The sequence below is a fragment of the Rattus rattus genome, chromosome 16, assembly GCF_011064425.1.
Source record: "Rattus rattus isolate New Zealand chromosome 16, Rrattus_CSIRO_v1, whole genome shotgun sequence".
NCBI classification, from domain to species: domain Eukaryota; kingdom Metazoa; phylum Chordata; class Mammalia; order Rodentia; family Muridae; genus Rattus; species Rattus rattus.
Genome location: NC_046169.1, coordinates 42034082 through 42106170, shown reverse-complemented (window position 1 = coordinate 42106170; position 72089 = coordinate 42034082).

Sequence of the window (72089 nt, the reverse complement as noted above, 5' to 3'; positions counted from 1 at the left end):
CAGAAGAGTGTCTCAAGTAGATAAATCAGGGTGTATATCCACTGAAAGAATAAACGGTCCACCTTATTGGGATCGCAGAGGGCATGTTTCTGATGCCCACACTGGTTGCGGTGAATAATAACTCCCTTGCATCCAAGGGGTGGGGGCTCCCTTCCCTACTCTGTCTCCTTTGCCATACATCTAGCCTCCTCTTGAACTTCCATGGGGGCTGGAGGCTTAGATCCACCTACATTCCAGACATGGGGAGATTCACGTCACAGGGCAGGGGTCACCACATGCTCCAGATTATCCAGTAGTTTTCTTCACCAGGAGAAATCTCTCTAGCTCTGCCTATGGCTACAACTCAGTGAGCACTAATGTCCCAGTGTCGTAGGTGCTGGACCCGATAATGTGCAATCCCATCCCGAGACCCCAGCATCTGCTTGAATTCTACATGCTCATTTCCTGCCCCACGTTGATTTGGGCAATTATTGCCTTTTCCTACAGTCAGTACTGAAAACCCAGGTCATGCAGATATGACATCACTAGGTGGAACTTGGAGAGACCTGAGGCCTGCACTGTGAATCCCCAAGTGACCTAGAATTCCAGCACATACCACGATCATCAGGTGTCAGACTTCATGGTGTCCACTGGGGTAGTTTAGCATAACCCCTACACTCCAGTGAGCACATAGGTCCCCAAAAACCTCACACAGTTTGGAAAGCCAAGGGGAAAGAAGATGGATTGTGTCTCTGCTCTTGTGCCCATGTTAGATCTAAGATCTTATCAGCATCATCACCACCATCAACATCATCACCACCATCAACATCATCGACACCATCACCACCACCATCAATACCATCACCAACACCAATCAGCATCACCAACACTACCAACACCACTGTCATCACCATCACCAACCAATATCACCACTGTCATCACCAATACCACCATCATCACCATCACCATCACTGTCACCAACCAACATCACCACCACCATCATCACCACCCTCAACACCAATCAACATCACCAACATTACCATCACCAACACCAGCCAACATCACCACTACCACCATCACCATCACTAACACCAATTAGCATCAATAACATTACCAACACCACCATCGTCACCGTCACCAACCAACATCACCACCATCGTCATCACTGCACTTGTTCATCTTCATTGGCAGTTTGGCTGATTTTAGAATCACACAGGGTACTGGTGTGGCACACCTTACGGTGTATCTGCAGACATTTCCAGAGAGGATTAACTAAGTGATGACATCATCCCATGAGCTGGCATGGTGATGTCATCCCACAGGCTGGTGTGATGTCATCATCCCATTAGCTGTGAACATAGATGGGAGAAATGGGAGAAACACCACCAGGCTCCTCTGTTTTCTTGCCCATGCTTGGTAACAGCTGTTTCACCATGTCTCCCCAACAATAGACCAGGCCTTATAAAAACACTGAGCCCAAGTGAATCTTCCTTTCTGTCAGCCAGACAACGGTTGTAGTGATGGGAAAAGTCCCAGAGCAAAAGCACAGGAAGGGGCTGGGTGATTTTTGAGTAGAATGAGGGAGGAACATACTTTGCCGGGATGCTCAATGGCCTGCCTTGGGAAACTCGGGGGACATCGACCACAGGGAGCACCACCTTTTCCTCCACCACAGGAAGGATGAGCAAGGTGGCTCTGTTGCAGAGGGTCAGATGGCACAGTCCAGGGTCAGATGGCACAGCCCAGGGTCAGATGGCTCACGGAATTCATTCATTGTCTAATGCCCATTGACTAGATATAATGGTCAGGGAGAACCCTATAGTAAAAATACAAAATGGGCAATACATATGGAAACGCCACCATTGTGAAAACTGCTGTGTGGCAGGCGAGACATCCACTGCACAACACAGTACCAGCTAATCACACAATTTATTCATGGTTTTGGTCTATGTTCCTGGAAGCAGGAGCAGAACCTAAGGAGACATGGGGGAGAGGCCCTGCCTGGCACCTGCTGTCCTCAACACCTGGCTCACCCTCTCTCTTTCCATCTTTTGAAGAAGACACTTGTCCCAGGTGGAATCCTGTGAGGTCTAATCCACACATTAGGAGAAGCATCAAGCACCAGTCCCTGTGGTGACTGGCAGGGGCGAGCAGTGAGGTGAGAGCTGAGCTGGGGTTCGGGCTACATTTGGGTCCACAGAGGTCTTGCACAGGTTCCAGAAGTAATTTGCTTCAGGCAAACAAGGCTGCAGAGTCCTGAGCATTGGAAACAGATTCAGGGAGACATTGGAGAAGGGTAATCTACAGAGCTGGTAAGGAGCAGCTACCAGGGCAACAATGTATCCACAATGATCTGGTTGCTGAGAGACTTCAGGAGTAGACTATGTCCCTATACCATCCAACAGGAGTCACCCTCAAACCCAGGTCCGGGACCCCCAGCCCCAAGCCCTTCCCAGGTACCTGGGAGCCCCCAGTGACCATCAGAGAGTCACCCCTGTGCACACTTGTTCTGGGAGCCTCTCCCAAGGTTGGTGTGAGGGAGGAGGATGCAAATCCAGCTGGCCCGCAGCCTCCAGAGAGAATCTACTTGTCCTGCTTAGTTTGCAGCTCATGGATTCATTAGCAACCTCAGTACTAACTCAGAGCCATGAATGTATCCCCATTTGTTTCCAAGACACTGGGGCTACGAGTACTGAGATTTTAGCTCAGGGAGAACATTGTGATCTTCCAGTTGCTTGTGAACAGGAAGGCTTTGCCAATGTTTGCTTTAGAACGAGGGGGGGTGGGGCACAGTCAGCCCGAGCATCCCGCTGCAAGACCCATGCACCCTGCTGCAAGACCCAGGGTCCTAGAGCCAGGCAGTTGAGGGCCCAAGGGCAGATAACCTACCACCCTGGCCTCAGCATCAGAGAAATTCCTTTTAAATGACTTCACACACTTCCCCACCCACTGAGTTCCACTCTTTGGCTAACAGATGGGCTCAGCTAACCATTCCCAGCTCTCAGATAAAGCAGTGTCAGGCAGCGAGGCCCCCTAGGAAAGGCATGCTTGGATAATAAATTCCAAGGCATCCCGCCATCTGCAGACTGCCAATCACAGGGGCGCCGGGCACACCAGGGCTCCCAGCCTGCTGCTGCAAAGGAGCTGGGGGGGGACCTCAGTGGGTGGGGAGGCAGCCTACCCACACTGTTGCCCCGGTTGCCCTAGTCTCGTGTGCTTGGTTTGCTGTGACCTGTCTCAGGATGCAGGCAGCCGGGCCAGCCTGCCCAGCCTCCCCCCTGCATCCCTGAATATCCCTCACCATTTATGTGGTGAAGGCAAAGACCCTGAGGTTTGAAACTCTGCTTGGGAAGAAGCTCTGCTGCCCAGATGAGCCACTCCCTCCCTCCCTCCCCAGCAGTGACAAGGCTGTGGTGTCAAATTTCTAGAAGACTGTAGAGTTAAGTGAGACTTGCCTTGGACTGGCCTTGTTGGTGTGCCTCTGTGGTGTGGTGGTGGCATCTTCAGGGGTGCTCAGGGTTGCTTACCCTAGGAAGGGAGCTGTTCCCAGGTGAGACAGGGCAGAGGTAACCGCTCAGTTATTGGACCCTCAGGTGGCCTCCAGAGCCTGCTCTAAGATGGTGAGCAAAGCTATGTGGATATCATCACTATCTTATCGTAAAGTTGGAGGAGACAGCCCTAGAGAGAGTTCAGAGAACACACAAGCCTTCCTTTGCTTTCCCACTCCTTCTTCTTGGCCAGCTGGCTTTAGCAGTCTTCTACAGTCGGGGCCAGGGCAGGCACAGGACAACCAAGGGTGACTTTGAGAGCCCCTGCCAGCGTCTGCAAGCTTTAGTGCTCCTCAGGTACAGAGAGGCACCAGTCCTAGCTTTTAAGATTGCTGGAGGTTTCAGAGAGATATTCAGATACATAGGCTGTGGCACTAAGAAAGCTTACATCAAAAAGGCCAACTATGGAGATGTTACGCCAGTCTCAGAGTCAGGCCCCAATTAGCCAAATGATGTAATTTGGGGGCCACAGATTTCCAGACACAGGGACAAAGGAAGCAACTGAGTACGAAGATCATCCACCTTCACAGTTTCCCATCTATTTGATCCTAAACCTTCTTAGGGGTCTTAGAATTTAAGTCCTAGATGGGGCCCAAACCAGTGTGTGTGTGTGTGTGTGTGTGTGTGTGTGTGTGTGTGTGTGTGTGTGTGTGTGTATGTGTGTGTATATGTGTGTGTGGTGTGTGTGTAAGTGTGTATGAGTATGTGTGAGTATGTATGTGTGTGAGTATATTCAAATGTGTATGTGTGTGAGTGTGTGGGGTATGTGTGAGTGTATGTATGTGTGTGAGTGTGAATATGTGTGAGTGTGTGCAAGTGTGTGTGAATATGTGTGAAAGTATGTGTGTGAGTGTGGGGGGTATATGTATGTTTGTGAAAGTATGTGTGTAAGTGTGTGTTGTATGTATGAGTGTGTGTGTATGTGTGAATGTGTGTGTGGTGTGTGTGTGTGTGGTGTGTGTGTGTGAGTATGTATGTATGTGATATGTTAGTGTGAGTATGTGAAAAATGTATATGTGTGTGAGTGTGTATAGTATGTGTGAGTGTATGTATGTGTGTGTGAAAAGTATGTGTGTGAGTGTGAATATGTGTGAGTGTGTGCAAGTATGTGTGTGAATATGTGTGAGAGTATTGTGTATGTGCATGAGTATGCATGAGTGTGTGTGAGTGTGTGTGTTTGTGTGTGTGTGTGTGTGTGTGTGTGTGTTGTAGTTGTCCCAGGTCACATGGAAGTAGACAGGTAAATCTCAATGTGTGAATTGAATATACTTGGCCCAGGGAGTGGCACTATTAGGAAGCGTGACCTAATAAATGTTGGAGTAGGCGTGGCCTTGCTGGAGGAAGTGTATCATAGTTGGGGTAGTCTTTGAGACCCTCCTTCTAGCCACTTGGGAGCCAGTCTTCTCCTGTTTGACTTCAGAACAAGATGTAGGACTCTTAGGGTTTCCATTGCTGTGAAGAGACACCATGACCAAGGCAACTCTTATAAAGGACAACATATAATGGGGCTGGCTTACAGGTTCAGAGGTTTAGTCCATAATTGTCAAGGTTGGAGCATGGTAGTGTCCAGGCAGGCAGGTAGGAGGAGCTGAGAGTTCTAAATCTTCATACGAAGCAGGCCAGGAGCAGACTGCTTTTCACCTGACTAGGAGGAGTGTTTCAAAGCTCACCCCTACAGTGGCACATTTCCTCCAACAGGAAAGTGACAACATTTTCTCCACCTACTCCAACAGGGCCATACCCACTCCAACAGGGACACACACACACACACACACACACACACACACACACTCCAACAAGGTCACACCCACTCTAATAAGGCCATACCTCCCAATAGTGCCATTCCCTGGGCCACGCATATTTAAACCACCATACACAGGCACTCATTTCTCATAAAGTAATAGCTGGTTTTGCACTTCAGACCTCAGAGCATGCTATGGCCTTAGCAAGGCTGAAGGCTACGCTCAGTTCAGAACTAGTCTGATGGCGGCCAGGGACAGTGGCTTACACACCCGCCCCCTCCCCCTCCCCATCTCCCTGTCCATCTGGTTCACCACCTTACCAGAGCTGCTCCTTCCCTGCAGGAGTTCTTTGTGTGTGGGGGGGAGGTGGGGGGTGAGGGATGAGTGCTGCCATGGTGGTCTCATGTAAGAGTGACTTTCTCAGGGGTGACTTGGACCTCAGGTCACACAGGTCATAAGCATTGGCTGAGCCGGAGAACAGAAAGCTACGGTGACAGACAGTGCCAACATCACTCCAGCTTGGAGGCACATCCTGTGTGCTTTCCCAGAGACCCTTGCAACCTTGCATGGCAACTGGTGGCTGAGAGAGATGTGCCAGTTTTGTGACCCTACAGGAAGTCACTGGATCTCTTCGGCCACAGCATCAGCTTCCTGGGTGGCACATCCCTGAGAGGGCTCTGATGCAGCTCAGGAAATGACAGTGGCTCCTAGCTCTTCCTAGGTCACATTCTCGGCAAGGCAGTGGTGCCATTCAACAAAGGAGGCCACCGTGGAATGGACGCCACCAACCCAGGTCTTCCCTAGACAGAGGACTCATCTCAGGCACAAGACACAAACAAAGCATTGTAATTAAGCGTGACACCCTGGTCCAAGGCTTCAGGAGATGCTGACTCCAGGGTCCAGATCTGGGACGGGGAGCAGTCCCTCCCTACCCCCTGCCACTAGGGAACAGTCAGAGCTGTTCCAGTGACTCTTCATGCTTGAGTGTCAGCTGGACTGTAGGAAAAAGGCTTGAGTGAGGCAAAAATCCCCCCACCCCCTTTCATCCTGACAGAAATCACTCTTGCTATAAGGACAGACATTCTGGGCTGGAATCCTTGCCCATCTGTGTGCTCACAGGAAAGTTACCTCCCCTCTAAGCCTCAGCATCTTCCTGGAGCTGCCCTGTTTCACTAGCCAAGGATGCTGAGGTGCCCACCCACTGCTCAGCACTAGATGGGCGTTTAAGGAAGGCAGAGCAACTGTGTGGCTATGAATAACCCCGTGGACCAAAGGCTGAATGAGAATTGAGGACAACTGTGACAGCGTCCTGACCTCTGCACGTTTTGTCCTCAGGGTGAGCGTGTCTCCACGCCGTGCTTGGGTGACCTAAGGGCTGGGGATGAGCAGAAGCCAAAAGAACCAGGACGACAACTCAGCCCATCTGAAGCACTGGTGCTCACAACCAGCAGACTGGACTGGAGAAGGGTGTGAGAGCTATAGCTGCCATGGATGAGCTGGTGTCTCTGTCCAGGGATGGATGCATGTCTGTCTTGTCAAGACATTAAGTAAAGTGAAGAACACTCCTGGAAATGGCTGTTTTCATACTATTTGGGCATTTGGGGTACAGAAGTGCTGAGTGGCCCCATCCACAGGGACAGCAGAACCCAGAGGGTCCCCAGGTCTGGACTCCTCTGTAAGAATATCCAGCCAAGGTCACACGGGTGACGTCATGGCCTCAGGCATCCCTGGGTGAGCTGGCATGGGCTGTGTGGTATTTCGAAAACAAATGTTTGGATTTGTTCCTAGAATTTAAAACCTAGGAACTTTCACGTTTGGTCCCCATTCTGTTTGGTCTCAGGTTGGGGCAGCCATTCGATATGGGCTCCGGAGTTGCTCCTTGGGCCTGTGAGTCCCTGTGGGGCCCAAGCACAGCAGGACACCATCATGCCAGCCAAAGGCACGGGGAGAAACCCAGGATTGCTTTTGGATGGAGATGACTCACTGGAGGAGCATGCAGCTACAGAGCTGTTTTTACAAAACAGAAATGGAAGTTTCCGTGACTTGCGGCCACCCCACCCAGTGACCTCCATGACTTGCGGCCACCCCACCCGGTAACCACAGGCCGGGAAGTTGCAAGCACTGAAGGATCCAGGGCAGCGATGGTTGGTCACCAGCTGCTGCTCAGTGACACATGTCAGCTCAAGAAGATGCTGCCTGGGGACAAGGTCAAAGGGCAACACAGGGGAGACCCACAGCACTTTTTTTTTTGTGTATCCTGGCAGTACTGGAACTTGTTCATAAACTAGGTTGGCCTTGAACTCACAGAGATCACTTGCCTCTGTCTCACAGGTACTAGGATTAAAGGTGTATGCCACTATGCCCAGCTTCAGGAATGATTCTTGAGGCCATAGAAGGGAAGGAGAACCAGGGATTTTATAATAACGTAACTAACTTATGACCCACTCACTCGCACACCCATCCACCAACCCACACATCCACACATCCATCCATCTATCCATTCATTTATCCATCCACCCATCCATTTACCTACCCATCCATTCACTCACACCCATTCACCCACAGACACACTAATCCACACACCCAGCCACCTATCCACCTATCCACCCATACACCCACATGCCTGTACACCCATTCATCCATCCATCTAGCCACACGCTTATCCACCTACCACCCATCCATCTACCCACCTATACATCAACTCATTCACCTGTTCCTGCATTCATTCATCTACACATACACGCATAGACACACACACACACACCAACACTCACACATACACTTACACACAGACACAGACACAGACACACACACCAACACACCAACACACATAGACACACAAAGACACACACAGACGCACTCACAGACACAGACACACACACAGAGACACAGACACACACAGATACACAAAGACACACATACAGACATACACACCAATACACACAGACACAGACACAGACACACACAGGTACACAAAGACACACAGACACACTCACAGACACAGACACACACACAGAGACACAGACACACACAGATACACAAAGACACACAGACATACACACCAATACACACAGACACAGACACAGACACACACAGGTACACAAAGACACACAGACACACTCACAGACACAGACACACACACAGACAGTCAGACAGACAGACACACACACAGGTACACAAAGACACACAGACAGACACACACACCAATACACCCACACACACACACACACACACACACACACACACACACACACATGCACACACAGACACACACAGACACACACACAGACACACAGACACAGACACACACAGACACACAGAGACACACATACAGACACACACGTCAAGACACACAGACACACAAAGATATATACACAGAGAGACATATAGAGACACCCACACAGAGAGACACATACAGACACACAGAGACACACTCACAGACACAAAGACAGTCAGACAGACAGACAGACACACATTCATTTATCATTTATTCACCCATCTACCCACCCACCAACCTTTCCACCATTCCTTTCTTCTTCCTTTGTGCCTTGTGCCTATTCAAGGACTGTGAATACATATTCTGTGTCCTTCGAGGATACATAAATAAATAAATAAATAAATAAATAAATAAATAAATAGGCACGGGTTACCCTGTGTTCATCAAGTCTACCATCTAGCCAGGGAGACAAAAACCAAAAGGTGGTCACGGCTGAAGACAGAGGAACAGCAGTACCCATTGGTGACTTAAGGACAGTTTTCCTTGTCCTGGGCTTTGGCCCTGACTTAGTGAAGTCACCCTGTAAAGAGGGCACAATATACATAATATACTTCTTACCTGTGTGAAGAATTAGATATTATGTGGGTAGATGATAGAATGATACATAATGAATGAGTATGTAAAGGAGAGGGGATAGGGGAGGGGAGGAGGAAGGGGAGGGGGAGGGGAGGGGAGGGGAGGGGGGAGGGGGGGAGGGGGGGGGGGGAGGGGGAGGGGAGAGGGAGAGAGAGAGAGAGAGATGTTCTAAGGGGGCTCGAGATCAGATTTTACATGAAAAACTCTGGCCACCTTGAATGTAAGCCAACACCCAAAGGCCAACTAAGAGTTTCCAGCGCCATGTGTAATGGAGGACACAGACTGCCCCAGGATTCGAGCACAGCAGAGGAACCTCAAGCCCTGAGTTCTGTTCCCAGCACCACATAAATCTTGCATGATGCCACATGGTTAAAATCCTAGCACCAAAATAGTATGAAAATTTAAGGACATCCTCGGCTACACAGTGCATCTCGGCTAGCCTGTTCTACATGAGTTTTATTATTACTCTGTTCCAGCAAAGTCCTCTTCATTCCATCCTCCAACCCAGTCTAGGAGCGAGCTGCCGGGTGCCCCTGGGTCTCTTGCAGTTGACGTGATGAAGATTCCGAGAAGTCAAGCCACCGGCTCAAGGTGGCACAGCTATCAAATGCCGGCTCAGGAGTCTGAATCTGTTCTTTTGACCAGAAACCTATGTTGCAGTCTGCCATGAGGGGGCTGGGTCTCCACAGACGTTTGGGCAAGGAAGGTCGCCTACAAGAGGCACCAATTAGACAGAAGTGCCTGGCAAGCATAGGCTTTAAATCCCCACTCAAAGAGAACCAATCCCTCTCCACAGGATTTCCCAAGAATAAAGGGCCCTGGAGACATGAAAAGGAAACTCATAAAAAAAAAAAATCGTCTCTAGGTAGTAATTGTATCATAAAAGGTATTGCGTTAGAGCGCACGTGCACACTCCAGCTCGACTCACCCTCATCACGAGTGAGCGACATAAACATTTGGGATGAAAGCACCCAGTCAGACAGGGTGGAGGACGCCAGCGCCCCTCATTGGTGCACAGGCCACAGAGACTAATGGGCATGTTTAAACCACAGTTGGCAACTGCTGAAGCCTGCCCCATTGCTCACTGGCACTTGTAGACACTGGTGTGCCCTTCTCTCAATAAACTGAGCGCCTACTTCACTCCTTGCCTCTCCACCTCACCTCACATGAACCTGCCGGTCCCAGGAAAACTCGGACAGGTCGCCATGAACTTGAGGGGGGATGTTGGTTACTTGTTGGCTGGGGTGCATTCGAATGTGAATGCCTACTATGTGCAGAGCAGGCTTTCAGCTCTCAGAGACAGTCTTGTGAGGTGAGAGGAGACTGGCTGGAAGGGAACCAGTGAGGACCATGCTGGTGGAGGGAGACAAAGAGGTCAAGTTCAGAGGCAGTTGCCCAGAGGTAAGGTGGGTTGGACGTGCTGGTGAAACATACCTGACCGGTGCAGCCTGAAAGTGACAGGGGATGAATCTGAGGGTTAGAACATTCCAGAGGAAGGTGTGCCCAATAGGGCACATCCCTAACTTGGAATAAACAAAGCCTCAGGTGCTCCCCAGACTCAATGGTGGTACTGCTGGTTGCAGGGACCTATCAGAGTGTTGTTAATTGGAGTTCAGAGGTGGATGTTCTGAGACTGCCTTTGGTTTGCAAATGGGGTTCCATGGTTCCCTGCCTCTAGCAGGATCTTGTGGGGAGCAACATAAGATGGGGACATTCCAGGGTAATGGTAGCCAAAGAATGTATGGGTGTGGTACTCAGTTTTCATTTGTACAATGGAGCAAAGGGGAATCAACCTCCGGGGTAGGAGGGTTCCAGGGTCTCTGTCCCTGGGCCCCACTCTTGATCTGTGACAGCAGAAACCAATGGCAGAAAAATAACTATCTACCTCACGGCAGCCAGGAAGGAAAGAGACAGAGACAAAGATGGAGATGACCTTTTGTTTATTCCAGCCCAACCTACATCATGAAGCAGCTATACTCCGCCAACAGCCTGGTTAAATGTCTTTGGACACACTCTGAGACGGACTAACTGCCTAGGCACTCTTGGTCCGAGCCAAGGGCAGTTCTTGATCAAGTGTCTCAGCTCACCCTTTAACCTGATGTCTGGGTCTGGGTGTCCCATGCTGTCCATCTCTGTGGGGCCACCCATGGCTCACCCTTGCCTCTTGCTGTCCTGTATGCCAGACCCTGGCCAAGACATTTCTGCTCGTTCAGCCTCTGTCCATTTGCAGACCTGAATTTACGTACTTACTCCTCCACGGGTCTCTGTCTGGACCTTATGAGTGTCTTCAATGCAGCCCACCCTCTGGCGTTTCCCTCAAGAGCTCTGACCCACTGAGAAGGAGACGCTGATTTTGATGATCTTTCTCGTAGATCCAGGAAAGCAGGACAAGTCATGTCCAATACCAAACTGTCCATAGGGCAGGTCTCCAAGAGATGTATACTAAGCAAATAGAAAGCCAAAAGTAAAGTGTAGATGGATGGGTAGGGGAAAGGTAGGGGGATGAATGGGTAGTTGGGTAGATAAGTGGGTAGGGGGGAGGTAAGTTGATGAGTAGGCACCAGAAAGTAAAGGATGGATGGATAAGTGAATGAATAAATGAAGGATGGATGAATGAATGAATGAATAACTGAACGAATGGATGGATGAATGGATGAGTAAATGAATGAATGGGTGGATGGATGAATGAATGAATGAATAAGTGAATGGATGGATGGGTGAATGGATGAATAAATGAATGGATGGATGAATAAGTGAATGGATGAATAAATGAATGGATGGATGAATAAATGAATGGATGAATGGATGGATGAATAAATGAATGGATGAATGGATGGATGAATAAATGAATGGATGAATGGATGGATGAATAAATGAATGGATGGATGAATAAATGAATGGATGGATGAATAAATGAATGGATGGATGGATGGATAGATGAATAAATGGATGGATGGATGAATAAATGAATGGATGGATGAATAAATGAATGGATGGATGAATAAATGAATGGATGGATAGATGGATAGATGAATAAATGGATGGATGGATGAATAAATGAATGGATGAATGAGTAGATGTATGAGTGGGTGGGTATATTAACAGAGAGTAGGAAGTGCTTGAAAGAAGGAGGACGGGGAAGGGGAAGGAGGGAATGAACAGCAATATCCCCACAGGTGGATCCAGAGAGCTGTTTCTACTTTTTCTACAGGATTCCAGGCCTTAGGCTTCACAGAACCTTCCTAGCGTGACTCCCCCTCATTCCTTCCCTCTCTCTCTCTTCCTCTATCACCAAGTCAGCCCCCAAAGTGCCAGCACAACTGCTCAGGGCCCCCTCCTGTTAGCCTCCCACAGCCTTCTCTGTCTGCTCTTCCTACAGGGAGAGAAGCCAGAAGCATCCATCCTGACAAGAAGGGAGAGCCCTCCCTGAGCCTGCAGCTCTGGGCAATCAGGCAGAAACACAGTCCATTTTTTTTCCAGGGATGAGCACAGGCTGGAAGGCATGTCCCTGCAGGGCAACAGGCAAAGTAAGAGCCTCTATTCCCTCCCCTCATTTAATCAAGAACTACCAGTAATACTGTTGAGGCAGGGTGACGTAGCACCCCACAGCCGCCAGCACACGATGGGGTCCCCTGTGACCACAGAAGGAGAGGAGTCCATCCACCCTCTCTTTCCCCCTCACAGACTTCCAACCACCAGGAGGCTGCCCTTCCTCACTCTGCTGCCCTTGTGGCTTAATGGCTTCTGGGGAAAGAGAAGGGCAGGAGTGCCTCTGCGGCCTCCTGGGTGTCCAGTTTCTCCTTGTGAGTTTCCACACTACAGTTATTCAGGTGCTGGGGGTAGCTCCTCTCCTCAGCTTTCTGAAGCCCCAGGGAGGACTCCCCTATGATGGAGAGAAGAAGAGGGTCTGGTCTTTCTCCCTGGCGTTTAGGTAGTGACTTTGGCAATCACTGTGGCTCTAGTTCCTCCAGAGGACGGCCAGCAGCAATCTCCGTTGAGCACAAACCACACTCCAGCTTTTCTGTGCCCTGTTCCACTTCATTCTCTAGCAGCTATACACCCCGAGAGTTGCCCACCGCGTGCCACCAGTCCTCCACGGCGCACACAACTCAGAGCGTGGAGTGCCGTGTCCAGGAGACCCACCCATGAGAGCTCTCCTGCATCCATTTGTTTAATCCCACTGTGGCAACTGGGCGCCGTGGACCTTGATTCTGCATGTGGGAGCCCAGGCCCAGAGGGGTGGCGTGGCTCGTCTAGGTCACACAGACTGTGTCAGGTCTGGGATTTTACCTCAGTGCCACTGACTTCATGTGAGTCTAGACCCCAGTGCCTTCAGCTCCCAGCCCCGGAGGAGACAACTCCATGAAGCACTGGGTAGGCTTAGGGAGCCAGTGCACTGCATCTGAGTAGGGGATATAGAGAGTCCCTCCAACAGCGTTTTTTCGTGGTATTTAGACTTCAGGGTCTTCTCACGCCACCTTGCTCGCCAATCTCTCTCCCACAGCCTCTCTGTCTATCAAATGTGTCAACACGGGCTTGATAAGAAAGCCCCCTCCTATCACATACTGGATGGCTTCTTGTTCTGCTCAGGGTGGCACCCCCTAGTCTGGTGGGGACCGGTCACACGTTTCATCCTTGCACAGACCCTGTGGGCACTCGACAGCACACCTCTAGCTGAGAGAGCAGAGGCTGGCGAGGGGATCCAGTGGATCCCAGTTCTCGAGTGAAGAATGATGAAGAATGGGAGCCACTACCTAGGTTGGGGCACCCCCGGTCCCCACCTCCTCTTCTCCGTGTCCCTCCCTGTGCACCCTCAACTCTTCCACTCACCCTCTCACCCCGTCAGACCTGGTGCCAGGCTGCTGTTGAGTCCCTGAGTGTGGCCAACAGCAGCGTCCTTAGAATTTGGAACCCCCCTGCGTGTTCTTCTGAGATCAGGGAAATCAGAAATGGCGGTGACAGGAGTTCTTGATAGATCCCACCTCCACTGACGTTGACCAGACTCCAGTACCTTTTGGCCATTGAGGAGAGGGAACCGCCGGCCTGGGGGTGGTTGTAACTCTATGAGGTAGGCCAGCCCATCAGAGGAGTTGGTGTACCCAAGACCACATGGAAGTCATACCAGGACACAGACTGCCTCTTGCAAGCTCCTTCTGAAGTCAATTCAATGCCGACAAAGAGGCAACTGGCCTTGAGTTCAATCTGTATGCCCGCCCATCTCAGCCTGCCCTGCACATGGGACTGTTGCTTGTATGCCAAGTTTCAGCGCTCGTGGGAGAGTCTCTCACTCTCAAGCTTCGAGAAGAAAAGGCTGTGATGGTCTCACTGCAGACACCTTGGTGGGGTACCCACGACCAGTCCCCCAAAAAACCCTCTAACGTGGGAGGATGTCTCCAAACATTTATTCTAGTGCCTTCGGGACGGCATACCTAGACCTTGGGCCGGTCTCTGCCAGCTCAGAAGGAGGCTCCAGGATTTACCGAGTAGATTACGTGGCACTTAGCTAATGAAACGACCCCCATCCCACCCAACGCACAAGATATTGATCCACTGCTGACAACCGTGGAGCTGACAGCAGCCTCCAGCCCATTAATAAAATTGAACAGTTGGGGGAACTGGATGTATGGGGGGGGGAGAAGTGAATTAGACAAGGGGAGGGGAGGGCGAAGTGCCCTCTGACCCAGAGCAGTGGAGGGAGGGAGGGAGGTGGGAAGGGGAGAAGGGGGTGGAGAGGGAGGATCCGCAATCAGCCTGGGCCCAGAGGAAGTGGGGCCACAGAAGTGGCTAAATGACTAAGGCAGGCCCTGTGTCACCTGCCACAACACAGGTGTGACTACAGGACAGGCCTTTGGGGCCTCCATACTCCCCTGTAGGCTTGGCTTGAAAAAAAATTGATCTGGGGTGCAGCTCCGTGGGAGAGTGCGAGTCAGGCAAGCAGGAGGCCAGGATCCTTGCACAGGAGACAGGAAAGACTAGGGAAGATGCGGGCAGAAATAAGGGAGGTGATTTACTGCTAACATCTTTTTAAAATATGAATTTTCATATAACAACCTGAACTGAGGGTGTTTATGGAAAAATCGGACACAACCTATGTGAGCTCTTCTTTCATGGTAATAACTGACCTCAGGGGAAACAGCAGAAAGGGGTGGAGCTCGGCTCTCACAGAGTCCGTCTGTCCCCATGCTTACTCTGGTGACCAGCTACAGTGTTTTAAGTATCACACCCCTCTTCCAGTTTGAACTGAAGTTCGACAGAAACAAACACCAGAGTGTGGGGAGACCTGTGTGAGCACACGTGCAAGCCTGTGCGCCTGTGTGAGTATGTGTGCATGAGTGCGAACCTGTGCATGTGTGTTCATGTGTGTGCACACTTGGGAGCCGTTGCATGTGTGGGCACACTTGTAAAACTGATGCAAGTATGTGCGTGAGTCTGAGTATCACGGGTGTTGACATGTGTATGCACATGTGTAAGCCTTTGCACCCATGTTTTCCTAAGCGTACACGTGTGTGAATGGTGTTTGATCATGCAGAGCCTGGGCAGGGAACGTGCGTGCGCGCGTGCACACACACACACACACACACACACACACACACACACACACACACTGGGCTCTGTACAGCGGTCACCTCTCCCTCAGTGGACTTAATCTTTTATTTTTATATACTATGTCATCAATGGAAATAGGAATGTTGGCTTTAGGAAATCGATCTACACAGAGCAGAGGACTCCATGCCGTGGCAGGATTTTTGAAAACGCCAACCCGGCTTTTCCCAATTTGGGGGCTGCAGACAGCTCAAGTTGCTGTCTTTGATTTGCTCACATTTCCAGTTGGGAAACTTGAGAGGGGACGTGCTGAATCCAGGCTGAATCACTATTGCCTGCTACCTCGAGGAGGGGCTCACGCACACTGGACTGCTGGTGCCCCTCGTCCACTTCATCCAACCTGAGTTTATTACAGGATGTAATGCCCTCAGTCCTCCTTCCCCTGGACATAGTAGTAAGTCCCATCTACAAGAAGGATTAGAACAAATTGCAAACCAGATGGGGAGAGAAGGAGGCTGGCTGGTGTTTCTTCAGCTCCTGTTTTGCCAAGTGCTGATTGGCACTTCTGCATGTTAGATGAAAAAACCTATGGCCTAATGAACCAGATTCACCCTAGTTTGTCCCAGCTGTGTGTCACAGGCAGGTCACTTAACCTCTCTGAGCTTCAGCGTTTGTAAAAAAAAAAACAAAAACAAAAACAAAAACAGTCTCTTCTAAGGTTGGAGGGAGGGCTGGATGAGAAAGGAAATCCTATGATTTCCACCTGGCTTGGCACAGCAGAATGCTAGCGAGCAGCTGTCATTGGGGCCAGAAATGCCACTGGAAGCACCTACTGTGCACACACGGAGGGACAGGGGACATGTGCTATCCATTTTGTATATGGGTACACCGCTGCTGTCTTCAGACACACGAGACAGGGCACCTGATCCCATTACAGATGGTTGTGATCCACCATGTGGTTGCTGGGAATTGAACCCAGGACCTCTGGAAGAGCAGTCGGTGCTCTTAACCACTGATCAATCTCTCCAGCCTGGGCTATTCATTTTGAATCAACTTCCCAAGACACCAGTGAGATTGAAGCTGTTGTCCTCTACTGCAGGAAGAGGAAACTGGGGGCTGGCTCAGTAGTTAAGACACTGGCTGCTCTCCCAGAGGACCCAAGTTTAATCCTCAGCACCCATAGTATTCTGCTACCCCTGACCAATCTCTCCCCTTCCAAGGCTCAGTTTATTATATGTGTACCGGTGTCTCGCCTGCATCTGTTTGTGCACCACATGCATGCCTGGCTCCTGTGGAGGCCAGAAGTGGACGTTGGGTCCCCTGGATATGAAACAGGTGGCTGTGAGCCTCCAGGTCTGCATTGTTCACAGATCCCATGTGGTCACTCTCAGTCCTATTCCATTAAAGGCCACACTAATGTGCTTCCAACTGAGAGCAAGAGGACACCTACTGTGTGCCTGGTCTCATGCTAGCCTCTTACCCAATGACTAGACCAATGATTAGATAGGAAGAGCAAGACCCATCTATCTACCCACACATCTACCTACCAACTCATCCTCCTACTTACTTACCCATCCACCTGACCATTGCCTTTCCATCCATCCATCCATCCATCCATCCATCCATCCATCCATCCATCCATCCACCCATCCACCTACCACTCATCCATCCATCCATCCATCCATCTATCCACTCCCATCCATCCATCCATCCATCCATCCATCCATCCATCCATCCACCCACTTATCCATCCATCCATCCATCCATCCATCCATCCATCCATCCATCCATCCATCCATCCACCCACTTATCCATCCATCCATCCATCCACCCACTTATCCATCCATCCATCTACCCATCCACCTACTTATCCATCTATCCTTCCATCCATCCATCCATCCATCCATCCATCCATCCATCCACCCACTTATCCATCCATCCATTCACCCATCCACCTAACTACTTATCCATCCATCCATCCATCCACCCATCCACCCATCCACCTAACATCCATCCATCCATCCATCCATCCACCCATCCACCCATCCACCTAAGTATCCATCCATCCATCCATCCATCCATCCATCCATCCATCCATCATCTATACACTACTCTGTCCCTCCCCGTTTTGACTTCTATTTTTACATTGAAACAGCCCAGCTCTCCAGCAGGGATCCCCAACAGCTCTGAGCCTCTGCAAACATGTACAAGCAACTGATAGGGAACCGTCCTCCCCAGCCGGGCCTCTTCTCCCCTTCACTGCTGGCGGCAGCTGCAGCCAGACATGTGGAAGCCATTACCAGCATCCCGTCTGATTTCATCTCCCTTGTGTGTAGCTTAACGCTGTGGATTCCAAGGAATGTTGGCCAAGTTCCTTGGCAGAGGGAGAGCCACAGGAATGAGGAGCACTCTCGCGTCCGCCTCATCTGCAGACAGGCCTCTTCACGTCCCAGCTTTAGGAGCGGCGGGTGCAACCCCCAGGGGTATGGGGAAGACTCCCCCAACTAGAGCAACTTAGAAATCAGCCTAGACTCAGACTTATCCAGATGGTGCTGCTTCTCTGTGCCTCAGTTTCCCTATCGGTAAAGCAGGAATCATAATGGTAAACATATGTGCCCTCCTACCCTTGACTCGAAGGGCTGACGCTGGGTGGTTGCCTAAATCCTTGCACGGCTATTTGAGAAACTGCATTCTTTCCTGCCCAGCCCTCAAGCCTGCTTTTCCGTGCAACCCAGCCTAGGCAGTCGTTCAGGAAAAGCTGTCGCCTGCCAGAAGCCCTGAGCAGTCACCTCACGTGCCCGTGCCTCAGCTTCCCCAGCCGTCTGCTGCATACTCTTTAGCTATCCCTGTATTGTCCAGCCCTGCCAGCTGTGGCCACTCACATAAAGCATCCAGTTGGCTGGCCAGCATGCACATCCTGTCTGAAAAACCAAGTGGAGAGTGTGCGTGAGTAATGAAAGCCAGGTTTCACACAGATGCATGAGTGCACACACGCACGCACGCACACACACACATTCACATGCACACACATGCATACACATATACACGCACGCACACACATGCACACTCAGACACACACTCAAATGCATGCACACAAATGGACATGCATATATGCACACACACACGGAAGCACACACATGCATACACACACGCATTCATGCATGCACACACAGACACAAAACCACATACACATGGACATACACGGACACATATGCATTCACAAATACACTTCCTTTCCACTCTCTTCTCCAAGGTTCCCCTGTGTGTCTGTTGCCACCACACCCCATCCCTGTATTGCTGTCTTCAGTGACTGCAGAGGTTTGCCTAGGTGGCTCCTCTCAGCCTCCACTGAGCTCACATTCCATGCGCTTCTTCCCACTGCTGTGTGCCCTCCTGGGAGTGGGGGAGACAGGAAGACAGAATGGAGGGGTGGGCTACATGTCCTCCTAGAGCAGAGCCCCCTCTGGCTGGTCTGCCTGCAGCTCTCAGGGATAGCCTGACAATCCTGATTTTTCAGATGGACTGTGGGAGGGGAGAAGGAGTTGGAGCTGGACTGGCGGTACCTTGTGGGGTCTGTAGTATGGGGTGTCTGTCTGTCTGTCTGTGTCTGGATGTTTATCTGTGTGTAAGTCTGTGTATGTCTGTGTTTGTGTATGGTTATGTGTGTGTGTGTGTATGTGTGTGTGTGTATGGATTGTCAGTGTGTGCATCTATTTTATGTGTCAGTCTCGGTGTGTGTGTGTGTCCATGTGTGTCAGTCTCTGTGTGTGTTTGTGTGTGTGTCAGTCTCTGTGTGTGTTTGTGTGTGTCAGTCTCTGTGTATGTTTGTGTATGTTAGTCTCTGTGTGTCTGTCAGTCTGTATCTCTCTCTCTCTATATATATATATATATGTGTGTGTGTGTGTGTGTGTGTGTGTGTGTGTGTGTGTGTGGTGTTTGTATGTGTATAAGTCTCTGTGTTTCTGTATGTGTATCAGTTTCTGCATGTGTTTGTATGTGTTTGTGTGTGTGTCAGTCTCTGTGTGTGTGGTTTGTGTGTGTGTCAGTCTCTGTGTGTTTGTGTGTATCAGTCTCTGTGTATGTTTGTGTATGTTAGTCTCTGTGTGTCTGTCAGTCTGTATCTCTCTCTCTCTCTCTCTATATATATATATATGTGTGTGTGTGTGTGTGTGTGTGTTGTGTGTGTATGTGTGTAAGTCTGTGGGGTGTGTGTGTATGTGTGTAAGTCTGTGGGGTGTGTGTGTATGTGTGTAAGTCTGTGGGGTGTGTGTGTATGTGTGTAAGTCTGTGTGTGTGTTGTGTGTGTGTGTGTGTGTGTATGTGTGTGTGTCTGTGTGTGTGTTGTGTGTGTATGTGTGTAAGTCTGTGGTGTGTGTGTGTGTGTGTGTGTGTATGCACACACATGCACGCTTGTGTTGTTTCCACCTTCCTCTCAGCTGGACCCAGTCCTGGCGCGGGGAGGAAGAGTGAAGAGCTTCTTAAATCTCAGCTATCCACTCCTCTGCCTGTGGAAGTTGCTGCTGTGTGTGTGACTCTAATGAAGGGACAGAGTGGCCCAGATCTGAGCATCTGCATGTGCTACTCAGCCAGTCACACCCGCTCCCGCCTCTGCCCTCTGCCCTCCGACCCCCACCCCAGCGGCTTGAGCCCCATCTGGCACCCCAGATGAGGTAGGAGAGCCTTCTGCCCACCTCAGAGCTCCTACACAGGCTGCAGCTCTCAGGCTTTCAGAACTCTCTCACTGTTTGTCTTCTCCACCAACTCTGACTGCAGAGTCTGAGTTTTATGTCCTGTCTCTCTTCCTCAACTTCCCTATGGTTTTCTCTGTGTCTCTCTGGCCTAGCCTCTGTCCTTCTGTCTGTCTCTCCACTGCCCCTTGCTACACTCACTATGTCCTCCTTTTTCCAGGATGCTATCAGGATTCCTCCCTTTCGGGGATACCACCAAGACTGCAGGGGCGTGGCTCTGTGACATCTTCCACCAAGTGACCAGCTGTGTCTGTGCTGACCTGTAGCCACCTTTTCCTGAACCCTGTGTTCTCTGAGCTTCCATAGCTAGTGCACACATTCCCCCGAACCTCGACTCCTGACCCCCAACCCTAACTCCTAACACTGACCCTCAACTCCCCACCCTCCACCGGTTCCTATATACAGGTTCCTCAAGATAGCACCAGACAGCGAAAGCTGCTAGCCTTCCTCTGAGCCCAGCCATTTCTCTGCTGCTGAGCAGCCATTCCTGGGAGTCTCCAGGCCTGGGATTCGAGGGCCCCATGGTTGGCAGCCCAGAGTCACAGCATTGTTCTTTGCCCCAGCCCAAGCTTTCAGGACTCACCACTTTGAGTTGCTGTTTTCCTGTAAGACTTGCCCACATGCAAATGTGCCCCAACCCCTTTTTCTCAACTCCACCCCTCTTTCCCATCTGTTCTCTTGCTTGATGCTCAGAAGGCTCCCAGGCCAGACTGGGGCTCAGCAAGTGTAGGCCAAGACCTCCCCGCACTGCCTCCTGCAGACTTGGCTCCCTAGACTTAAGGAGAGAAATTAACAAGAACATCCAGTCTTCAAACCAGCCAGGGGCGTGCCTGCAGCCTGCTGGGGTGCAGCAGGCATCCTCACTGGGCCCATCCCAGACACTGACGCCCCAGCAGGCCATTCATCATAGCTCCTGAACCCCCCCTCCCCCCATGTAAGGAGGGGGACAACCGAGTATCGCTACACTCCTGGCTCCGCCCACTCCCCAGCTCCTCTGCTGCCGGGTTCACGGATGGGCGGCCCCCCTGCTCTTGGCGCCCGCTCAAGCTGCCTGGTGAACTAAATTGATTTTTTATCGTTGCTCTGGAGCGAGCTTAATGAATCTGTTAGTGACGGCTGCCTGCCCCAAAAGCCTCTCAGTGCCCGCGCCACCAGAACGGCTCTTCTTGCGAAGGAGGGGGCGTTATTTAAGGCTCAGCCTGGGCTCTGGAGAACAGCCGGGGCAGGCATCGGCTGAGAGGTTGCCTTCCTCCTGGGGTGCTTCTCATGGTGGGAAGGGCTTGTAATGGGGCGGGAGGTAGCAAAGCAACCAGGAAAGATGGAAAGAGTTTGCTTTGCCATGTGTGCTGGGGACCAACAGTTCATCCACCCACCATCCATTATCTGTCTGTCTGTATGTCCATCCATACACCCAACTATGTATTCATACATCCATGCATTCTTATGCGTATCCATTCATCCACACACCCACCGGCCCATGAATTCAAACACCATCCACTCCCCGACCTACTTAACCCTTCTACCCTTATGTCTATCAATGTGTCTGTCTGTCCATGCCCACCCCATCCATTCATTTCTCCATCCATCCTCCCTTACAAGCCTATCCTCTGTATCTTTCTGTCCATCTGTCCATTCATCTCTCTGTCTGTTCGTGCTTCCTTGAATCTGTTGCTCATTTGTTTTATTGTAAGGACAACTCATTATGAAGCCATCATGCTTACTTCAGCTCACGCGGTCGCACAGGCTGTCCCAGATGCCACAACTGCTTTCCCGACTCCGTTCCTGTCCATGACACCACGACTTTGTAAACGTTCCCAAGGTCCTGTGTACCCAAGACTGCTCTACCTGAGACGACTAACACTTTTCCTCCACTTCAATGGCCATGTCTTTTCTTCACAGGCCTCTGGTCAAGGTTTATACTCCAGACACTGCCTGTGACTGCTTCTGACTTGGGCCAGCACCTCCCTGTTTCTGTTTCTCATTTTGGTGACTTCTCATTCTTTGCTCTCAATGAGCTATTGGTTGGGTGACCTGTTTTCCTTTGTCTTCTGCCATGATGGCTCTGCAATGGCCAGAGTATTTGGATCCTATTTGCTCTGGGAGACCTCTCAGTCAGGTGCTTTGCCACACACCTGTAGATCGTGAGTTCGAGGTCAGCCTGGGCTACAAGAGAGAGACCCTGTCTTAACCAAGAGTCCTTGTCCTTCAGAGTCATACACAGCCAAGTTCAAGGTTGTGTGGCAAGGCATGTGCTGGGCAGTTCATTCATGGATCTGGAAGGTGAGCCAGCACTGTCTTCCTAAAGCCTGGGAAATGCAGGTCCCCAGCCTGAGGTTGCTCCCTAGGCAAGACAGGCTAGGGCGGGTCCAGATTCAGATGCAAAACTTCATAAAAAAGATTGTTTTGACGACAATGGGCAGTTAATGACACCAGGGAGAGGAAGGCATTTGGCAGCACAGAAACAAAGACATGAATCACGGAGGAGGCAGGAAGTGGATAGATGTGTGTACCTGAAATTAAACAAGAGAAAAAAAAATCAGTGTGACTAAAGAGATCATAAATGAAATTAAAACCTAGCTGGCGAACGAATGAGCTTCAAAACATAAAAAAAAAAAAAAAAAAAAAATACGCTTAGTGCCCACCGTGTAGATACATTTCAAAACCCGCTCACATATCAGGTGGAGACGGTAATGCTTTCAATGAAGGAACTTCCCAGGAGAAGGCATGCAAATGACCGCAAAGTTGCAGACAGCTCCAGGGCAGGTGACCCCTTCGCCTCTCCCCCCCCGCCCCGTGGCTGACTTTACAATGGTGGCTTCAACACAGGGGCTTGATGAGTGGGGTTTGGTGTTGCCCAGAAAGAGAGGAGGTGGGTACTGAACCTCTAAAGTCAGGAAGACATTTGCTCACCTAATGAATGGTCCAGGCCACCCAAAATGGCTCAGCTGTGCAGGTAGGAGGAACCGAGGTGCACACTCAGAACCCAGGTGAGTAACAGGTATGGTGAGTGAAACACACTTCGTCTCGCACTGGTGGGGACAGCTGTGGGCAGAGCTGTCAGCCTAGCCAGACTGCTGAGACCCATCCTGTCTCATACAAGTAATGGCAGAAAGCAGTAGTTATGATATCCCAATCTCTTCCCGGGCCTCCATGAACATGAGTGCACACAAACACCCAAAAGCACACATGCACATACCCAAACGACACACGCTACCCCCACCTTCAATACCCCAGACTTCACATTCATGGGCCATGACCCCGGGATCCTACACTGTGGGATCTCAGATCCAGACAGAATCAGAGCCATCCTGAACATCCAGGGTCTGCTACGCCCTGGGCGTGGGGCGGGATTCTGAAACACACACCATGGATTCGAACCCTATACAGCCAGAGAATGTCACACACAACACCTCATTTCCGAATGGCTTTGAGGTGAGTGACGTCTGTCTAACACCGCAGCAAAGCAGGAATGACAGAGAGAGACCCCTTTAAAGCCAGTAGCAGAGTCTGGGAAGGATTAATACCTCCGTTTTTTTCTGCTGATTTCTGTATTGTTTTCCTATTTCTTTAGCTTGGGGTATGTTCCTGCTGCTGTTTGAAGAGACGAAGCTTTTCTGTATAACCCAGAATGGCTCGAACCTCGTTATGTACCTGACTGGACTTCTCCCCATGTTCCTTTTACCTCAGCAACCTGGGTGCTGGAGATTTCAAACACAAGACTCCATGCTTGGCAAAGGACTAGTCAAAGACACACTTCCTTTTTGGAGTCCCCGTTTGTTCAATTGCTATTAAACGGCTAGCAATTGACCAGGCCAACCAGTCCCGATTTTTTCAATCCTTGGAATGAAATCTAGGACTTTGTGCCAGCCAGGCAAGGGCTCTACCACTGAGCCACAAGCCTAGCCCACATTTAATACTTTCATTAAAGCGAAACCTTTCAATAAAATCCCACAACATTTATAAAGTTTCCCTCAATTTGGGGCCATCTGGTGAAGGAGGAACCCCAAAGGCATGCGCTGCTCAGGTGAAGTTTTCCAGCTTCTGGCCAGTGTGGCAACGGTCACAGCCCTGCGTGGAATAATCTCAGGGCTGGGAGTGCTCGCCTTGCAAGCAGAAAGGTCTGAGTTTCATATTCAGCTGCACATAGTAAAGAGCTTTGCTTTTCTCCGTCCTGGGCATGCTCTGTGTAGGATAACAGGGAAATCTGGTTGCAAACCACTAAATGCCAGTGGCTCCCCCATGGGACTCAAACTCATTCCAAAAATGCTTCCCAAATGTATCATTAAGGTGCACCAAGTGTTCCACCTTGGAAGACACTGGTGTCAAGGAAGAAATGGTGTGTGTGTGTGTGTGTGTGTGTGTGTGTGTGTGTGTGTGTGTGTGAGCATTTCCTCTGCTCACACTGGGAACACCACACCTGTCTGTTTAACTTTTCACCCAAGGGTACTTCCAAATGCTCACTATGCCTTGTGGCCCCCAGAGACCCCTCCAAGGCCCATTTGATTGTCTGAAGGGCATCTCTAAGATTGTCTCCCGATCCCATCCAGTGATAAGGACCATGTGCTCGTCATCCCAACTCTGCCTGGGAAGAAGCCGCAGGTCTACAGAGCCGAGCACTACAGGAGCCAGCATTCCGGATCCTGTGGAGGAGCTGCTCAGGGCTTCCAGGGAGTGATGTGTGAACAGGAAGGTGACCCTTCCTGCAGGGGTCGGGGGACAAGGTGGCCGGCTGGGTACCCACGTACAGTCCTTTCCATGAGCGCGTGGCATTATCGTTTATTTGTGAGGCACTGACTGGTTAAGGAGCATTTGAGAATGATGCAGTTACAAGCAAAACAAAAAGGAAAAAACAGAACCAAGTTTGGGGAAGAGAGGTCGAAGGTGTTGCAGGGTGGGGGGCTTCCATCCAGAGCTAAAGCCCAGGGAAGAGACTGATGCTGCATCCAGGCCATGGTGAGGCCGCCACTGCAGGAGGGAGCTGCCCTGTGGAGAAGGTGATGGACAGACCTAGCCAGGGCTGACTGCACCAAGCTGGAAGCAGGCAGCAAGCAGAGGGGTCCTAGTCTTACTCTGCTGCTCCCCACAAGCTCATCATGGGTGCCCGAAAGCAGAAGCACTCACTCTGAAAAGCCAGAGACAAAGAAGCCACAGAGACGAGGAGGCAAATGGGGGGCAGCCCTGTGCAGGTCCGGCAAACACAGCAGCCCTACAAAGACCCTCTACACGCACCACACACGTGACAAAGTAAAGCTGCAGACAGTATGGTAACTCCACCAAAGCCACGCAGGCAGGAGAGACGGCTCACCTGAACCTCAAGACCGGCTTTGGAGTGTGGAGGACCTAGGCTAAATCTCTACCCTGACACTTAGAGTCGCCGAACTTAATGGTTACCTTGTGCCTCTAAAGCGGGTTTAGCGACTCCCGCATCCACGCGCGGGCTGCGGAGGAAGATGGGGCACGTAGAATGAGGGAAGCGTTGGGTGCTGATCACTGACTCAGACAAGACCTCCCCCCAACTCCCGGCAGTTATTAACTAGCGTCAGGCTCTGCATTATGTATGGGGCAATTTGTCTGCCTCTCCCTCCACCCGCAGCATCGATCCCCACGCTCGGCGGCCTCATTGAGATGCAGGGCCACAGCCCTGGGACTCCATCCCAGTGTCTGCTCAATAGCTTATATTTTTAATTTGTCAATAATCTGTTCAGACCTTGGACTGAGCCCCGTGGAAGGCTCAGCAGGATTGCTGCACAGGGAGGGGGTGTTGCGTGCCCGACGGGAGGGAGGGGACGGTGACCCCTGCATCGAAGCAAACCTGACTGAGGATGAGGAACAAAAGGGGACCCAACCAGATGCTGGAGATCAAGGGAGACACAGGCTGGGCATGCACACCGGCCTATGTCTCCCCCTTTCTCAATCCCAGCTCAGGTGCAGATGAACTTGACCAGGACGCAAAGCCCTTTGGAGACCCTGATCCACATTTGTGAAGAGTGTGAAGGGCAGTAGGGCGATCATTTCTTCAGAACGACCCTCAGCACGCAGAGGGATATGATGCTTATTAACCATTCCATCGTCACTAAACATTTTCCTTTAAAAAGGGTTTCTAATGGTCCCGCAAGAAAGACAGTCAGCAGTGAGCCATCAGTGGGGCTGCAGAAGAGAAGCTTCTTTTCCCAACTCAGGAATGCCTGAGGAAACTGAAGCTCGGAGATGGTAAATGCCTGGCCCAAGGTCACCCAGCAGGGCCATGCAGTTCAAGTACTCAGTCAGAACGGAACTTCAATCACGTATGTCGGAATCCTCAACACAGGACAGGACAAAGCCCCTCATTCTTTACTGGTATTTTTGTGCTTCTGTCTGTTCTCCGACAGCACTGGATGTTGTGGGGAGGTGCAGGAGGCCTCCCCCCTCCATTTCACTCTGGCATACTCCCCCCCCACTCCATGGAAGGAAGACACTAGGAGAGGCCTCAGAGCTAGAAGGACATCTAAGGATGGATGTAGCTTTCCTCTAAGAAACAGAATCCTGTGCAGGATCAGGACTGCCCAGATCAGCTCATGATTTGAATATGTCACAGAAGGCCATTTCGGCTGCTGGAGCCCACAACTTCCTACCTCTGACATCACCTTATGCTAGACACCTGATCCCACGGTTACCATTTGTGTGATGTGTCTCTTCCTGCAGGATTCATCATCGGCTACAGGAGAAAATGTAAGGTTGGCCATTCTGTAAGGTCCTAGAGGCCAGGTCCCTGCGCATGTGGGAAGTAGCCAAACCCAGGGGCCGTGACATTTCTCCCACCTCCTGGGTGTGTAGTCTGAGGTGAGCCCACCAGCCAGCTGAGTGCCACAGAATCTGAGCCACTGGGGAGTCAGAGGGTTGAGACTATCTCAGTCCCTCACTCTGCCCCGCTGTTTCCCAAGCTGATTACTGCACAGGCTCCAGAGAACTGCAGTCACACTGCCTCTCCCTTCTTCAGCCTGGGGACCCCAGGAGCCTGGAGACATTAGCTTCTGTCTCCAGAGACCTTTCCCCCAGAGTCTATGTCTGTTGATAGCTGTATTTCCTCTAGAGAGCTCTCTGGCGCTGGCAGAATCCCCATGTGCACATAAGTCGGAGTCTACAAATGCCCTTGAGACTCCTTCAGCGCCAGGGGTGCTCTCATGAGTGAATGTGGGTGCTCTACAACACCCGATGTTTGAGAGCCCCTGGAACCATTGCACCCGGTCCTTCCCCACTGAGCAGACTGGAAACTGAGGCAGGGCAGCTTGAGAGATGACTGCTCAAAGAAAGATGGGGCAGATGATAAGGGGACAGCCTTCATTATTCACAATCCACCAGTCTCCCTAGGAACACGTGGGCTTGGGGAACCTCAGAAAACCACTGTGACCCTTAGGGCTCTAGAGGACATGGGATGGATGGATTCTCAACCGTCTCCTTCCCTGGGATGGATGTGGATGCTGGTAAGGAGAAGTGAGTCCCCGGCCAGTGTGCCGCACTGTGAACACAGATGGTTCACAGTTTCACTGTATAAATCTAACTCTGCCACCAGCCTTGTCGACTCAGATGAAATCAGGATTCGGCTAGGTCATCACTATCACCTTCTGCCCGTTTCCACTCCCCTCCTCCCTCTCTTCCCCTTCCTCTTCATCTGCATCCTCTGCTTCCTCCTCTTCCTCCTTTCCTTGTCCTTCATCCCCTCCTCCCCTTACTTCAGCTCCTGGTCTTTGAAGCCTTGCAGTTGCCTCAGCCAAACTTCCCAAGAAGTGCAGGAGGTGGTATCGTTGTCCTGCATCCTGTGTCTTGCACATCCTGATGATTCTGAGAGAGGCCCGGGGTTTGCACAAGAGAATCCCCACCCCACGCCCTGTCCCACATCCGTCCTGTGGAGGGGCCTCGCCAACCCCCAGCTCCACAGAACTCAACTCTGGATTTCTCAGAGGCTGTGATCGGCTTCACAGAGCAGCCATTTTTTGAACAGGAGCAGGGAGCTTGTGGTTGGCGTCCCCACGGGGGCTGGTCTTTCTGTTCTCCCTGCTCAGGGGTGAGGACAGCAGGTTGGTTTGCCGGGAGCACTGGGATGTGAAATGAGCCAGAGAACAAATGAGGGAGGGGAATTCAGTGTGTCTGGGTTTCTCTGTGGCTGGAGTTTATTCATGCGGGAAGTGAGTTGAGTCTACAGATTTCCCATGGGGCTCAGAGTGTCAGCTGGCCTGGTGACAGGCAGCCCTGGGGCAGGGCTAAGCGAAGGGTAGAAATGCTAAGCCTTGTGGCGGCCCAGGGTCTCTCCCTCTTCAAGGTAACATTCTATTGGCTGTGTGGCCTGGGACAGGCCGCTGCCCACTCTGAGCTTCAATTCCTCTACTAGATAAGCAAATCCTTGGAGCTGAAAAGGGCAGGACTACTGTCATGTTGACAAAACAATAACTAGTTATGAGAGTGCCCACGGCGCTGGTTTTAAAACACCCAACCCCGGAGGCCTTTGCTGCAAACCCGTGTCTAAAACCCTGGTCATTGCTTCAGCCTTCAGGACTATTTTTAAGTTTCCAGAGACTACAGTTTCTCACAGCAGGTCCTATCCAGCCCTTCTGCAGCAGAGTAGCCGTCAGTGGAGAAACTCTGGGAAAGATGATCCCTCTGGGTCAGACTCACACCCAGGGCCACTAGCAGCGATGATGGGTGCAGAGATCTCTGTCCAGGGTGCTGAAACGGAAGCCCTCCAGGCTGGGGCTGTGCCAGCGTCTTGGTTTCGCTGCTTGTACCATGATCTCTCTCCTCACATCTCTCCCTCATGCTTTCCCGTTCTGTTCTTCTCTTTCTCTTCTTTCTCTCCTGCTTTCCCCTTCCCTCTCCACTTACCTGTCTCTTCTGTCTCTCCTTCACTATCTTCTCCTCTACCTTCCCCTTCCTCTTGATCTCTGTCTGCCCAGACGCCTGACTTCTGTTCACCCCAGATTTCTTCTGCCATCTTGGGAGAGACACCTCCAGCCAGAGTCCTTTTTGTCTTCTTTCGTCCGCCCTTTGCAGACATCACTGTCCCCATCATGTCTCCAGTTAGAGATCCAGAATGCCCCCTTCTTCCACTCTCCTCTGTAGGAGAAGCTCCTGTGGAAGAAGGCCACCCGGCATTCAGCTAGGCAACAGATCCACACCTAACTCCTCAGCTGAAGGTCTTCTCACTGACCTCATGTCTTATTAACTCATTCATGGGCCAGAGTGAGCACAGCAACCAAGGAGCAGAGCATCCAGGGAGCAGAGCATCCAAGGAGCACAACGTCGAAGGAGTACAACATCCAGGGAGCACAGTATCCAGGGAGTACAGCAACCAGGGAGCACAGTATCCAGGGATCATGGCATCCATGGAGCACAGCATCTAGGGAGCATGGAATCCATGGAGCACAGCAGCTAGGGAGCATAGCATCCATGGAGCACAGCAGCTAGGGAGCGTAACAGCCAGGAGCATAGCAGCTAGGGAACACAGCATCCAAGGATCACAGCAGCTAGGGAGCACAGCAGTCATGGAGCACAGCAGTCATGGAGCACAGCATCCAAGGAGCACAGCAGCCAGGAAGACAGGGCAGTCTCCCTTCTTCCTAGAGACAGGAAACAGGAAAAGGGTCAAACACTGGTCTTGTCTTGTTAGGATGGTAAGAGCTAAAGCTCTGGGCTGAGACTACCTTGGTAGGAGTGAGGGTGTTTTAGGTTTGAATGCAAGTGTGTGGGGCTGACACATAGATCCAGACCTGAATGGGGAAGGTACTCTCCAGGTAAGGGACTCAGAGGGTGTGAGCGGAGATTCAGCGAGCACCACGTACCCCTGGTGTGGGAAAGGGAAGGAAAAGGATGAGCTCAGGATGGGGAGCTGGACCTGACCTCTCAGAGCAGGAGGGAGGGCCTCCCTTTGGGGCTGTCAGAGGACTTAAATGATCCTTTGTCCCCACTGAGACCTGAGTGGAGGACACAAGGCTGTGAATTGTTTAGAATCATCCTGTGACCTTCCTTCCCCAGCAATCTCCAACCCTACCAGGGAGTCAACAAGTCTGATTTGTCTAACCTGGCATAAGACCTGACCTGTCAGAAGACCTGACCATCGGCTTTTCTTATAGAATGGTGGCTGGTGTCCTCTCAGCACCAAAACCACTGTTTCCATGACCACCACCACCACCATTACACTAACATCATCATTCCATTAACATCTGGAAGATCTTTCCCAACCTTGTAAAAAAAAAATCAAGATAGACACAGCAACTAGCCTGGGGTCACACAACCAACACGCCCTAGTCTGCATCCTCAACCACCAAGTTGTAGCAACTCCACCTAACTATGCCTGAAGTCTAGACACCAACCTGGGCCAGGCACTGGGCAGGGCTCTTGTCCAGTTGTTGGATGAGGCTCTGCCCTGCATGATTTTAGAAAGGCTTGGCTCTCACTGCACAGATGAAAAGCACCAATTTCCCCAAAGCCAGGAGAAAGAAGACTCTTGTTCTGTCCAAGCTGCACATTTTGGCAATATCCCATCATTGCTCAACTTTGGGGTATCCGCATGAAAGGCTCATGGGCTCAAAGCATGGTTTCCAAATCGTGTCACTGTTGAGAGGTGCGTATTCCAGAGGGTACTGGCCTCACCAGTGGACCTCCTGAAGTGCGTGGCTGAATGGTCCAAGAGAAGGTAGAACCTGGTTGGAAGGAGTGGGTCTCAGCGAACCCCTAGAAGGGGGTGTTTGGCTAACTATCCCTTATCCTCCTCTCCCTCTCTCCCCCTCTCCTTCTCTCACTCCCACTCCTCCTTCTCCTTCCTTTCCCTCTCCCCCACCTCTTCCCTCCCCCTCCCATCTCTCTTAGTACATGTTACTTTTCCAAGTGCTGTAACAGAATTCTTTAACAAATGCAACTTATAAAACAAAGTATTTAATTACACATGTGGAATCTACTATACCAAGCAAAAGCATGACAGCAGGAATAGTCAAGGGTTCACATCTTGACCCACAAACAGGAGACAGAGAGTATACTAGGAATGGCTCCATTCTTACAAAATGACACACCTCCTCCAACAAGAACACACCCCCTAATCCTTCCCAAACAGGTCCACCAACTGAAGACTAAGTATAGCAATATGGAAACCTATAGGAGCCATTCTCATTCAAACACTACATCCATCCCATAGGCTTGTAGCTATAGCATAATGTAAAATGCATTTACTCTGACTTCAAAAGTCCTCTTGGTCTTTCAGTCTCAGTGCTGTTTAAAAGTCCAAAATCTCTTCTGAGACTCAAGGCAATCTCTGAATTCACCCTGTCTATAAAACCAAATTAGATATTTCCAAATACAATGTCACAGAATATGCATTTCATTCCTGTGTTGGCTACTTTCGTATCAACTTGTTAAAGTCACCTGAAGAGGGAACTTAATTAAGAAAATGCCCTACAAGCTTGCCTACAACCTGATCTTATAGAGGCATTGTCTCTACTGAGGGTTCCTCTTTTTGGATGACTCTAGTTTGTGTCAAGTTGACATAAAGCAATCCAACACAATCAATCCCTTCTCAACTTGACACACAAACACATCACTGCCTAAGCCATAACCTTTTCTTTCTTATTTATCCCCCAAAACAACACATTGATCTCAATATCACACTTAAAACTTTTCCAACTTTCAAAAGTCCTACAGCCATTAAAAGTAAATCAAACATTTAGAAGTCTAAAGTCTTTTTTGAAATATTAAAAAATCTCTGTAAAAATCCAAAGTCTCTCAACCATGGGCTCCTATAAAAGAAGTCATATATAATATGTGTGTGTGTGTGTGTGTGTGTGTGTGTGTGTGTGTATTCTTTCTTATTCTAAGAGGGAAGAATAAGAGTATAAACACAATCTGAACAAAGCAAAAACCAAACCCCAACAGCACAAAGCTAAGTGTCAGACTTCTGGGACTCATGCATGATTTTCTGGGATCCTCCAAGGGACTTGGTTCACCTCCCTAGCTCCTCCCTCTGGGGCAAACACAGTGTGTCTCCTAGGCTCAGGCTCCACAGCTACTGTCCATGGTGGTCATTCCATGATACTGGCGTCTCCAAAATGCTGGACTCTCTCCTGTAGCTGGGCTGCACTCTCACCAACAGCCTCTCCTGGGCTGTCCTCATGGTGCCAATCCTCAGTGTCTTTGTATGGCCCTTTAGTCCTGGACCTTCAACTGCCACTGAGGCTGTACCTTCATCGATGACCTCTCCTGGATTTTCGCAGTGCTGAGCCTCAGCTGCTCTCCATGACCCCTTCATGCCTTGAAAGTTGGGTGGCTCTTACACATCACCGAGTTTGGCTGACAGCACAAGGTACAACCTAGGTCACCTCTAGAATAAAGCTTCTGTGTGTTGGCCCTATGGAAACACTTCTCAGACGATGTCAACTCAACAATGTTGGTCCCAAATCGCTTATTTCTCAGCTCCAGAGGACCAGCATCAATTGTCCCAGCCAAGCACGGATTTCAGTATAATGATGGTGGTCTCTTGTTAATCACAGCTGGTTCTTCAGCCCCAACTGACCAGAATCTTATAATCTGCATTGAATTTCTTTTTTAAAGAAATGGCCCCAATAGAGTCTTTAGACTTCCTACTGAACTCCATAATCCAGGGCTTCTATTGTTTGTATCTCACTCAACACTCTTACCTCCCACGTTGCCCCAAGAGCTAACACCAAGTGTTGAATACTTTGTGGCTTTTCCAGGCCGATTTTGCAATGTCCTTCCATAATCCTCCCCAAAACATGTAGTTAAGTCTGCCCCGTCAATACCCCATGATTCCCAGTTGAGAAAAATGCCTCTTATAAGATCAAGCGGTAGGTAAGTCTGTAGGGCATTTTCTTATTAGTAATTGATGTGCAAGGGCTCAGCCTGGGTTCTATAAGAAAGCAGACTGAGCAAGCTTGGAGTATCAAGCAAGTAAGCAGCCCCCTCCAAGGCCTCTGCATCAGCTCCTGCCTCCAGGTCCCTGCTGTTAAGTTACGTCTTGGTGGGCGTTTGGACAGAGTTCACATGCAGGTACAGCATGTGCAAATGCTGGTGGACAAAGAGAACACCAGCGGACAGCTTCCTAGTCTAGAAATGGGAAGGATGGCTCAGTGGTTAGAGCACTGACTGCTCTTCCAGAGGTCCTGAGTTCAATTCCCAGCAACCACATGGTGGCTCACAACCATCTGTAATGGAGTCTAATGCCCTCTTCTGGTGTCTCTGAAGACAGCTACAGTGTACTCACATAAATAAAATAAACAAGTTGATCTTTAAAAAGAAAGAAATGGGATGTTGCCGTGCAGACTCTTCCCCGACTCAATTGCTGCAGATAAAACACAGACCAGATCTCTCCACGCCCCCTCCCCCAAACTTGCCTTCTCCTGGTTGCTTTCAATCCTGTCCTGTCCCAAGACACTTGGCATCAGTGGCTTGTTCTGTAGCCCCTTAGGGCTGCCAGGATCCTTACATCCAATAAAGTGAAAGGTAAAAAAAAGATAATGTTCTCTCTCAGTCCCTGGGGATTCATTTCAGGTCACCTCTGGGTACCGAACCCAGTGGTGTTCAAGTTCCTGCTAGAAAACTGCCCAGTGTTTGCAGAGGACCCTCACATACCTTAGTATGCTCTACCTGGTCTCTAGTTAGCTCACCAATCCACCACCTTAGAAACGCTATGAACTGTAGAGGTGAGGGGGTGACAGGGAGAGGGAAAGGTTCTTCATCAGAGTCAACAGTCTGCAGTCAGTTGAATCCACTGGTTCAAGCCCCTGGGAGTGGAGAACTGGCTTGACAGGAAAAGGAAGAAAGCTACGACTGACCACGTCTATAATGCCAGTCTGCGCTCTGGAAGCTGAGGCAGGAGGATGAAGAGTTTGAGGTCAGCCTGTCCAGCACCATCTTCAACAGCTGTGTAGGGAAAAGGAAGACCTGTTAACAGGGGCAAGAAATACCTGTAGGGGACAAGAAATACCTGTAGGGGACAAGAAATACCTGTAGGGGACAAGGTGGTGGTGGCAGCATTAATTATGGGAACAAGCCAGGACCCCAGTTGAATGTCAGAAACCCAGGCATGGTCGCTACTTAGTATTTTAACCACAAATGTACCAGATGCAAGAGCTGCCAAGTACAGTACCTTTACAATTCCCATGATGCTGCTCTTCAGCTCGCTGCTCCAGCAGGCCACCTACCCAGCATGCACACAGGCTCAGAAGGCCTCAGTACTTTCCCCCGCATTCACACAGGTGGAAATAGGCCTGGTCAGAGGCCACTGCTCTTTTGGTGCCTGCACAGAACAGACTATTCTGCCAACTAGGTGAGAGCCTGAGGAGCCAATCTCCAACAGGTTTACCAGCACGAGTCTCCAGGTTCAACAGCTCAACCCCGGACCTACGAAGCATTAAGATTGAAGCCTTGTCCTTTTTGACTCTGCAGTAGATCCGGGAATGATTCCATGCTGGGGCTGTGGACGAACCTGATAAGTTGTTTTTTATCTGCCAGAGAACCTGTGGTGTCTCATATAGGGCAGGGGCCGTGTAGAGGCCACCAGCCACAACCATTGTTCCTTTCTCAAAGGATAAGGAAGTCACACTGCCTTGCCAGCCTGGAGACAAGGGGCTTGGAGGTGCCTGTGGCAGGGGCCCTGGAAAGGGACAGCTGGGAGGGAGATTAAGGAGATTCGCACGGAATGTATGTGCGTCTGGCGCGTATGGTGCATTTGGCAGGGACAGACTTGGGACGGAGACGCGCCTCCCCGGAAAGATGCGAACGCCATTTGGCATTCCATGTTCTCCCAGCCAGCCCGGCCTTGTCTGCATGCAAATGCCGAGTTGGGGGCGTAGTCTGCAAGGGGAGACTCACATTAACAAAGAACAAAGACTGGCAGCTAGGGTCTGTGGAAGCCAGGACACTTCCTCCTGAATTCTGTAGCAGGCACCTTGGGCTTCCTGCGTGCCCTGGACCTGAACCTGACATCCAGATATTCATTTTCTAAAAAGGTACCTACCCTTCACTCTGGGGTGGTGGACTAGATCAACCTGTAATAATTTATTTTTTCTTTCTTTATTTGTGTGTATTATGTTGTGGCGGTCGCAGAACAACTTGTAGGATTTTTTTTTTCTTCCACCGTGTGGGTCTCAGGAATCAAACCCAGGTGGTCAGGCTTGGCAGCAAGCCCCTCTACCCACTGAGCTACTTCTCCAAACCTTCATTGTTTCTTGGTTTCTGGTTTATAAATAGCCAAGTATGTATTATCTGCTCCTGGTTTTGCCACCTTGGGGTCCCCAGATTGAGAAATCAGCTCTGTGAGATTTCTTCCAGGCAGGTGGCTTTTTATTCATCTCAAGGGGGATCTTCTCTGGGGAGAGAGGTGAAAACCAAGGGCGGAAGTCCAATGTCTCTCTCCAGTCTTGGGGGTCTCGAACACCCTATGAGGGGAAATTGACAGGAAGCAAGAGGGAAAGGTAATAAGGGTGCCAGGCAGCTGCCTCACAACCTCACTGATCCCTGCTTCCAACACACAGACCATCTTCCTCCGTGATCTGCCCCCAAACCCTAGAACCCTAAGATTCCCTCCTTAGAATCATGTGAAATAATCCTTTATTGCCCAGAGGCCATGGGATAGCACACTGCAGATTCCCGTGTCTTCCCATGTTAGGCTTGGCAACGCCTGGTTTAAATTTGAGTTCTGGCCCTATAGTAGAAAAAGCTATTCCCTTGTTTTTAATAGTTGGGGAAGAAAGCATCCCCTAAGCCCATATGTACAAACACAGGAGAACAGCTTGCACAGGGCTGAGATTTGGACACGTGGCCACTCCGGCAGAGTTGTTGGAGAATGCTCCCCCTCTCTCCAGGTGAATCCAAGTGCATGCCGGAGCCCGAGGGAACACCCCTCACTGCTCAGGAGTGTTCTGTATTGCACACCCAGCCCAAGTGGATCTGCGCATAAGGCCTTCAGCATGAGTAAGGACCAGGTCAGCAACTATCTCTGCCACCAGATTCCCAACATCATGTGTCATTTGAGCCAGCCCTTAAAGTTCATAAGGTGACTTTGTTTAAGGGCCAACATGGCTTCTGTGTCCTGGCCATGATTTTTAAAGAAGTCTCCAAACCAGCTAAACCTTGGTTTCCCATGCTCACTGCAAGATGCTCCTTCCTACCCGTGGAGCACATGGGTTCGATGGTCTACATCTTAAGCCCTGTGTGGTTAGTTCGCGGTACACACGGGCTGCTATGAAATACTAGAGTCCTTCTTAGGGAGGAATAGGGGAGCTTCTGCTGTTATGTCTGCATATCAGAGGAAGGCAGCCAGCAAAGATCCCCCAGAGGGATCTCTAACTCCCCTATGGATACACTGAAGATTCTGAGACTCTCCACCTCTGTGAAAATGAGAATTATTTCAATTTTAAAGCAGGCTTGAGATGGTTCAGAGGCCGAATGCTTAAACCCATACCCAGTAGTATGAGCCTATAATCCCCGAGTTCTACCTGGAGGTAGGAGGTGGAGACAGGAGCTCCTAGAGACCCACAGGCCAACTAGCCTAGTGTGTGCAGCTATAACAAAGAACCCCACCTCAAACAAGATGGGGGGGTGAGGACACCCACAGTGTCCTCTGACTGCAGCACCTGTGCACCGGTAGTCACATGACCTGTGGTCGCCTGAGTATCCACAGGGTAAACAATATTTCCTTTTCTTTTCCTCCCGCAGGTTCAAGTGGAGACAGAAGTATTGAATTTATTTGCAACAGAAGAGAGAAAGTAACAGTTGAGTCTAAATGTAACAGGTCCCCTGTGTGGTTACCCGGACTCCTGGGAAGAGTCAACCTGCTGTCAAAGGCAGTTACATGGCTACACTTTGCAGGACACGGCCCCTTCCTTTTCAGCAATTATACTCACGAGAACAGGGAGGGGGCTGTCAGCTCTGCTCCTCACCACCCCAGGGCTCTTGCTGCTGCTGTTTTGAGGGACCCTGGGGCTCTGTGAACACGGTGTGACAGTGGCACTCAGATCCTTTCTTGCCTAAATGTTCTAAGTGCCTGGGCTTCTTTTTTTACTGTCTTGGCACTTGAGATTTATCTCGACCAGCGTGTGTGTGGATGGGGGGTGCACTAAGCACTCTTGGGTATCACTACACATGTTCAGAAAGACGGCAAGAAGGGAGTCTCACAAGTCATTAAGGGGAAATTACCAATGCATTTTCCTCCTGGCCTCTGATACATTAATAAGAGAGGTTACAAACTGGCAAGGAGCGGAGGGTGCTAGCACCACAGTGGGACAGTAGAGGCTGCAAGTGCAGCCGTTTGATTTCACAGCCATAGCCATGCCTTAGCAGCTCCCAGGCTGCACGTGGGGAATTGACCCACAGAAGTCTTGAGAAAGGCACTAAGAATTGCCAAGCCAGTGATTCAGGGTCGGGGTGGAGTGAGGTTTAAAAATGAGGAAATGGTAAAGGTATCCTGGGACTTTGTGGATCACTGCACAGCCCACAGGGGGCCGATTGGTCTTTCCAAACCTGGGGAATGGTTGGCAGTGCCGGTACCTCTGTGCATGGTAGACTGTTGAAGGGCCCGCGTCTTGGCTGTGATCCTTCACACATGCGAAAGTCTCTGCTGCAGGTGTGTCCTGCACCTTGACTTTGAACACACGGTGATGAGAAAGCAACGCTTCTTGTTGTTGTCACTGAGATTCCTGGCTGGGTTGTTTTGTTTTGTTTTATCAGCAACACCTGACTGATACCGTTAACTGCAAAGTCCTTCATTCCACTCATTCAGGAAATGCTCTGCATGACAGGTGCTCTGACAGGTGACAGGTGCTCTGACAGGTGACAGGTGCTCTGACCCGTGACAGGTGCTCTGACAGGTGACAGGTGCTCTGACAGGTGACAGGGGCTCTGACAGGTGGCCAGCTGTTGGAAAAAGGCCAAAATTTCAGATGCACTGATTTGTAAGTTATTTAGGGTGCAGGTAGTGTTGTAACTGTATAGAGGCTGTTTCTTCTCTCACTGCTGTGACAAAATGCTTGAGAGAGGCGAAGCATGGGAGGAAGGGTTTCTTTCGGCTCACAGTTTGATGGTGGCAGTCATGGTGGGGAAGGCATGGTGTCAGGAGTGGGAGGCAGATGGTCACGCTGTGCCTGTAGCAAAGTGAGATGAATGCTGGTCCTCGTGTGGATTTTCCCTTTATGTTCAGTACGAGGTCCCAGATATGGAGTGGTGCCACCACATTTGAGTATCTCCCTACCTCAGTCTGGAAGGTTCCTGCCATACACACACAGAGGTTTTTGTCCCATGGTGATTCTAAATCCCCTTGAGTAGAGAATCTGGATTGACCACGGCCAAAGGCAGATCCGCATATACAAAGGGGCCTCTATCCTAACTCACAGAAAGCAAGTCAGAAACTGTAAGACTTCTCCCAAAATGATGGGTGGTACTGTAGATCTCACTTCTCAACTAAGCAGCCGGGAGAGCAGTTTTCACTGCCACACAACTGGTAACTCGAATGGCGTCTCTCATCCCAGCTGGGGTTGAAGCCAGACAGAAGGGAGGAGGCTCTCAGGGCATCTCTGCTGAGCACTGAAGGTCCCATAGTTTTGGATCTCAAGAGGATGGTATTTCAGGCAGGCAAGGAGACAGAAACTCTCAAAGCATCTCCACGTATCATTGGAAGTTACAGTGGAAGGCGGAGGAGGAGGCCTCAAGGGACCTAACCAGAAAGTCATTTACATGCCAACCAGGGCGGTTTAAACTGGATCTCTGGAAAGGAATTAGGTAGCCATGGAAAGTTTGAGCAGGGCAGCACTGGCACCATTTGCAAAGGTGGATCAGCTGAGGCCAGGGGAAAGATGGGTGAGGGACCAGAGAGGAGGGGACACGTATCACCCGGAGACACGTGGAGGAAGGCATGAACCTGCTCCAGAAATGACATCTGAGCATCGAGTGCTTCTATAAGCCCCAGCCATTCCACTCCTATTGGTTCTTTTACACAGTCAATTATTCCATTTACCTATTAATTTGCACAAAATCAGCTCAGAGAGGATAGGTGAGTATCCCCAAGCCTCGTAGCAGGTGAACTTAGGGCTGAGGACCAGAAGACGGATGGAAGCTTACCCGCAAGCCCACTCTCCTTTTCGTCCCATGACTCTTGGACCGGCAAAGCCTCCACCATGTGCATGCTCAGAAAGGTGAGCCCCTGGGGAAGGGGTAATGGCTGACGTTTGTGTTACGCTACCAGAGATATTGCCGAGGCTGAAGGCCACTCAGGCACGAGTAACATCAGTGAGCGTCGGGCGATGAGCCTGAATCCACCATGAAACTTTTGGTGAGGAGTTGGCCTCTTTGTGCCTCAGTTTCCCCAGTCTCCCACGCAGCCTCCTGCTAAGCTATTCCATTCTAAGTGACAGGAAGATTTCCTTCCCTCGGGCTTAAGGCACACAGCTCTGCCTCTTCCTATCTCCTGACTGCAGACCCCCATGGGTCCCAGCATGAAGGTCCCACCACATCTAAGCCCTCTTTGCCTCTTTCCCTTCTCTCCCGCCACCTTCTCTGCTGTTTACGCACAGCGCACGAAGCTCACTTTTGCTCTGGTCTCGGTGAAGCCTGATCTATTCCTTCTCATTTCTTTCCTAGGTGGGTAATTCGGTTAATTGTTTCCCAGAGCAGTGGTTTGGTGGATTTGGCCCAGCTCGAGAAAGAGGTACAGAGATGGATCCTGAGAAACCTCTCCCTCCAGAGAAAAATCTAATTTCATCATTGAGAAATCTTCTGTCTTAAACAGCCCCCACCCACCACCACCACCACCACCACCAGCACCATAAATTTACATATTCTATATGTCTGCAGAACAAAGTGGGTCCCATTTGCATAATGCTGCTGAAGGGGCTGGTGTGCCTCGTGAACCCTAATGCAGCAGCGGGAGCACGGAGCTGTTATTAAGCTGTAGACACTGGCAGGAAGGAGACCCAGATGGATTGCCACTCCAGCCTCATATCGTGCGGCTGCCTGTTACCCAAGACCCAGGCCCCAGGCTGCTGTGGATCCTAGGGCTGGGGACGGTCAGCTGGCTGGCCCTCAGGTCAAGTCTGAAGGCTGGTGGAGAGTGGGCAGATTTAGGTTTCCATGCTGACAGCATTGTATTCTGGATAGTTTTGTGATGTTACTTTTGCCACGGCATGGGGCCTCCCTCCTCCCTCCTCCCCTCCCCCTCCTCCTCCCCTTCTCTCTGCCAGCAGCTTGCCTGAAGCCCACTGCTAGGCTCTCTGGAATACCACGCTCAGGGTGGCATCTCACCAAGTTCAGGTTGGAGAGCATGGTAGGGGAAGCCAGGTTGTCACTGGCCAGGTTGTCACCGGTCCTACCAAGCAACTCTGTGGTTGGGCTCAGGATCTTTACTTGGGGTCACATGTTTTCCTAGAACCCACAGGTTCTGTGTCATTCCCTGCCTTTCCAGAGCTGCAGGCTACATGTGACTCCAAGGATCACCTTGGGCACTTGGGTATGGTGGGGACTGCCCATTCTGGCTACAGTTGGGGTCTTCTCCAGTACTTGGCGATATGGCAAGAGTCTCTGTGAGGCCAAGTCTTTCAAAAATTTTGTTGGGGTTTGCTGTTGTTGTCTCTGTCTCTGTATCTGTCTCTCTGTGTCCTTCTCCCTCTCCCTCTCCCTCCCTCCTTCCCTTCCTCCCTCCCTCCATCCCTTCAGCCCCCTCCCCTCTGTCAGAGTGTCACTATGTAGCCCAGGCTGGCCTTAAACCATGATCCTGCTTTAGTCTTTCCATGCTGCGATTGAAGGCTAACCCAAGTATCTGATATATTTAAATCAGGTTAATCCATAAACCCATCCTACTTCCCATCCCAATTCCCAGGCAAAAGCACCGTGGGGCCCTTGGTGAGTGCCAGATAGGCTTAATTAACCCACAGTCGACATGGGACAGGACTGAGGCCCTGGGTGATGCCTTGTGGTTAATAATGGATCCTGTGCTTTAATTCCTTCAAACAACCTTTCATTTTCAGGAAGTTGATGCTCCTGGTGGGGTTGGGTGGGGCCTTCAGGGTTGTTCAGTGCCAGAATTCAACAGAGAGCTATGGGACACAGGTGTGCCAGAGCTGCTGTGACACAGGTGTGTTATAGGACTGCTGTCACACAGGTGTGCTATAGGACTGCTGTGACACAGGTGTGCTATAGGACTGCTGTGACACAGGTGTGCTATGGGACTGCTGTGACACAGGTGTGTTATAGGGAGGCTGTGACACAGGTGTGTTATAGGGAGGCTGTCACACAGGTGTGCTATAGGACTGCTGTGACACAGGTGTGTTATGGGACTGCTGTGACACAGGTGTGCTATAGGACTGCTGTGACACAGGTATGTTATGGGAGACTATGACACAGGTGTGTTATAGGACTGCTGTCACTCAGGCGTGTTATAGGACTGCTGTCACTCAGGTGTGTTATAGGACTGCTGTAACACAGGTGTGTTATAGGGAGGCTGTGACACAGGTGTGTTATAGGGAGGCTATGACACAGGCGTGTTATAGGACTGCTGTGACACAGGTGTGCTATAGGACTGCTGTGACACAGGTGTGTATAGGACTGCTGTGACACAGGTGTGTTATAGGACTGCTGTCACTCAGGTGTGTTATAGGACTGCTGTGACACAGGTGTGTTATAGGGAGGCTGTGACACAGGTGTGTTATAGGGAGGCTGTGACACAGGTGTGTTATAGGGAGGCTATGACACAGGTGTGCTAAAGGGAGGCTGTCACGCAGGTGTGTTATAAGGTGCCTGTGACACGGGTGTGTATAGGGCTGCTGTCACACAGGTGTGTTAAGGGTAAACATAGGTATGCTGACTTAGACTGCCCCTTTGGAGCATCAAGACCCAGGCTGGCTGCACCAGGCCGAATGGCTTAGAAAGTTAGAGTAGAGGTCTTCAAGCAGGGGGTCTTAAGGAGACCTGGACTTGGCCACAGTGGTCTGGCTTCAGGTCTCTGAGCAGCCCCATGAAGTCCAAGGGTCCCTGGTTTATAGGGAAGCCCCACTTCCTGGAGAGAGGTGAGAGCACAAAGGAAGCTGTGGCTGAATCCAACTCTGCCAAAGAGCAGCCTTCTGCGGCCGTGTCCTGAAATCACCACAGTGCGGACAGATAGCTACCTTCCCTGCATTCCACAATGAGGCTGCAGTGAGGTTCAAGCCCCAGGACCACGGAAGAAAAGAAAGAAAGAGCAGAGAGGGCAGGTGAAGGGAGGGAGGGGCGATGGAGAAGGGAGAGGACAAGGGAGGAGGGAGGAGGAGGGAGGAGGGAGGAGGGAGAGGAGGCAAAGAGAAAGGGAAAGAATCTTGTAGCAGCCGACAAGACAGCTCATTTAATTACCATCACATAGCTAGAGTGGCTTATCCTGCACCAAGTTCTGAACCCACGCCTGTGCCAGGCTGTGACCCGGTGTTCCCATGTGAGGTACACACCAGCATGCTCTGTCTCGGACCCACGACAGAGAGCATGCCTGGGAATGTCCACAGCAGAACAATCCAATGCTCAAAACTAGAAATTACCCGGGTGCCCAGCCATCCCCAAAAGTCTACCCTGTCACAGGATGCCAGGTCCAGCCACTCCCTGTTTTATAAGCGAAGCTTCACGGAGACACGGTTGTCAATCTCCTGTCACCGGTGGTGGCTTTTGAACTGCAACAGCAGGGCTGCGGTCAGAGCGGACAGGAGATCCATAAAGCCCAGAGGGCTTTCTTACCTGTCCCCTTTTCAGAACAAATGTGGTACTTCCTGCTGTGCAGACATGGAAATGAACAACCTGAGACTTCCTGAAGACTGTGGGTCTTCATGAGCAGACAGGGTGACCAAGGCAGGATGCAATAACAGAAACTTGAGGCAGAGGACCGCGGTCAGTCATGGAGGACACAGCGACCTGATTCTGGATCGTGGTGAGGAGATCTAGGGTGCAGTCTCTGAGGCTCATTCACCAAGACACGCGCTCGCACACTTCTCCCGGGAAAGAGAAGTGGGCATGGGCATGTGGTGCTGAGAACCGCCTGCCTGTGTTCCCTCCGTGGCAACAACTCAGACACCGTACTGCAGAGTGAGAAACAGGCAACGGCCGACTTTAACTTTCACACGGGGGCACACATCTTCACTCGCTCGACAAACGTATTGATCCCTCCGCCAAGCAGGCGCTGTGCTGGAGACCAGCAGCTCGTGAAGTCGGCTCAGTCACCGCCTCCTTGGCGCTTGGAGGTCCTGTGTGCCTACGTGACAGGGACCTGTGTGACAGGGACCTTGCAGACTTGTGCCCAGAACCTGTAAGCACTTTCCTGGCTGCGGCCCCTCCCCCCTCTATGGTCACCACTGCATCCTGCTCACCACAGACAGGTGGCAGTCTTGGTGACACTGCCCAGAGGGAACGGTGACCTCCAGAGGGACACCAGTCTGGGCTGAGCAGAATTGCTGTCTTCTCAGTGGCCTTGATTTTGGCTCAACCTTAAAGGCCTCTGAAAGCCTGGTATGTTGGGAGTCTTAAGGCGTAGGGCTCTTTGTAAACATTTCTCATGTGACCCAGACCCCGCCCTTGTCCCATCTTTCTTTGCATATGTGTATATGTGTGGTATATGTGTATAAGCTAGCCATGTCTCAACACGAAGCTCCCTGTGGGGCAGTGAAATACATCCTGGTTCCTGGTTGAGCTGAGGTTTGAAACCCCAGTGACCTTAAAGGGACGGTAGGCGTTTCTCCTGACTCCCAGGAAACCAGGCTGGTCACTACCCGCAGCCCTCCATAGATTTGTGGCCATCAGTCACGTAAGGGCAACGCCCCAAGCCCCTTCACGTGTAGAGATGTGACCACAGGTCACATAGGCTCAAGACAGATCTCCATTATAATGAGGTACCTAATGGCCTGGAGGCTTTAGCCAATGAATTTCCCTTCCCAGACACTCCTCCCTGCAAAAGGTATTTAACTTCAGGCTCACCTGAGAAGTGGGGTACGGTTTTATTCATCCACCTTCCGCCATGACAATAAACACCTTGAAACCATGGACTGTCTCTTTTCATGGGATCCACCATGGGGATCCGTAGAGAAATCCTTCACCTACAGAGCTGCCATCCAATCTCCCGCAGAAGGCCGCCCTGCATTCCCAGCCATCCCTGAGTTCCCAGCAGCGCCCGCCACCAAGGTCAAGACCACCATCCAGCCAAGGACTCTAACCAGCGGGACCAGCCAGAGCGTCCCCTCTTTTTCCCCCTTCAGCCCCGGGCTAGATCCAGCCTCTTGGGCCTCCTTGCAGGCCCGGGGATCTCTGGGCCAGCTCTGGCTGTGTCCTGCACTCAGACTGAGCTTCCCCATCGCTGGAGCAGTGTCCCACGGCTTCTCACAGCCTGACACCCACCCAGCATTGGCGTGGGTAAATGCAGCAGTCAAACTTTTTCCCAGAGCAGCCCAAGCCCTGTGGCAGAGCGGTCGTGGGACCCCACTAATCTTACAGCTCCCGACTCAGGTTTGTGGCAGCCAGCCTCTCCCTAGTCCCCTGGACCTTCCATATCAGCCTCTGAGGAACACCGAGAGTCAAGCCATGTCACACCCATAATGCAGATAGAACAACTGAGGCTCAGTAGAATCAAGGTTGCCCAAGGACACTCAGCTTGCAAGTGGCCAAGGCAGGATGTGACCCTAACCTATCTGTCCCAAGGTATGGAAATGCAGGGCCCAGCCCTGGAGTCCCCCTCCCCAAACTCTGGGAGAGAGTCTGTGGTTGCACATCTGACCGTGTGCCACTGTGTATCTGCAGATGGAGGATGCTTACTGGGCCACAGCACAGATCCAACGCTCGGTGACTGGCTTTTCTCTGTCGCCACCAATTAATGTGACACCCACCTCTTTCTTTGCACCACTCTTCCCTTAGAATTAAAGAGACGGATGCCCCAGGTCCTCAGTAAAGAAAGAGGCTGCTGCAGCCCACACCATTTAGTATGCTAAGCAGGTTCCTGGTTCCTGTGAAGTGCTAGTGCTGGCTTTGAGATGTGGAGATACATTCAAATTAACCCCACGCTATTCCTCTTCCAGATCCCCTCCTAGGGCTGACTCCTTAGCACCGACATTACTAACTCAGCAGGAGTGCAGCGATGGCTCTCCTCCTGCCTTAGACTTGGGGAGAGCCCTGTGTGGCCCCCTCCCCCTTGCCTTAGACTTGGGGAGGGCCCTGATTTTGTACAAGCCTAACAGAGTGGAAATTAGAGTTCGAACACAGTGGAGCCCTGCTAACCCTGCCAAAGGCCGCCTTAGAACCAGGTCTGACCCGTTCCCTCCTGGAGCTCCAAAAACTCAAGTGTGGACTACATCTCAGCCTGTGATGTCAGCTCTGAGGGGATAGCACTAGGTAAAGCCAGCAGAATCCTTGTCCTTGGGGAACACGAGTTCCTTGAGAGACAACGCAGATGACTGAGTGGGGAGACAGGGCCAGGCGCAGCAGGCTTAAAGAACAGATAGGTACCTGTGCTGGTGCCTGGGACTTATAATGGACTTACAGGCGAGACCAGTGGATCCCCGGACCCCATTCAAATCTGAGAGACTCTGAGGTCAAGGGGATCCAGGCTCTGTCTAGGTTGGAGGCCACTGAGCTGCAGACAATGGGATCCTCCAAGCCTCTGGAAAGTTGAGGCTGTTGAGCAGAGGACTGTGGGAAAGAGACAACACTTGCCTGCAGTGATCTGACCTCCTGCAGGTGAGCTGCCCATTTTCTGAGGTGAGCAAAGCCCCCCAGCCGGCAGTATCACTGGGGAACTGTGAGCATCCCATAAAGTATCGAGGTAGGCTGGGCAGCTAGATGTTCCATGTACCTCCTGTGCTTTGGGACCATCTGGGCAAAGTTCAATCCCAACTTGCCGGTGAACTTGGACTGCTGAATTTCTTTAGCAATCTCCCGGCCCTTCCTGGAGTCTTTCCCACGCCTGTCCTTTCCTGTCCACAGACCCCTCCCATCTTGGCAACAGAGGCAAGGGCTAGACACACCACCACCTCCTCCTGTCAGGCGTGAACAGCTGCCCTCAGAGTGCGTTGACCTGCCTTCTTCCTGGCCTCTTGAGGACCCTACCTCTTCTGAGAGCCACAGGCCATTGCACAATAAACCTTTATCAATATGACTCCAATAAATGTTTCAGCTCGCATATAAATTCCAGCACCCGCTGCACGGCGGAGGAGACCTGCTCAATGCTCAGCCCATAAAGAAGTAATAATGCAGTTAAAAGGTGGGGCCCGTCACCCTCGTAAAGCCGGGGATCGATGCAGGGGAGCTGAGGACAGCAGGCAGCAGAACCTGCTTGCCTTGCTACAGTCAAAGCTGAGGACACTGGAGGAAGCTGAGGATCCAGGGAGGTGGTTCTCCGGCCTGGGGAGGCCCTGGCTGAGGGACCATGATTCCTGAGTCTCAGTGAACCACCTATCAAGGGAACTATGCTCTGTCTCCAGGCCAATCAGGCCTTCATTAGGTTCCTTCAACTCAATAAGCCTCAGCCTTCTCCCAGGAAAATGGGCACTGAATTCTTTGTTCAGAAAGTGAAGAGGTGAGACAGATGACATGACTCTGATATTCGAGAAGGCCGAGGTCCCAAGGCAACCCAGGATGGACATATATGCACCAAGAGAAGGAGGAGGGACCCCTGGAGGGCAGTAGGGAGTTGTGGGGATAAAAGGAAACAGGTTCCTCGGGGAACTGCTTCCTGTGGCAATGTGAGCTTCCAGCTCCAGGGACCAAAACAATCAGAATTCCTGGACTTGGATGAGTGAGTTGAGAGTTCTCACAAGCCTGTTAGGGTTAAGAATAAGTGTTCATATTGGCTGCACACTCCCATGGAGATACTTTGAACATTCCCTTCGGGTCACCAGAGGGAGTAGTTGGGCTGCCATGCTTGCACACACATACATACACATGCACACACACACATGTGTACACACACATGCACACACACATGTGTACACACACATGCACACACACACATGTGTACACACGCATGCACACACACACACACACACACATGTACACACACATGCAGAAAGACATCAGAGAAGGGGGCACTGTATCTCACACTGCTCAGTTGCTATGGGTCCCCAGGCACGTTACTGAGCCTCTCTGAGCTCCAGTTTCAAAGCTAATAGTTATTACTCGTGGGTTCTTATGAAGATTCAGGGACCACTCCCCCAAAGCACATAAGACAAGGTGTTTGGGACCCAGTGTGCTCAGAGGTTGGATCTGTCTGCTTTGGACAGACCTCAAAGGCATGCCAGGGATGGAGGGTAAGGGTGGAGGACAGTGCTACCCTGAGGTCATGCTTTCTGAATATGTCACCCTCTTCGGTGAATATGTCACCTTTTTTCTCTGAGCAGCTGCAGCAGTCACGGGATAAGGCATCAAGGAGCAGAGGTCAAGGGACAGAGGGTCATGTGCCTCTGAGGATAGTTGCTGTCAATGTCAGGTGTCTTGAAACATCCTGGATTCGCTGTGTCTGGTGTGTGTGTGCTGTCCATCTGTTCTCTGAATCCCACAGTGACCCACACTGGACGCACAGTTCCTCATGGGGAACACAGTCTTAAGGGGAGAGAAGGACCCTTATCACGGGTTATACAGATGTGTCCTACCCCAGCTTGACAACAAGGTGAAGCAGGTGCCAGGGTGTCCTGGTCTAAGATACTGGGAATGGCTCCCTGTGGAAGTGGGTGGGGCTACACAGAGATGGAGGAGGCCAAGGCACACGCACGGTCTATGATGGGAAGAATCATGGCATGGTTTGTGGGCCATATAGTACAGCACCCCAAGGCTTCCATGAACACTGCCACTTGGTGACTGTGCTGGTGATTCTCAAACTGTCCTTTAAAGTCCTTTGGCTAAAAATTACAGGTCCCCAAGGGTTGACTCGAGCAGGACATCTTGGCCAGGACTCTCTGGAGACATAACTCTTGAGAGCTTGCGTTTGTGGGAATGTGATGTTCTAGTTGCCTTCAAGCTTGGGAAGCCAGCTTGTCCGCCTTCTCCCACCCCAGACACACACCGTAACCCTGGATCTCTGCGGTGGCTCCTGGGGGAGGGGGGGACTCGGAATGCTTCTTCACTTGCTTCTCCCCGTGCCGCCCTTCGGCATGAGTTCTTCCATGCCTAATTTTAATTTATTTACTGACGCTGTTGTCATTATGGCCTGTGTGCGCAGGTGCAGGCGCCATCACACGCACGCGGAGGCCAGAGGACAATGCTGAAGAATCGATCTGCTTCTACCATTCCTTGGATTCCAGGGATCAAACACGGGTCGCTGGGCTAGTGCATGTCAAACAGCTGTCTCCACTGAGTGCCGGACCTCTGCATCTGTGCTTTTCTTGTCTAATCTTGACCTTGATTCCAAACACTTGACACACAGAGCCCGAGGCTCAGAGGGGAATGCATCACACCCAGTAGAGTCGGCACCCTTCCATTTCAGGCTGCCCTTCCCCCTTCGATGACAATGTCCAGCTGGCACCGGGATAGCAGGTGGGAGAGGCCATGTGGACTGCTATGGTCAAGGGGTCAGCCCCACCTTGGATCCAACTCTGAGAGCTATTGGACAAGCCAATTCCTCTTTGAGGCTCTGCGTATTTTCCTCTCTAGATGGTCTACCTAGCATCATAAACCCCGAAGAGATGATGCATGGACAAGACGAAGTAACAGCTACGCGTAGGCTGAGCCTCTGACATTCGCTGCTTAGCCACCGATCAGAGGCGATGCTCATAGCCAGCACAAATGAAAATGCTCAACCGGTAAGGCACAGGGACGCTCAGCGTGTCCACTGCAGCTCACCGGTGATTCATGTGCGGTTTTGCTCATTGTCACAGACACCGTGGGTATCCTGAGAACGAGCCCAGGTTAGCCCTGGGGAAGATGAATAGAGCAACATTCCCAAGGCTACCCAACCTCTGAGGAGAACAAAGCCGGGGCAAGACTGGGCTTTGTGCTGGAGAAACCAAGGCAAAGGTAGCCCCACTTTCTCTGGGGATGTCAGTGCTAGGAATGGCGAAAGAGTTATAAGTTCAAAACTTCAATAGATAGATAGCTCACAAAGCTGCCCAAAATTCCTCCCACTTTCGTCCTCACTGCTCATGGTTTGTTCTTCCATCAGTATGTCCGACTGTCCCATTTCATCCTTGGGCCTCCTTTAGCTGTAGAAAACGCAGAGAGAGGCCACCAATCCCACAATGCCCTGCAAAGACCACTTGTAAGCAACAGCAGGTGCTTGCCTCAGAAAGCCACTAAACTTGGAGCTGTTGGTTTGGCAGACACATTTTGGTTTCTTTACCTCCCTTTCTTAAAAAAAAAAGAGACTTGTCCTATTGTTTAAAAAGTATCTCTATGTGTCTATGTGTGCACACACACATGACTCCAGGTGTAAGTGGAGAGCAGAAGAGAGTGTGGTACCCCACAGAACTGGAGTTACAGGTGGTTGTGAGCCACCCAAGGTGGGTGGTGCTGGGAACTGAACCCAGGACCTTTGTAAGAACAATGTGTGTTCTTTATACCGAGCCATCTCTTTAGTCCAATCACCTCACTTCCTAAGACCGTGGTCTTGGGGGAAATGTTTCACATCTCTAAGACTCAGTTTCCCCACTTGTAGAGGATGAGAACAGTGGGGCGACTTCCCAAAACGCCGCGGAGATCAAATAGAAGAAGGCACACCGGGGTCAGTGACACAGCTCCGGCCTGCAGACAGTGACCTAGGGAAGGAGCTTCTGTCTAGGAAGCCCTCCGCCACAGTTGCCCTGGGACCTCTGTGTGCCATTTGCTCCCAGGCAGCACTTCCGACAGATCTGTAATTAAACAGCGACTAAGCTGATAGCTCCGGGAACTCCAAGCTGCGCCCTGGCCCCTGGACCCCATTGGAGCCCTGGGCCAACCAGGGCGGGGCCAGCACCGGGGTGGGCGGCCCCAGTGTAGGCTGAGTTCAGTGGTGCAGCTCTCCCTGCTTGCTGGAGCTTGCGTGTTTACATACATCCCATAATCACCATCTGCACAGCCAGCGGCGTTTGTTGCAAATGGGCCATTTCCATCTGTTGAAGCAATTTCCTCAGAGGAATTCGCGTTGATCACTTTTTTATGCAAAGCTTTTGTGGAGACCATTTTTCCCCCCAATGGTTTTTAATAGGTCTAAATATCCGAGGCGCAGGGAGGGGCCTCACAGGAAGGAGGCCACGCTGGGAATGGTGGCTGTGGGCAGCCAAGGTGGGGGAGGCTGAGTCCCCCCACCCCACCCCGAACCCTACCTGTATTCCTCATCTGTGGCCCCCAAGCCCATCATTGTGATGGACCCCAGCCTGGGCCATACCATGTCAAATATTTAGAGTTTAGAGTTCTTCAGGAGCCGGCAGCCCCTGGCTAATGGAGAGGCCTCGCAGGGAGGGAGACTGGGACGTAGTAATTGGCCGAGCAACTGGTGATTCCGCTCTGAGCTCCATACCTGAAAGGACCAGATGGGCGATTTTGCATATTTTTGACAGCTGTAATGAACAGGGCAGCTCCGTATTGATTAAATGTCTGAGAAATTAGTGCAGCCCTCGGGAGCTTTGCTATTTACTGTTTCTGCTCAAATCTCAGCAAAGTTTACATAAGCAGAAGTTGAGATCCTTGAATGTGATGATAAATCCATCCCAGGGCCCCAGCCCCTCAAATGCAGAGGGGGAAAGGCACACTGTGGCTTTGGCCACTGAACTCCTGGCGGGCACACTGGTGTCTGCATCCTTGCTTTCAGGAGGGTGCCAGGTGCATAGTAGGTGCCCAGGAAGTGGCTATTCCTTGATAGACAATAGACAAGAAATCTAAACCTGGATTTGTGTGGGTAACAGGCATCCAGAAGCCAAAACCATACGATGCTTCATTCTTCAACTAGACCCTGATTTCTTCCACAAACAAGGCATTGCACGAACAGGTGCCTTCCGCCAGCACTGCTCCCTCACTTTGACTCTGCAGAATAGATTTTGCCACGCCCCCCCCACGCCCCGGCACCTTAACACGCCTGGTTACAGCTCAAGGGAGAACTATGATGAATTGTCTACTTGTTCCCAAGGAGATTCATGTGTGCTCTGGAGTCCTGAGTGCAAATCCTGATCCCACACTCATCAATACTGCACCATGAGTCCCTGTGTTCAACCTCCCACTCCACCCCATCTAAAGCTGGACAAGGGAATTCACCTGTGAGAGCCAAGACTTCAGTGTCTGTGAGTCACAAGTACTCACAGGTGCCATCGAGGTAATTCCAAGAGCCATATGCCAGGAAACAGGACGACCACAGGCTCGAGAACATACAGTTATTTATGGTACTGTCCTGGGTGGAGGGAAAGTGGGAGGGGACAAGAGAGGGGGGAGAGAAACATCCATGACTAAGCACATGGGCATTAGGCACCATTGGTTTGGTGTGAGGGGGTCAGGCCAGCTCTATGGCTGTCTTTAAGAATAATCAGACAGAAGGAAAGCGGATCTTGATGGTTACTTGACCCTCCATAGGAACAAGGGAGATGGGCCGGCAGGGTAGACAAGGGGTGGATGTGCTGATGACAAGATGGCAGTGAGGGTGATGGCAATCAGGTAACAGCACTGCATATGATCCAGGTGCTGTATAGACTCATTCAGTCTACATAGGGCTCATTGAGTCAGACTACAGGCTCTTGAAGATATTTGTGAACAAGACCCTAGCTCATTACCTTGATGGATAAGAGGATGGGTGGATGACTGGGTAGATGGATGGATGGATGGATGGATGGATGGATGGATGGATGGAGTGGATGGATGGATGATGGATGAATGAGTGGATGGTTGTATGGGTGATTAGGTGCATGGGTGGATGGGTGGGTAGGTGGGTGCATGGATGAATAGATGGATGGATGGATGAATAGATGGATGGATGGATGGATGGATGGATGGATGGATGGATGGGTAGATGGGTGGATGAGTGGATGGATGATGGATGGATGATGGATGGATGTGTGGGTGGATGGATGGATGGATGGATGGGTGAATGGATGGAAGATGTATGAACAGATGAAAAGAAAGGTAGAGGAATGGATGGTAGAAAGAAAGAAGGAGGGATAGAGGCAGTAGGTAGAGAGGTTGGAGGAAGACGAATGGAGAAAAGGTGGAATGGGAGGAACAAGGATGCAATGTGTGAACGGAAGGGAGGGTGATGAGGCCATGAGAGCCCAGCCTCTACAGGACCAGAGATGTGGGGAGGAGGCCAAGCCTTACTGTGCTGTGAACTCTGCCAGGCAGGACATGGGGCTGGGATGCACTCACTGCATGCATCGTGGGACGTCACCATATTTCATTCATTTCTCCTCCAATTAGGTAAAAAGCCTGTTCCATTAACAGCTACCCTTGCAGACCCAGACAAAATTAACTCCTGGTGCCTCATCCCAGCAGCAGGGCAATTGATTCTTCCCCATAATCCGCTGATTTCATTAGCAGTACGTTTATTTGGTACATGCATTTCGCCATACTGCAGCAAGGAAATGGCCCTGCAAGGTACAGGCTGTGGGGGAGCACTTGGAATATTAACCAAATCACTATCGCAGCCGTGGCGTTGCTTAAAGATCATATGTAAATCAAATGTCAGGGGAGAACACTGGAGCCGGGCTGTCAGGAAACAATTTAGCAGTGGTTAAAGGCACAGCTCATGGCTGGGTGAATCGTGAACTTTGAGAATGGAAATCTAGGCTGGCTTCCACTGTGGAGCCAATGAGACCTAGAGGAGAGAAAATGGGGGCTGGGGAACCAGGGCTCTCCGTAGTCTACAGCAATGGAAATCAAACAAAAAGCGTGTGTACTTTTACATGTTTACAGATAGCTGCACCGTTGAGTTTCTGATGAGGAGTTTGGCCTGTGGAAGAATCCCACCATCCTGTCTACACTGCTCCAGAAACAGGGGAGGTTAATCCCACGGAAAATCAGAGGTGTGGAGAAGGGTGTCCAGAGAAAGCCTGCATGCAGCAGAGAAGAAGTTTCTGGTGTTTGTATAGCGTGCCCCAGAACACGGGACCGGAGACTCTGCTCTTGGCAGCCAACGCTTGCCACTTGGTGTGTATGTGTGTGCATGTATTTGTGTATACACATGTACATTTGCTTCTGATGTGTGTGTGTGTGTGCACGTGTTTGTGTGCGTGTAGGAGTGTGTGTGCGACTAAGCACAAGCAGTTCGTGCTCAGTCTCTTTTTCAGAGATTTCTAGCAGAAAGGGATTGCTGAAAAGGCTCGCAAACTCTGGATGGCACCCCCAGAAGCATGGGCATCATAGGTGTCTAGGTGGGGACCTTCAGAATCTGTGTGTCTCCTGTACCCACTCAGCACACCTGTTAGCCCCCGGGACAGTGGGGCTTCCCAACTTCAGAGGCTGCTTCTTGCAGGCCTACGCCCATTTCTGTGAGGTCCACTCCTGGAGAGATTGCTTTAGAACCCAAGTCCTGACATCAGCAGCCAGTGCTTTGGCTTCTCCAGACCTCACATGTTCCAGGCTTGCAGCGCCTGTGGTAACAGGGACAGGTGAGTGAGGACCTGTGTGTCTACACTCATAAGGCAGCAAGTGCCCCCATCGCAGCCCTCCGCCTTGCCCCCATGTCTCTCTGAGAGGGTCATTTGAAGTTGATTTTTATTCCCTCCCTATGAATATGGGCAGGGCGTAGGGAACCACTTCTCAGGGTCCCCAGTTCCCCTAGGGAAAGTCCTCTCCCTTGGAAAGCCATTAAGGATTTAATTTCTTATCATCTTCTAGTTGAGCCAGCCCGAGTGTTATGAATAATATCCTATTAGCGGAGACATTCAAACAATCCCTGCTAACATGTTCTCAGGAGCGATGATGGAGCATCCGTCCTCAGGAATCACCGCTTATCTACAGCCCTCTCAGCACACACTCCATCACGCCCCGGCACCGCCAGCCCCTTGGCTGTCTCAGATCTCAGATCAGAAGAGCTCAGGCTGCATGGCTGTAGAAACTGAGCTGGGCAACTCCCAGGGCTGTAGGCCCCATCTTCAATCCATCTGTCCTAAAGCACCCAGAGCACACCCAGGCCACACTGGGAGACCCAAGGTCACAGACATGGAGGAAACCCTTAGTCAAGAGACTACGCCAGGCAAGGCTGAACACGGAGAAGGAAAGGAAAGCGACCCGGGTATAGTGATACCCATCATGCTAGCTATTCAGGAGGCTGAACCAGAAAAGTGAAAAACTCCAGGTCAGTCTTGGGTTTGGAGTGAGTTCAACGGCAGCCTAGGCTACAAAGTGAGTTCAAGGTCGGCCCAGTGATCCCAGCACTCTGAGGGCTGAGGCAGGAGGATTGCAAACCATGTGGACTACATTGTGAGCAACCACCCTGGGGTAAAAGGTCTTCTCTCAGAAATACAAGGATGATTGAGAATCAAAGGTCCCTGTGACGGGCGGTGCTCCATGCAGTTCTCTGGCCACAGAGGTCAGAAGACCGAGCAGTCCAATCCCTTCTTGTCGAGAAGGGTGAGACCCCATTTCTCAAGTGACCCTGGTCCCACAAGCCGTTCCTCAGCCGTGAGGGTGTGGTCATCTACCCCCTCAGGAGGAGCTTGCCTGTCATTTCTGAGACAGTCGGCAGAAGCCACAGCCATGCACACACGTAGACACGCTCCATGCAGACAGTTTTCCCTGTACGTTTCATGGAGTAGCTCTTCCAACAGCACCTCCAGTTGTACTGTGTACTAAGTACTTCTGCTGGTACTGTGTACTAAGTACCTTGGAGCCTGACCCCACTTGACCCTCACGGTTGCACTCCATGCTACCATGGGGCCCATGAGCCCAATTTCCTGATCTACTGAGAGCCCCATTGCTGGGTCTGATTGAGAAGGTCTGTCCTAGTCATAGTTTGTGTTCCGGCTCAAAACATCATGACCAAGAAGCAAGTTGGGGAAGAAAGGGTTTAATCAGCTTACACTTCCACGTTGCTGTTCATCACCAAGGGAAATCAGGACAGAAACTCACACAGGGCAGGAACTTGGAGGCAGGAGCTGCTGCAGAAGCCAGGGAGGGGTGCTGCTTACTGGTTTGCTCCCCATGGCTTGCTCAGCCTGCTTTCTTATAGAACCCAGGACCACCAGCCCAGGGATGGCACCACCCACAAGGGGTCCTCCCGCCTTGATCACTAATTGAGAAAATGCCCTACAACTGGGTCTCGTGGAGGCATTTCCTCAAGGGAGGCTCCTATCTCTGTGATAACTCCGGCCTGTGTCAAGTTGACACACAACACCAGCCAGTACAGGGTCTTTTCTTGTGTGACCTCACACTTATTAGTCTTTGGGGCCGCTGAAGGCCCTCTCTAAGGGTGGGGTGCAGTGGCTCCTTACAGCATAGAGTTATGCAGACTCGGACAGTCCCAGTGCTGTCTCCTCCTCACTCTCCCTTCCCTCACCCCCTTCTAGTCCTGCTCTCTGCCCTGCTTCAGAGCAGCTGGGGAGAGGGCAGTGTGGAGACACTCCCTCCTTGGGCCACTTGCATGCTTAAATGCTTCTCTTCCGTTCTCTCTGACCTTGGGTGACTGCGGCCGCATAAGTGAACAGCGATAGACTCTCCGTCACCGTCCGATGCCCAGGGGAATGGTTTAAGGCCCTCCACTGGAGTATTTTTATGCAGACCATAATTTCCTTTAAGACCTTCACTGCGTCCCTGCAGCCTCCCTGCCCTCTCCTCCCAGGAGTGCACTCAGAAGAAAAGCCACCACTAATGAGGGGACAGGGATTTCCAGGCAGGGCAGCTGCGTCACTCCAAGCCTGTGCAGTTCCACTGTCATGGGGTCCCCATTCTGTTCCCCCCAAATTCCCGTCAGGAAATGATGATGAGCAGGGCCTGCTCTGGGGGCCCAGGATAGGGAAGGCAAGCGCTGTGCTATGTTAAAATCAAAAGACAGGGCAAGCACTGTGTGACTCGCTTTACTGTCACACTGAGACACAGGGCACAGCAGGACCGAAAGCCCAGAAATCCTGGTTCTGTGCACAAGGCCAAACTACCATTCAGCTGGTATCGAGGCGAAAGTTCAAAGCTGCCTATGTCTCTGATCCTCAAGGGCTTGCTGCTGTCCCTGGGTCAAAGGCCAAGCCCTTACCCACTGTACCTCAGGTTCTCCTGGTGTCTTTCCTCTCCGCCCCAAACATTCATAGTCCTCCCCATCACACACAGCCTCCCCAGGGAAGTGTGCCCACTGCCGGGCCTAACAATAACTTCATTACTGTCTCTCTGCCACAGTAGATCTGATCTCCACTTATCTCTGTGTGTTGACCCAGCTGGACCTCCTATCTTGTGATGACCTTGTTCATGGATGCAAGAACTCTAAAGCTGTGTGCTGGCTGGCTGACTGACTGACTGAGTGAGTTGGTGCAGGGTCAGAGCAAGGTATCCAGGTTCAGAATCAGGATGAAACCATTAAACTCATCTTCAGGTACAAGATCTCAAGGGCAACAAAACAAGAATCTTATACAAACAAAATAAGTGTCTTAAGTGCAGCTCTGCAAAGAGTCATCTCAAAACCCGAGAGCAAGAGGAGTATCAATAACACACTGAAACACAGTCTGTTGAGACAGCTGAGGTCTTCAGTGTCCCTCATATTTTGTCCCCACGTCTTACCTTGCTGCTGTGCTGCCTGTTTTTTGTTCCTGTTTTCCCACCAAATATGTCTGGGACCCCAGGTGAGATCATCAGCCTCTGCGGTCCTCTCTGTTCTCTTGGGTAAAACTGGAATGGTCTTCATGAAGTTCTTCATCTGAGTTGGCAGAGAAGGGGCAAGGGGATGCCACAAAGACATGGACGTGGCACTCTCTGGGTAAGGAAAATGAGCGCCTTGGGTCAAGTCAGGTTTTGAGAGGCACAGTGCTGGGCTTTGAACACACATCTGTGCTCTCCTGGAGCCTCCCCAAGGCCACCCGTGTCAGTGAGTTAAGGCCAAGAGAGGGGAGGGGTGAGGAGCAGATGGACTGGGATCCGGGCACTGAGGTCCCAGCTGAGACCCTTCCCTGAGTCACAGTGGTGGCTGGATTCTTGAAAGACTTCTCTCTCACAGAGTGAGATAAAAGGTGAGTGAACCACAGGCTCCATAAGGCGGCCCACAGTAGCTACCCAGGAGGTGTCCTCCCTCCCTGTCACCTTGTACTGCCTTCCTGTGACTTCTCTGATGTGTGGATCTCCATAGGCTTCTTGCAAAAGGGAAAAGTGCAGGCCTTAGGGAGGAATAGATGTTCTCCAAGAAGAGGTGCTCTGAGGCTTTGTCTCTCTCTCTCTCTCTCTCTCTCTCTCTCTCTCTCTCTCTCTCTGTGTGTGTGTGTGTGTGTGTGTGTGTGTGTGAGAGAGAGAGAGAGAGACAGACAGACAGAAAGACAGACAGACAGACAGACAGAGACAGAAAAACAGAGAAAGTGAGTGTGTGAGTGTGTGTATGTGTGAGTGTGGGTGTGTGTGTATGTATGTGGTGTGTTAGTGTATGTGTAAGTGTATATGTGTGTGGGGTATGTGTGAGTGTGTGTATGTGTATGTGAAAGTATGTGTATAAGTGTGAATATATGTGTGTGCAAGTATGTGTGTGGATATGTGTGAGAGTATATGTGTGAGTACGTGTATTGTGTATATGAGTGTGTGAGTGTGTGTGTGTGTGTGTGTGTGTGTGTGTGTGTATGTGTGTATGTCTCTATGTAGACCGGGCTGGCCTTGAACTTGCAGAGATCTTCCTGCCTCTGCTTCCCAAGGTTGCTGAGAAAACATTTTAAAAACCACCCCAGGCTTCCAGCCTTGTTGGTTTTCATGAGACAAAAGGCTAGTTGGAAAGGGCTCACTGTAAGGTCAGATGTGCCCCTGACTCTGCTGCACGCTCTTGCAGAGCCTTCCCAGGACACAGCATTCACTTACTGAAGAGAATCCATGGGATTACAGCGACCCCCAGGTCCTTACAGCACCCTCAATCCACACTCCATTCTCAGGAACCCCAGGTGGCACTTCCCATGCTCTCCTGCAGGGGGCGCTCATTCCCACGTTACTTCCTGGGTCTGGAGATTTGTTCTTTATTGTGCTGGCTAGTCCAAGGCCTGAAGGTCTCAGTGTTCTCAGTGTTCACACCTGTAAAGGCAGAGGCCGTTCATATCTGTGGCATGGCGGAGCACAGAGAAGAGGAAGACAGGGCAGCGCCTGGCTGTTGTGCTGAGGGCTCTGGAAACCCGAATGTCTCTACCCTGAGCACAGTGTTCTGCTGCTGGCCGATCTTACTGCTGTGGGTATATTGGAAGCCTTTGTTTGCCTCTGCATTCAGCTGCGTGTCTAATCAAGATTGCTCAGGCTGTGGTGACAATAACCAGGGAGCTAGAAAGGAGAAGAAGGTCTGCCTAGAGAGACCCGGAGCGGGGGAGAGCTCGGGGGGCGGGGGGGGGATATTACAAAGAGAACATACTCAGACTGCTTGCTAGATATGACGGTGGAGGACGGAGAGGAAAATGGAAGAGCAGGCAGGACACAAAACGCCAGGGCCTAGACTGGGAGGGTCCCAGATGGGGAACAGGGACCCAGTGTCCACAATCTTACAGGGCCAGGAGTAACCATCAGTGACCCTGGAGAGTCGGGGTCCCATGAGTAGGTATCATGCAAATCTTCAGACAGGTCACAAGGAAGTCAGGAATTGGTGGTGTGTATGCTTTCCGTATGCCTACATGTTATTTCTGCATGCTTGTTCATGTGAGTGAATGTCTGCAGATGTGCATGTGTGACTTTCCCCATGGAAATGTGAATAACTTCACCTGGACAGAACAGCAAAGAGCACTTCATCCAACTCTGGCTGACTGAGCGCCTGGGTTTATTGGAGTCACTCACAGAGTGTGTGTGACTCAAAGGCCTCCCCCCAAACCCTTCCCAGCATGATGAACACCCAGGCAGGCAGGTCTAGAACCTGGCAGCTCAGAGTTTCATCTCCACTGCTATCTTATTGCCTGTGTAACCTTAGAGAGAGGTTTGTGAGTTCTGTAAGTTTCAGGGCCTTCCTGAACTGTGTGAATCTCTTGCCTCTGGGTGTGGGTGTGGGGGTGGCGGGGGGAGGTGATTTCAGCTGGGAGGAAATTGCATCCAGCAGTCCTTCCTTCCAGCAGAGGGCATCCTGTGTACTCACTGTGAGGAAACCACATGTGTTGTGTGGGCCTGCATGCATGCTTGCCCTTTCTCCAGTTGGCAAGAAGCCCAATATCTGATGAAAGGGTTCAGGAAAGGCTATGAAGTAGTTGTGAAAACAGCCTGGTGCTTTGTCAGTGTGTCATGTCTAGAACAAAGTATAATCTGGATCGATCCCTGCACATCTGTCCTGAAACTCTGTACCTCCGCCCCAGCTCTAACAGGACAAAGACCGGCACTCAACATACACCATGCCACTGACTGGGGAAAGTGTCACATTATGACTGAAGACGACCACTCTCTGCTCTTAGCTATCACTTGGAAAACGCAACTTTGGAAGGAAATATCTGCAAAATATATGTGTGGTTTGGTAGTTTGGATGGAGGCCCTTGAAGGAAGCTTCAGATCTGTCATGATAATTTACTCTCCATCAAGGGGTGAAAGACCCCGACTTTGCTGCAGAATGCCTGCCCTGTGCAGGGGAGTTCTGTCTCTGCAGAACCTGACGCCCACCAGGGATTCTCTCAATGATGCTCAGCCTGCATGGTTCACTCAGACATCCAATGCTTCCTAAAGCACCCCAAACCCCCACCAGAGCTCTGACAATTCCAACAGCAGACAGGAAGCCCAGTGCACTGTGCCTCAGCACCCTGTGCAAATGGAGAGAGCTCAGAGCAAGGCATGCGTTGCTAGGGAGGTCAAAGGCCAGAGACACATGCACCCTTGCTCTAGCTGGAGGCTGAGTGGATCCACACTACAGATGAACAAAGGCCAGTCCCCCTCCCCCGCCTCTTTCCATCCCTCCCTCTTTCCCTCTGTCCCTTCCTTCCTCCCTCTCTCCATCCATTCCTTCTTTCTCCTTCTTCCATCCCTTGTTCCCCTTCCTCCTCCCCCTCCCTCCCTCTCTGCCTTAGTTAGGGTTTTACTTCTGTGTACAGGCACCATGACCAAAGCAAGTCATATAAAGGACAACATTTAACTGGGGCTGGCTTATTTGTTCGGAGGTTCAGTCCAGTATCATCAAGGCAGAAATATGGCAGTGTCCAGGCAGGCATGGTACAGGAGAAGCTGAGAGATCTACACTTTCCTCTGGAGGCTGCTAGCAGAAGACTGGCTTCCAGGCAGCCAGGATGAGGGTCTTAAAGGCCACACTCACAGTGACACACCTACTCCAACAAGGCCACACCTCCTAATATTGCTACTCCCTGGACTGAGCACATTCCACTCCCTGGCCACCGTAGCCTTGTTCAAACACATGAGTCTATGGGGGTCATACCTAAACATAGCATAATGAAAAACACATTCAGTCCAACTTCAAAAGTACCCGTATTTTATAGCAGTCTCAACCGTGTTAAAAGTCCAAAGTTCAAAGTCTCTTCTAAGATTCATCCAATCACTTAACTGTAATCACCAAAGTAAGACAGGAAAACAGCTGGGCAAACTCCAAACTCTGCATCTCCATGTCTGATGCCAAAAAGGTCTTCAGATCTCCAACTTTTTTTTCATCTTTGTTGACTGCAACAAACTTCTTTCTCCTGGGCTGGTTCCCCTCCCTGTTAGCAGCTTTCCTCAGCAGGTATCCTATGGCTCTGGCATCTTTAACATCTTTGGGTCTTCAAGGCAACTTCAATATCACAGCTTCTTGTTCCAATGTCTGGGATCCACACATGATCTTCTGGGTCCCTCCAAAGGGCTGGTGTTACTTCTCCAGCTCTGTCCTCCGTAGCACTCTAAGCTCAGGTTAATTCACTCCACTCCTGCTGCTGCTGTTCTCGGTGATCATCCCTTGGTACTGACATCTCCAATACAATGGGGTCTTCTGCTGGAACTGGGCTTCACCAATAGCCTCTCATAGGCTCTCTTCATGGTGCCAAGCCTCAACTCCTTTGCATGATCCCTTCAGTCCTGGGCCATCAACTGCAACTGAGGCTGCACCTTTACCAATGGCCTTCCACGGCCTCTCCCAGCACCAAGCCTCCGCTGTTCTCCATGACACATTCACGCCTTCAAAACCAGTATCACATGGGTGATTCTTCACAGTACCAAGTACAGCTGGCTATCTCTGAAACACAGCTTCTTTGCACTCTCAGAAAACACTTCCCAGAAGATTTTACCTCAGTGATGCTGGTCTCTTCTTAATCACCACTAATTTCTTAGCTTCAGCTAACCAGCACCAATTATCCCAGTAATCCATTCAATTTTTTCACTCTAAAGCCAGAGCCACATGGCCAAAGCTGTTGAATTCTGCTGCTTGCAGGAGCTGGAACATGGCCTCCTTGTTCTATTACATTATCACTACTTCCTCGTTTCTAACCCCTTCACTGCCTAAGCTTGGCTGTCCTGGATCTTGCTCTGTAGATTGACCTTGAACTCAGAGATCTGCATGCCTGTCTCCTGGAATTAAAGGTGTGTTCCACCATGCCTGGATCTAAACTTAGCTGGGTAGGATCTTGCCCCAAGGTTAGCACTCCCTTAATTCAATTTAATATCTTTGAACAGGGGATTCAGCTCCATTTCACTTCCTGGAGCCCCTTTAATACTCAAACTATATATTTTATGTCTTTCCTTTCTCAGCTTGCTATGCTTGTTCAAAATGCTCTCCATGAGACTTAACCAGAGAACAAAGTTCCTGCTGGGCTTTTTTGAAATTTCCTTTGCCAATGCAATTAATCTGAGTCTCTTCACCTTAGCTTCAGGTAAACTCTTCAGAGGAGGGCAAAAAGTAATCACATTCTTCACCAAAATACCACAAAAACAGTCTCTAGGCCACATATTGTAATTCTCTACTGAAACCTCTTGGGCCAGGTCCTCAAAATTCGAATCGCTCTCAGTAACAAAGTCTTCTATATCCGTACTAGGATAGCCCATTAAGTTCCCTTTAAAGCATCCCACTGGTTTCCAAATCCAAAGTCCTCAAATCTACATTGTTAAAAAAAAAAGGCATGGTCAGGTCTATCACAGCAATACCCCTCTCCTGGTATCAACTTCTGTCTTTGTTAGGGTTTAATTTCTGTGAACAGGCACCATGACCAAGGCAAGTCATATAAAGGACAACATTTAATTGGGGCTGGTTTACAGGTTCAGATGTTCAGTCCATTATCATCAAGGTGGGAACATGGCAGCGCCCAGGCAGGCATGGTGCAAGAGGAGCTGAGAGGTCTACCTCTTCATCTGAAGGCTTCTAGCAGAATACTGGATTCCAGGTAGCTAGGATGAGAGTCTTAAAGCCCACACCCACAGTGACACACCTACTCCAACAGGGCCACACCTAGTCCAAGAAGACCACATCTACTCCAAGAAGGCCACACCCTCTCCAAGAAGGCCACACCCACTCCAAGAAAGTCATACCCACTCCAAGAAGGCCACACCCACTCCAAGAAGGCCACACTCACTCCAAGAAGGCCACACCCACTCCAAGAAGGCCACACTCACTCCAAGAAGGCCACACCCACTCCAAGAAGGCCACACCTACTCCAAGAAGGCCACACCTCCTCTAACAGGGCCACACCTCCGAACAGTGCCACTCCCTGAACCAAGCACATACAAACCATCACACTCTCTCCATACTTACTTCCTTGTTTCCTTCCATTAGATCGCTTTCCTGGCTAGACATAAAACATCCCACAGAGAGCTCGGTGGTGGTGGTGGTGGTGGAATCCCTGACAGGGTTAGCTGTTTACAGAAGCATTGTAGACCCAAGGCTGCTGTACTACTGAAGAGTCCACCCACAGCACAGTAGGGGCAGCAGCCACCCAGTCAGCCTTCTACCTCTGATATAAGCTTAGGGTGCAGCCCCATGAGAATCTCTTGAAGGCCGTGGGCTCCATGACTCCAGCAGGAAGTATTCACGGGCCCGGTCTGATGTCTCCTGACACAATTACAGATGCTCTGAAAACCTTCACCTCAGAGGATGTCGCTGCACAGCTCCTGTGCTGCCCCCAGGCAAGAGTGTAGTGCTCTGGCTACTTGGGGGTCAGGGTGCCAGACACTGTCTGGGTATGTATGCCACCAGAGACTCCCAGGAAGACAAAGTGCTCCAAACCAACATGGCGGTCCCTACCCTTGGGACTTCAGTCTATCTGGGGACACAGGGCGCTTTGCCCATGTAGTGGGCACACAAAATAAATGCAGTCAGAGCCACATGTGGCTCACCCTAACTGTGCCTCAAGCGTGGGTCCCCGAGCAAATTGGTCTGGAGGTGAAGACCTGCAGGTCCCAGCAGATTATGCCCTGTCTTGCTTCTTCTGTTCCAGATGACCCCTCCCTGAATCCCACGGGGTGATGAGGACTTTGAGTCAGGGCTTCCAACGAGGCTTTTTTCCACAGACCTTTATCCTGTGGACTTGGAGCAGAGGCTTCGCTGGCTAGGGTGCACAGACTTTCTCCTGTGCTCTCAAGTGAGTATGCCGAGAGTCCACCATTCCCACGCCCTGAGCACGGCTCACTTACCATCACTGTACCCAGCTACAGATGGGGAGACTGAGGCTCTGGGCTATCCCATGGCATACCCAGTGTTAAGCAACTAGGCACTGGTGGGCCAGGAAAGGTGACTTGGGCCCAGACTTCACCACTGACAGGCTGTCTTTTAGTACTCTCTGTACTCATCCGGGAGAGTTCTGCACTCCACGCTATACAAGTACCACCCTGCAATTCCCAAGCCTTGACTTCCTGTACAGTGGGTTCTTTACAGGTGCCAGCTCATGAGGGGTGACGGACAGTAGAAAGAGAGGACTCAGAACCCCTGATGGGAATTCCAGGCAGGCTGGCACCCCAAGGACCCCGGGCACAGTTCCCCTGCATGCTTGCCTGGTGCCAGCAGGCAGATGGGTTTGTTGGCCTGTCCTGCCAGTTGGCCCTGAGCACCTGGTGGTTGGCACCTTGGCCACTGGGATGGGCCATGGGCCTGCCTGCTATAGGAGTGAGGCTGGCAGTGTGGACAGATGGGCTGGCCGCTCCATTGGCTGTCCACAAAGCTGCCAGCTGGCTTTGCCATGCCTGGTGCCTGGGCACCTCTGGGCTAGTGTCACGAGCAGGATGCTGCTGTGTTAGCTTTGAGGGATGGGCAGCTGGCAAGGTGGCATGCCTTGACCCCTCCCAGTTGGTCTGTTAAATGTCCCAGGGTCTGGGCTCTTAGGGACTGAAGCCAGGTTCTACCAGGCTGGACGTGTAAGAGGACAGATCTTCTGTGCTCTGGAATTTGCCTTGATTTGCACAAGGGCGGGATTCCAAGGGACAACCCACATCCTTGTCATCGAATCTAGCACCCCGGCATCACTCAGCTGTCAGAGAAGCTGTGTCCCCTGCCAAGTCCTCAGACTCTGCCAGCTCCCCTCTGTCCCTGGTCCACTGGCAGCCCTGTCTCTTTTTCAGTTTGGCTATTTAAAAATCCCGCTCCCTTGGACAGAAGAGGACCAGACCAAGGATGCTCTATGGAAACCCAGGGGAAGTGTAGTCCCACACAGCATGGGATCCACCACCTTTTCCCTCGTCCCTCTTACTCTGAAATGAGTCGGTGACTAACAGCCTGGGGAAACCAAGGCACCTGTCTTCGTTAGGGTTTTACTGCTGTGAGCAGACACCATGACCAAGGCAACTCTTATAAGGACATTTAATTGGGGCTGACTTACAGGTTCAGAGGTTCAGTCCATTATCATTAAGACGGGAGTGTGGCCACATCCAGGCATGCATGAGAGTTCTACATCTTTGTTTGCAGGCCTCTTTAAAAATACTTCCAGGTAGCTAGGATGAGGATATTAAAGCCCACACCCACAGTGACACACTTCCTCCAACAAGGCCACGCCTCCTCCAACAGGGCCACACCCACTCCAACAAGGCCACACCTACTCTGACAAGACCACACCTACTCCAACAAGGTCACGTCCACTCCAGCAGGGCCACATCCACTCCAAATCATGCCATTCCCTAGTCCAAGCATTTACAAACCATCAGAGCACCCAACAAAAACACACAGTGAAGACACTCCTTACTTGATCAGTGGCAGCCCAGACAATCAAAGAAATAACAGAAATAACGTGGCTTGTCTGAAAATGCACACCACTGCCATGTGCTCACTGAAAGGAGCAGAAAAAGATTTCAGGTAGGGTGCAGTGGTAGGTCATTTGCTATGCTATGACCTCTGGGGTCAGTCTTCACACTGAGACTAAGGGGAAGAAAGAGGGAAGAGGGAGGAGAGAGGGCAGACAGATGGATGGAGGAGGGACTTCACAAGTCGACGCTGATACTCTGTACACTTTCCAGTACTCGAGGTGACAAGATAAGATTAATATTGTCCCCTAAAAGGGCATCCATGTCCTCACTACCTGGACTGGAAAGGGAGACCTTATTAGGAGATAAAGCATTTGTCAGTGGTGGGATGACCTCCAGGTTCCTAGAGTTGACCTTCGTCCAGTATAACTGCATCCTTCTAAGAAGAGTGTCTTTGATACATAGGCACAGACAGTGGGAGTGGGTGTGTAAAGGGACACCAAGACCACCATGGGGTGGGACGGACACATCAAGCTTTTCCTCATGTCCACCCTTTAAGACCCTTCCCACACATCCTGTCCCTCCATGCCTCTACCCTTCGAATTCTGTTCTGAAGCCCCCTTACATGCCAGCACTGTCAACGTCTTTCCTAATCCTACACCATCGTGTTCCAATAAAAGTAAAGAAGACAGAAACACACAGGGCCAAGCTGGGAGGTGCTGCCCAGGTTGAAAGTTTAAAAAGACCAGTCAGGGGTAAGCAGCAACTCCCTTTCAACATTCAGGGTCTAAACAACCTGGGAAGACATGAGGTCTAGGCCCAGACCCATCTTTAGTGGAGAAGCTGCTCGACCACGCAGTCTCCAACTGGAAAGCAAGTGAAAACACAAATAAGGCAAGTTTTAAAAAGCAAAGCCAAAACTCATTTTATCCTAGAAATGCACTAGCAGGACAATCTGGGGCACACATCAAATGTGGACAAGTTTTAGCTAGGATGTTGGAGCAGCTACTCTGCAAAGTAATGGAGGGGCTGGGGAGACCACTCAGTCAGTGAAGGCACTTGCCACACAAGTGGGAAGAGCTGAGTTCCACCACAAGGATCCATACAGGAAACTGAGTGGGATGTCATAGCCTTGTAATTCCAGCTGTAGAGGTGAGAATGGCTGAATACCTGGCCAGCCTCCTTGGCAAATCCCAGAGGCCCTGTCTGAAAAACTAAGTGAACAGTGTGACCAAGTGATGATACCCAAGACACACATATACATGAGTGCACACACACATGCACATACACACACATGTGCACACACACATATACACACACATACATACATGATGAGTGCACACACAAATGCACACATATGCATCTGCACACACACATGCATCTATACATACATATACACAAGGCACATATGCACACACATATCCATGAGTGTACACATATACACACATGCATATGCATGAGTGCACACACAGGCATCTACACAGATATACACACATAGACATCTGCACACACATGCATGAGTTCACACACATGAGCATATACACACATCATACTCATCTTCACACATACACACATACATGAGTACACACACTTAAGTGTACATACACACATACATATATACACACATACATACATGATGAATGCACATATAGATGCACACATATGCATCTGCACATACATGCATTTACAACACATATACATATGCACATATGCACTCACACATTCATGAGTGTATACACATACACACATATGCCTATGCTTGAGTGCACACACATGCATCTACACAGTTATACACACGTACACATCTGCACACAAATGCATGAGTGCACATACATGCACGTGGCCATGCGCACACACATGCATACAAGAGTAGGATTTGAACTATGTATTCTGTATTTGTAGCTATACTTCCACAAATAAACACTATCCTGACAGGATACACACCAGTGGCCTCTCTGCAGTGAAAAGTACATAGTAGGTGCTTAATAAATACCAGTCAAGTGAAAGGATTGTTTTTTGTCTCTTTCCTTCTTACTTCATATGTTTCACATTTTCTTCCAGAGCATGCGGTGTGTTCTCTGAGAGACAAAATGTTAGGTATGTTTTTCTTAAACTTTAGGTGTGGAATATGGGTGCCAGGAAAATTAACTGTTCCATGGGAAAGAGGTGAGACGGCTTTAGACAGAAGCTTTCTGCCAGTAGTACAGTGCATATTTCTCTCCCTCACTCTCCTGCATCATGAGACAGCATCTCCAGAATTCAGAGCCCCTAAAAGTGAACTGAAGGGACCTTGTCAGGGACTTCGGAGAACCCGGTCTTCATATGAGGAAACTGAGACACAGAGAGGGTCAGCCACATGCCCAGGGTCCCACAAGAGCCCAGAGGATATAAAGCAGGTCCCAGGCTCTCAGTGCCTGTCTTTCCCCCTCATGCAACCCTGATAATGTGAGCATGAAGGAAGCTCACAGGCTGTCTTAGTCACCGTTTCTATTCCGACACAAAACACCATGACCAAGAAGCAAGTTGGGGAGAAAAGAGTTTATTCAGCTCACACTTTCCACATTGTTGTTCATCACCAAAGGAAGTCAGGACTGGAACTCACACAGGGCAGGAACCTGGAGGCAGGAGCTGATGAGGACATGGAGGGTGCTCTTTGCCTGCTTGCCCTAGCCTTGCTGTTGAGTCTATCCTTTCACTGGCATTAAATCCTACTTTCCTGGGATTCCAGAGTGTGCTGAAGACCAGTTTAAGCATCCAGTCTTGTGGAGTGAGTTGAGTATCGGCAGAATTATTGACTTCTGTTCATGGCCAGCCATTACTGGATTAGCCAGACTGCAGTCTGTTAAGTCTCATATACATACATACATACATACATGTGTGTGTATGTGTGTATGTGCATGCATGTATTTGTATATGTGTATATGCATGTGTGTATGTATGTGCATATATATGAGTGTGTATTTATATATATGTGCATGTATATATATGTATCACATATGGATGCATATATATGTGTGTGTATTTATATATATGTGCATGTATATATGTGCATGTGTATATGCGTGCATATGTGTATATATATCACATATGGGTGCATATATGTGTGTGTATGCGTGTGTGTGTGTGTGTGTGAGAGAGAGAGAGAGAGAGAAAGAAAGAGAGAGAGAGAGAGAGAGAGAGAGAGAGAGAGAGAGATTCATTCTATAAGTTCTGCTACTCTAGAGAACTGACTAACACTGTGTGCCTTCCACTGGGAGACACACAGCTGTCCACGCGGTACCAGCCCCTCCCTAAGGAGGGGTTGATCATTATTATTTTGTTGTCCTTTCTTTCTTGAGCGAGTGTTAAGTGTCCCAGGATGGTCTTGAACTTGCTACACAACTGAGAATGACCTTGAATTTCTGATTCTCCTGCCTCTACTTTCTCTGTGCTGAGATTGAAGGTACGGACCCCACAGTTCCTTTGTATGATGCTGGTGATCAAACTCGAGGCATCTAATACTCTAGACAAGTAATCTATCACACGAGCCACGTCCTCAGCCCTGTCTTTGGTGAAGGACAAATGTGGTGGGGGCAAGAGCCACCTGTGTGCATGGCACGCAGGGGTCTGGTATCTCAGAAGCCTCCACTTTAGGTCTGAGAGGGCTTTATGGCTAAGCACTTTATCAGAGGTGGATGATGGACAGCTGGATGATGGTGAGGGCGTGGCTTCCCTGATCTCTCTACTCTCAGGGGCTGGTAGCCTGTTTCCTGTAGCGGGAGCTTTCTCCAGTTCCCTACCAGAACAACCTCTCCCCAGACCATAACTGCCAGCACTTCATGGTGCAGAGAGGGAAACTGAGGCTCGGAGGGATGTTAGCAATAACCGGAAGTCCCGGAGGTATTGGAGCTGAGCACACACGGCCTGCATCACTAGACTGTCACCTTCCACGTGACCTTGAGAAAAGCCTGCTGGCATGTGTTCTGTCCACTCTGAGTCCTGTGGGAGGAGGACCTAGTAGTATCCATCCACACCGTCGCTGCCTCTCTCCACCGCCTCCGCATCCTGCAACTCCCGGGTCATGTATAAAACATTCCCGGGCACCACTTATCCCTCATGCATTTTCCATGAATCCGAGCTCGACTTAAAACATATAAACATAAAAATACCAAGAAGCATTTTTTTAAAGAAAGGCCATGTTTCAAAAAATACCAAGAGACCCGTTTCTGCGCGCCCTCCTCACGTGCCCCCCAACCCCCACCCAGTCTGCTCTGCTCCGGTCCGTCTCCTCATGCCTGTGTTCCGCTGGCCTCTGCTAACGTCTCGCTCCCTTTCCAGTCATCTTGTTCACCTTTCTCTCCTTCCTTCTTTCTCTTCATTTTCTACCCTCTCTCCCTCCCCTACCCCTAGACCCTTTCATCCTTCCCTGTAACCATCTCAGATGGAACTCAAATCATCTTTGTACGGTCCTGCCTGTCTGCCTCTCCCAGGGTCTCCTCCTGTTCCTCTTACATCCGACCGAAGGGGCTCAACGTTGCAGAATTGAAATTCCAAAAACGATGAAAATTGGAGTAGCAGGGAACCTGGGTGGGCCTTGCTAGCAGGTGTGTGAACTGGTATAGCCTCTTTGGAGATTTCTGGACATCTCGTACTTCAGCTCACAATGAGCAAGGTCGCCAAAGAAGCAGAGAAGGTTCATCCCCTCAGAGGTGACCAGGAGCTGTGGTGCCAGCTTGGTTCAAAAGAGTCAGATAGCTCCGATACAAGTTACTGCCTAGGAGCACCAGATTTTAATGTGGTCCTGGGCCGTGGCACCCTGTACTTAACAAAAACAAATGGCAGAGTCCGGTATAGTGGCACAGCCCTGAAATTCAAGCTTTGTAGGGGCCTGAGGCCAAAGGATTCAAGGCCTGGGTAACAAAGTGAGACCTCATTTTTTAAAGCTATCTTGGTGACATGGATTAATCTCAAATTTTAATAATTCACTAAAAGAAGGAACATAGAAGTCCATCACCATAAAGAACACAAGTATCTGATATCGTGCGCGCGCCTCTGGAAGTCAGACGGTGGCCGTCTTCTGGGAGAACAGAGGCCCTCCCTAGCTGCTGAAATGGTTCATATAGGGAAGGAAAACCCTGCTGATGATCTGGGCAACCCAACCCATTATACAGGAGTTCGACCTTAAGAAAACACAAGATGCGTACCACTGCTTGTGAGCATTATTAACAAATATTGTTCTTTTCTCAGGCCATGCCACACGCCGTTCCCCTGTTATTATTAATTACCGTTACCGTGACTGGAGCCACCAATCCCAGTGTTTGTACTCTTGTCGGTTGAGGTTAATGCAAGCGCTTCCCCAAGGGATTAGTGGAGTCGTAGGCCATTCAGACACGGCCGTGCCCAGAAACAGCCAAGCACCTCAGAGAGTCTGGCATGGCCTTCGTGGGGAGACTGCCCCACACACACTTCCCACACTGCACATCTTCTGAGGCTGGGTCCCTTTCTCTCTCTGTCAGCTCTAACTATAAAGATTCTGGTTAGTTCAACCCTGGGCCTGATATCCAACAGCACAGAAGCCACATCGAGCTTCTAGGAAGGGGCAGCCTGAGAACCCTGGGAGGAGACCTGCCTAGAGAAGCCACCAAACACTGCGACAGCCTGCAAATGTGCCAGAGAGGGACCACCTCCAAGTGAGGGACTCTGAACAAGGCCTTTATTTCTGTTTTTCTTCCTTATTGCCTCCCTCCTGGGAAGGAAGAAGAACAGAGCAGCTCTACTGCTTCAACAGCGTGGGTGTGAGTCCTCCAAGGCTCAAGAAAAGCCTGCTTATTTCCATTGAAGGGGAGGCGCAGATCAGGGAACTTCGGCCCTATTAGTTAAATAATGGTGCTTAAAAATGCATCGAGCTTAGCCACCTCCCTCCCCTTAAAAAAAAAATCCAGAATTTTTCTATTGAGTATACTTTTTCCCTTGGCCATGAATATTAATGTCCCTCTCAGAAAGATCTACTTGAAAAAAAAAAAAAAAACCAAGAATGAATTAAGTACCTGCAGGTTTTGCTAATTCCTCTTTTTGGTGACACGCCGTCATTACATCAAATTACTGAGATGGGCCCGCTCTTTCTCTCTCCCTCTCTATTTTTTTTTTCTTTTTGGGTGAAAATTATGGAATATCAAGTATATGTAAATGGAGCAAAGAAAGAGGAAAAAAAAAAAAACCTGTGAAGGAAGACCGGGGAAGGGATGCATTGGGTATTCAGCCCGCGTAGCAGTCGGCCAATTAATCAAGAACGGGCGCGAGGAGGCTGCAGACGGGATGAGTTCGCCCTTCATGTTGATGGGGCCGGCGCGGGGCAAACGCTACGGCACCTGAACTCACGGTTAGGCATGCAGAAAGGGATCATGGGAATATCTTGCAGTCTTTGTCTTCCCGGTGAAGGATGGAAAATGTCAAGCTGTTGTTTGGCTGGATGGAGGGGTGGGGGTGGGAGGGGGAGAAGCGAGAACTGCCGGATGGAGAGGAGAGCTTTAACTCTTTGAGAACACCCCTCTAGCTCCCCTCACTCCAAGCCCCCTACCCACTT